Genomic DNA, 62,575 nt, shown 5'->3' with positions numbered 1-62,575 from the left:
TAACAATTCAACTCCCTCTAGGTCCTCCTCTCATCATGTTCCAGGACCTGAACCCCCGCCCCAGCCCAGAGTCCTTTACTTTGGTGCAATCCACCAGACCCCCCACTTTGGGGTGCGGCTCCTTCTCTCCCAGTCTTTTCTTCACTATGGGGGATCTGCAAAATGAAATTTGGTGTCTGGCAGGACAGAACTACCTTTGGGAGTCTCCATGGTGGTGGACTGTCCTGGCAGCCTAGTATCACTTAGCCCCCAGGCAGCCACATTTGGGGATGTGGTGACCCCCTTTTCAGCTACTTCTTCTACACCTGGTTCAGAGCTCTCACATTTTGGAAGGGTCTTCTCTGCAGGCCCCATTCCTGGACTCTTGTAGCTAGTGACCTTGGCCAGACCCTGGAGATGGGTTCCAGGAAGGCCACCCAGGCTGTCCAGGGTCCTTTCCCCAGTGTGCCCAGAGTGCTCACCCCCATCTGAGTGCACAATCAGTCCTGGCACAGGACTGATTGGGCTGAGCTTTCCAAGCTTGGGGTCTCTGCTCTTGACTGGGGGATGCTCCTCGGAGTACCTGGTCACCCCACTCCCGGTGTAGGTTGACTCAGGTGGTCAGTCCTTGTTGCAGGCCAGTCTCCTGTCCCAGATGGGACCTGGGGCAACCTAAGGGACAACCCAGGCTCAAGATCCCCTCAGACAAAAATCCTGCTGCTCTTGGTAGCTGCGCAGGCCAGAGCATGGGGCAGAAGGAAAATCGCCCATCTGTGCAGGGCAGCTTTGGTTCCAGCCAGTGGGGGCATGTGATATTGGCAGGGGGATACTGAGGCCTCAGCTGGAGCCATTTCCTTCCCTTCCCTGGCGATGGGGGTTCTCCATCAGGGGCCCCACCTGCTGGGAGCAGATGCCCCCAAATGAGTCCACACTGGCTATGAGGAGAAAGAACACAGGCAAAGAGGAAGTGGCAGTGTTTACTGTTTAATTGGTGGTGGTGAGATCCACTCAAGGGTGGGTGAGGCAGCAAGATTGGGGCTGGAGGCAAGGCTTCTCTGTGGAATGAGCTGGCCACTCAGGGCTCCCAGGAGGTAGCGGGTACCCCACCTCTGGTCTTCTTCTTGTGGCAGGCAGGCAAGTCACTCAGCGACTACTTCGTTTCTGCCACAGAGACAACTCAGCTGGCCACAGTGTCCCCTCACCCTATGTGCCCCCCCCATCACGCTGTCACTCACCATCCAGGATGTGGAACTGGTCAGTGGTGTCACAGAAACCTAGGAGCCAGGAAGGGGTCAGGGGACACTGGGGACAGGAAGGTTAATGGTAATGACAGGGGACACGGGAGGGTTGAGACACTCACCATATTTGGGAAAGAACAGGATATGGTCCTGAGTCAGGTTGGCACGCTGGACACGCTGTTCAAAGGCATCTAGGACCGAGTCATCCACAGGGAGCAAGCGGGCTGTGGGACAGGACGCTGGGGTCTGAGGGGCTGAGTGTGGGGGACCTGTGCTCTGGGGTCAAGGCCCATCTACCCTGCCCCTCTCCCATCCTGTCTCTCCCTGCTCTATCTGTGTCCCCCTCCTAAGGTCTGAGCCTCCTCTGGGAGTCCCCTGGGGTTTCTGTCTTGGATTGGGTGAGGACGGGGTCATGACACAATGCAGAGCCCTGGACCCCTGGCCAAATGCAGAGCCGCCCACTAGGACACACCATACAACTTCACCGACAGTCGCCGCGCCCGCTGGAGGTACAGGATGGCAAAGCTCCTGTAGTCTGTGTCTTCCACCACCACGTCCACCACCCCAAGGGCACCTCGGGCTGCAGGTGGGGGACAGTCACGTGCCGCTCAGCCCAGCACTCAAACCCACCCTCACCCACATGAGCTATGGTCTCACCTTGGAGCAAGAAGCGGCCTGGCGCCCCAGTGCCTTCGTGTCGCTGCCTCACCTCCCAGCAGATGCCATCCCTGGTTGAGAGGTGAGAGCACAGCACATTTGGGGACCCCAACCTCAGTGGCCATGTGGCCACTCGTTCAGGTCACAGATAGTCTTGGGTCAGGTTGTGGGGTGGGGTGGGGGCTGGAGGTTGGGGACCAAGCAGGAGTTGGGACAGGCATGGGGACAGGAACTGGGCTCAGACTCACAGCTTGCGGAAGGTGCTGACCACCATGGCTTTGCCCTGGGGAGCCACCTGCAGTGTGGTGGCCTCAGTCCTGTGTCCCTGCTCCTGCAGGAAGCGGCAGGAGGAGGCCACGGCCACCAGGAGCCATTTCCCTGCAAACTGAAGGCAGGCCACTGTGAGGGATCTAAGGAACCCTGCCTCCCCTCCCAACCCATTCCCCCCCTCCACCCTACCTGCTGGAGATCAAAGTTGGCCTTGGGCCGGATGGACTCAATGGGGGAGGGGGACCCTTGGGGTCTGCGAGAGCGCTGGCTCAGGGAGTTAGCTGTCAGGAGGACAGTAATAAAGAGTACAATCATGGGGGGTGGCATGGTGGCAGTGACAGTGCCGCTGAGACAGGAAGAGCCCGAGGTCAGGGCAGCCAGTCCCTGGGTCAGAAGTCCACTGTCCAGCGCCACCCAGGAGCAGGGTCATAAAGTCCAGGTCAGTCTTTTCTCCTCCCCAAACCAACCTGGGCCAGGGCGCCAGCATCCTCATGGGTTCAGGTGTCCTGAAACCTGATCCCATCGCTGCACTTCACAGGGTCCCTACTTCCTGTGTACAAAGTCGGGTTAACCTCTGGCCCTTGTCACCACCCCACCCCAGTTTTCCACTATGGCCACTGCTCCGCCCTTTGCACACATATTTCCCTTCCACTGCCAAAAACTCTTGATAGAGCAACAGGACTTCTCTCCACAGCGACGAACATTGATCTCCTGAGGCCACTTGCTCCGGGAAGGTCTGCGGGGATCGTGGGTAATGGGTGTCGGTCGAACCCAGCTCCCTTAAGACTCCTAAAGCACGGACCACGGTTGCCGCAGCCCCTTCCCGCCGCCAGGGGCGCTGTTTGGAGAGTCGAAAAATGCGCACGTTCTCTAAGAGGCGTGGTCCCGCCCATGGGTGAGAAGCGCAGGCGCAGCGAAAGTTGGGGCGAGTAGCCTATCGCTCGGCGCTCAGCACTATCGATGTCTCGGGGCTCTTGCTGTCGGCCTGGCGGGTTCCATCATAGAGACGCGGCGGCCGGAGCGGCGGTGGGGGCGGAAGAGGGTCTACCCGCAGAGGCCCAGCGCCAGTGCGGGGGTAGCGCATCGGGGCGGAGGCGGCCGCGGTGAGTGCGCCCGCCCCGGGGGTGTTGTCACCAGGCTGGCCTGGAACCCGGCCACACACCCCGGTCCCCGTCCTGAATCCAAACACAAACATTCGGCCGCAGAACCCAACCCCCGGATCTGATCCCCAGCCCGGAACCAGACCGTGATCCCCAGACCCCCCTGAAACTCAGAACCCCACTCTGGACCCAGCCCAGACTCCAGGACCCCCGTTCTGACCTCCAAACCCTGATCCCGAACTGGGACCCCCCCCCAGTTCCCCCCCCCAAACGCTAAAGCCTGGTGGCAGACCCCTGCTAATGAATGAGTCTCCAGCTGTGGGTCCTGGAGCACCGACCCCGGCGGCCCCTCGGGAGGGGGTGGCCTGTGGGCGCCCCGCGAGCCCCGCCCGCAAGGCCCCAACGGGTGGGCCTGTGTCCGCGCTCGCTTTGCCCTCACTGCCGGCTTCCTCCGGGCAGCCGGGCTGAGGCCTGTGACCCTAGCGACCTCTCGCCGCCTTTGGGAAGGGCCTCGGTCCCATGCACACAGCTCCAGAGCCTGGGGGCGGCAAGGTTGGAGTGATGAGTGTCAGTTTCTCAATCATTGGCCAGCCGGGGTGGCCACCAGCCCTGGTACCCAAACGTTTCAGAGGCCTACGTTGAGGGGGAGGTCAGCGGACCCGGCTTGGAAGGCCTGTTCCAAGAAGGGGACCTTTTGGGGCTGAGGGTGAATCTGGGTCTCTAAGGGCTGCCCTATGCATCCCTTTGGCTGAGCCCAGCCATGTGTCTGCCTCCTGGCACCAGGAAGTGTTGGGGCTTGCAGGGCTAGGGAGAATGACTGGAGTGTGACTGTCCAGGGTGGTGGAAGAAACTGTCCCAGCCTGACTGGGCAGTGCCAGCTGTCACATTGCACATGCTCAGTCTCTGGAATGGCCAGCGGGTACAGTTGAGGCTGTAGGAGTAGAGAGGCTGCAGCCCCACCTTCGGTTGGGGGGCCTTGTCCTTGCCACCCTCTGGCAGCTAAGGGGGTTGCACATGGGTTTCAGGGCCGCCTGGGCAGAATGTCACAATGGACGAGGGGGGCACACCCCTGCTTCCTGACAGCCTGGTTTACCAGATCTTCCTGAGCTTGGGTCCTGCTGATGTGCTTGCTGCTGGGCTAGTGTGCCGACAATGGCAGGCAGTGTCTCGGGACGAGTTCCTGTGGAGAGAACAGTTTTACCGATACTACCAGGTGGCCCGAGATGTGCCCCGACACCCAGGTCAGTGCCTGTTCCCCATACAAGTCCCAGAATTTTCCTAGGAGGCGCTGCCTAGCCATTTTCAGACCAGGGCACCCCCCCCCCCCCCACTGGGCATGGCTCATAGTGGTGATCCTGCCTCACACCTTGAGCTCAGGCCTGGTAGGGAGGTGGCAGGCTGCTAGGGCCTCATGGGGTTGGGGGTGAGAGGGCACCCTAAAGAGCTTAAGCACTAGTGTGGTTCAGGACAGAGTTGGCCCCTGTACTCAAGGGCCCTGGCCTCTAGTGTGGGAAGGCAGGCTGGGCTCTTAGCAGTGACTACTTTTACTTGCTGCCCCCCCCCCACACACACACACATACTCCAAACAGCGGCTACATCCTGGTATGAGGAGTTCCAGAGACTGTACGATGCAGTGCCCTGTGTGGAAGTGCAAACTCTCAAGGAGCACACAGACCAAGTCCTACACCTCAGCTTCTCCCACTCTGGCTACCAGTTTGCTTCTTGCTCCAAGGACTGCACCGTGAAGGTAGCAACAGCCTAACCATAGCCAGCCAACCCAATGGGCAGGGAGGATCAGATAGAGGTGACAAGACCCAGTGTAGGCCGGACCCTACAGGACAGGAGTCTGGGATGGGCACCCTAATATCCAGTGGAGAGGAGAAGGTCCTCTACTGAGCCCTTTGCCCTAGAGCACCAGGGTTAGTCCTGGGGACTTGGTGCCTGCATAGTGAATCCACTGCTCCTAGTGGCCATTTTCTTTTTTAACCAGAGCACTGATCTGGTTTATGGTGGTGTGAGGGATTGAACCTGGGACTTTGGAGCCTCAGTCATGAGAGTCTCTTTGCATAACAATTATGGTATCTACCCCCACCCTACCTTTTATTTATTAATTTATTTTTATTTTATTTTTGCTTCCCCCGTTGTTGCCCTTGTTTTTTTCATTGTAGTTATTATTGTTGTTATCTATGTCATTGTTGGATAAGACGGAGAGAAATGAAGAGAGATGGGAAAGACAGAGAGGGGGAGAGAAAGACACCTGCACACCTGCTTCACCGCCTGTGAAGCGACTTCTCTGCAGGTGGGGGGCTGGGGGCTCGAACCTGAATCCTTACACAGGTCCTTGTGCTTCGCACCATGTGTGCTTAACCTGCTGCGCTACCGCCCAACCCCCTTTTCCCTTTTTAAAAAATATTACTATTGGATAGAGAAATTGAGAGGGGGCATATAGCGAGGGAGAGAGATTGAGACAGACACCTGTAGCCCTGCTTCACCACTCGTAAAGCTTTCCCCCTGCAGATGGGGACAAGGGGCTCGAACCCAGGCCTTTGCACATTGTAATGTGTGCTCAACCAGGTGCACCACCACCTGGCCCTCTGTCAACTCTTAAACCCCCCAACCCCTGTCCCTCAGATATGGAACAACGATCTGACTATCTCGCTGCTGCATAGTGCAGACATGCGGCCCTACAACTGGAGCTACACCCAGTTCTCCCAGTTCAACCAGGACGACTCCCTGCTGCTGGCCTCGGGAGTGTTCCTGGGGCCCCACAACTCCTCATCAGGCGAGATTGCAGTCATCAGCCTAGGTGAGAACTAGGGTGTGAGCTCCCCAGCTGGCTTTACCTCTGTCCCTGCTCTGTCTGGCCCCTCTGACCATGTGCCCTCCCCACCTCCCCCCAGACACCTTTGTACTGCTGTCCCGGGTGCGCAACAAGCCATATGACGTGTTCGGCTGCTGGCTGACAGAGACCAGCCTCATCTCCGGGAACCTGCACCGCATTGGCGACATCACCTCCTGCTCTGTGCTCTGGCTCAACAACGCCTTCCAGGTGCGGGCGGGGCGCGCTCCTGCTGCCAGCGCCCCCTCCTCAGCCCGGTGCCCACCCCCCTGTGCTCCCCCTCAGGACGTGGAGTCAGAGAACGTGAACGTGGTGAAGCGGCTTTTCAAGATCCAGAACCTCAATGCCAGCACCATCCGCACCGTGATGGTGGCCGACTGTAGCCGCTTCGACAGCCCTGACCTCCTGTTGGACGCTGGTGACCCTGCTGGGCCCCCCTGCCGAGTCTTTGACCTGGGCATCGAGGATGAGGATGAAGATGAGGAAGCAGCAAGCCCTGGTCCAACCCGTGCCAAGGAGGGGCTGAGGCGCTTGCTGGATGGCATCCTGGAAGGGGGTGCACAGCCCCCACTGTCAGAGCGTGCCCTAGAGACAAAGGTGGCTGAGCTACTGGCCCAGGGTCGCACCAAGCCCCCCGAGCGTGGGACAGCTGGAGCCCTCAACAAACTCCTCATCTTCACCACTGGCTGCCTCACCTACTCACCTCACCAGATAGGTAACAGGCAGCGCCCCTCCGAGCCCTGGCCCTCGAGGGTGCAGCTTCCTGGGGTTTGGGGCAGGGTGATGTATAGGCTGCCCTGGCCTGCATGTCCCACCGGGGCCTACCCTCCATTTCTGTATGATTCATGGAGGCCAATGAGGGGGAGTGAAGGCTGGTAGATCCCCTAGGCCTGGCAGCACATAAGTTGTTATAGGGAGTTCCCAGGCCCAGGCCTCAGTGTCAGGGGCTGCCCTCACCTGGCCATCCCATAGGCATCAAGCAGATCCTGCCACACCAGATGACCACGGCGGGGCCTGTGCTGGGTGAGGGCCGGGGCTCCGACGCCTTCTTCGATTCCCTGGACCACGTCATCGATGTGCACGGACACATCATTGGCATGGGTCTGTCCCCCGACAACAGGTGGGCCCCCGTGGTGTCCTGGGGAGGTGGGCCTGGAAGGTGTCCTGGCTTTGCGAGCAGCACGCCCTTTGCCCAGGTATCTGTATGTAAACAGCCGCGCCTGGCCCAGTGGCTCAGTAGTGGCCGACCCCATGCAGCCGCCACCCATCGCTGAGGAGATTGACCTGCTGGTATTTGACCTCAAGACCATGCGAGAGGTGAAACGGGCTCTGCGGGCACACCGTGCGTACACGCCCAACGATGAGTGTTTCTTCATCTTCCTGGATGTCAGCAGGGACTTTGTGGCCAGGTAGGAGGTACCTGGGGTGTCCTGGGGCCTGAGCTGGAGCTGGGCAGCCCTGGAGCTGGGCTTCATTCTGCTGTGTTGCAGTGGGGCTGAGGACCGGCATGGCTACATTTGGGACCGTCACTACAACATCTGCCTGGCCAAGCTGCGGCACCAGGATGTAGTCAACTCAGTGGTCTTCAGCCCCCAGGAGCAGGAGCTCCTGCTGACGGCCAGCGATGATGCCACCATCAAAGCTTGGCGCTCCCCACGCACTGTGCGTGTCCACCAGGCCCCACGCCCACGCCCACGCCCCTTCTTCTCCTGGTTTGCCAGTCAGAGGCGCTGAGGGCTGGAATGCTGCTCACAGGAATGTCCAGGTTATGCTCTGCTCTGCTGCCAGGACCCCATGGGAACCCTGGGCTTTGCCGGTGGCCAAGTTGCTATCTACAGTGCAGGGGAGGGGGAAGGGCAGAGAAGCTGGCAGTAGGTGATGCCATAGGGAGGGGCCTTGGGGTTGCAGGCAGGGGCAGCCCAGCCCCACCTTGCTCTCTCTCTCTCTCTCTCTCACACACACACACACACACACACAAACACACACACACACGCCTCCCACAGCTGTGATGCTCAGCACAGGGTACACAGGACACTGAGATTCTGCTCTTCACTACCCTCTTTCTGGCCTGCCAGTCAGCATGACAGGCACTTTGGCTGGCCTGGGGGCTCCCAGGCACCCCACTCTGGAAACTTGTTTGTATACCAGCAAGGCTGGTGGTGTGGTCAGTTGGCCATAGGCCCAGGCGAACTGCATGTCACTCATCAGCTATCCAGGGCCTGAATAAACAGCTGGCAACAGCATAGCCCCTCTGGTTTTTGTGTGACGTGGGGAAGCCATGTGGGTAGGTGCTCCCAACCCCGACAGGTGGCTTTGTGACTGAGTCCCCAACCAATTTGAGGAGACAAGGCCAAGAGCATGCAAAGGCCTGAGCATCTGCAGGCCATAGCTGGGACACATGGTCTGGCCAGTGCTGAAAAGACCAGGAATGGCAGGGGGACAGGATGGATGTGGGGGCCCAGTGAGCTGTGTCCAGTCCTTCCATCATGGGACCATGATTTCAGCTGTGTTGGGGTATAGGGACACGTCTGCAGGCCTGGCACATAGGGGCACTGGACAGGTGGCAATTGACAACTGCCCCTAAGCTAGGTCTGGGCTTGTTCCATGGGCTCCCTAGGTCTGTTTGCCACAGGACATTCTGGACGATGGTGGGGTGAAAAGCAGGCCCTGGGAAGCCCAGATGCATGTGGAGCTGGGTTAGGATACCCTCATACCCCAGCAGCACCAGCAACAGTGGGAAGTCATTACACTGGTTGCAGGGAAATGGCTGGAGGGCAAAGGGCCCCAAGAAACAGAGGGCAGCCAGTCTACCTGCCAGGGCCGCACACCCAGAGCAGGAGTCCAGGCCCCAGGGTCACCATGGGGCTCACAGGGAATGAGGAAAACTTGGAGACAAGGACGAACCAGCAACAGGATCCCAAAAACATCCAGCTAAGGTGGTATCTGAAGCTGCTAATCATATCCCATAAAGAACCGAAAACACACTGAAAAACAGCCAGCAGACACAATGCAAATAGGATATGATGAACCTATAAATGTCAAGCAGTTTCCTGAAAAGGACTTGAAATCCATCTCTTTAAGGTCAAAAAAGGGGTCAACTCATTAACCACACATAGGTCTGCACTGCCACATGGGAGCACTGTACAGGGCACCAGAAGCAGCTCTGTGAATGGTGGAGCAGTCCAGTAGGCACTAAAAAAGTTATACAGGGGCCGGGTGTTGGTGTACCTGGTTGAGCACACGTTATAGTGTGCAAGGACCCTGGTTCAAGCCCCAGTCCCCACCTGCAGGGGGAAAGCTTTGCGAGTGATGCAGCTGGTCTGTAGGTGTCTCTGTCTTTCTCCCTCTCTATCACCCACTTTCTCTCCTGATTTCTAGCTGTCTCTATCCAATAAATAAAAGATAATAAAAAATTTAAAAATAGTTATGGAGACAAATTTTAAAAACAAAAGCAGGGGAGTCAGGCAGTAGGTAGCACAGTGGGTTAAGCACACATGGTGCAAAGTGCAAGGACCAGCACAAGGATCCTGGTTTGAGCCCCCAGTTCCCCACCTGCAGGGGAGTTGCTTCACAAATAGTGAAGCGGGTCTGCAGGTGTCTCTCTCCCCTTCTCTGTCACACCCCAGGATACCCCAGCAGGGGTTGGGGGAATCCAGTCCTCAAGGCAACTTGGCATGGCTGAGACACAAGCAAGGTGGATGGAGCAGGACTGGGCCTACCATAACATGACTAGGAAACCTGGGCAGCCTGCTCTGAGAGGGCACAACAGAACCTGGGGGCCCACAGAACCAGCACACTAGCCTCAGCAGGCCTACTGGAATTCTAGCTGCCTGAAGTGAACCCTCCAGGGCAGCCAGAGGACAGGGAGTGCCTGCTACTGAGAGTGTGTGTACCTGTCCCTTTCTAATCCCTGTAGCAAGGGTAGTGGCATCCCTCATGGGAGGGGACACAGGTAACTTGTTTGCTGATCCCCACTGCAACTTGATCCCCTTTGTGAAGACCCTATTCTCAGGTGTAGGCACATTCTGAGATGCTCAGGGTTAGGGCTTCAACGTTTTTTTGTGTGGGGTTGAGGGTACATGTCAACTCGTAACAATGATCAGCTTTTAACTGACAGGTGTAGAAGATTCCATTCAGCAGCAGCAGCAGCAGCAGCAGCAGCAGCAGAGCACACACACTTTCCAACTGCACACGGAGCACTGACAACAAACCCACAACTGGGTGCTTAAAGCTAACCTCAATGGGCTGAGCAACAGCTCACCCAATAGAGCGCACACTACCATGTACAAGCTCCCCGACCACCACATGGAAGCACCATGCAAAGGGGAAGTCTCACCAGCAGAGCTGTGGTGCCCCTCCTCTCCCTCCCTCCTCCCACCACACACTGTAAGAGTGGCCCAAGCATAACCAGCAGGTAGAAGGTACCCATCCAGCCCTGGTTCTCCACACAAAACCCTAACATTTAAGCCCAGTCCTAGAGCCAGGATTTGGGCCATGCTGAGTGACTCCACTTACACAGAACAGCAGAGGGAAACACCCCCTGGAGGAACGAAGGTGTCAGTATGGGGCAGGGGGCGGGGGAGGTGGTGGAACTGTCCTGAAACAGTGAGGAAGGAGCTGTGAGCTCTACTATGCAGTGGTACAGCTGTCATCAGGCAGCTGGCTCAGGACACAGGCTTCCTGCACAAGTGTGTCCCCCTGATAGCCAGCACCCTTAGTTCTGGGTGTAGCCTTCTACTCCCTGTCCCCTCACCCTAAAGCCTGACACTGCTCTCTCTGCACATGGGGCAAAAGTCCTGAGTTTCTCTGGCAAGTTCTCCAGACTCAAATTTTCATACCCCTACAGCAAGGGGACAGGGGGAAGGAGAAAGGGGGGCAGCATGCACAGTTGCCAGAACAGAGCCAATGCCCTTACAATGCTGACTCCCGACCTGAGTCCTGCCTTGCCTAGCTGCCACCCTCACCCAGTTCCAAATGGGTCTAGACCTTTTCTCTGCTGTTGTCACCTTCCCCCTTTGCAGCCAGAGGCAAATACCTTTGCTCTCATCTTACAACCTAAAGGGAAGGAGATGCTAACCTACGTGGGCTCACCTGGCTTGCCTGGGTGATAAGTAAGCACAGCACTGACAGGCACCCTGGAGATGTGGGTTTTCCTGCAGGCACAGTAAAGCAAGTTGCTCGGGTGCCTCAGTTTCCTGTTGCCCATAATAAGCATGCTTGCATTGTATGTAACCTTTGAAGTGAGTGAGAGCATTATGGCTAAAAATACAACACACACCTTTATTACTGTGACACAAACAGGAAGTGATTGTGTGCTGCTGGGAAAATGGTGCCAGACTTTACTAGCTTGATGCAGGGTTGACCCAAACATTCATTCAGCTTATAAAATCATAACAGCTACATCACACAAGAAAGTGAAGAGCAATGGATGAAGGGGTGTGTGTGTGTGTGTGGGTGTGTGTGTGTGTGTGTGTGTACACTCCAAATGCAGAAACCCAATATATTAAAGTAAACCTCCAGGGGCTGAGATAGCTCACCTAGTAGGCCACACACTTTCCTGTGGGGCTCTGGGGGAGGGTGCAAAGGTAACTTACCCAGTAGAGCACATACTTTACTATGTGTGAGGACATGGGTTCTAGTCCCTGACCACCACATGGGAGCACCATGCAAATAGGAAGCTTCAGACTGAGTGAAAAAGAAAGACTGGTTAGAGCCATGCTATCTCTGTCTCTGGGAAACTAAAATTAAAAAAAAAAAAAAAAGTAATAAAGAATCCACCAAGACAATAAAGAAAAAATAAATTAAAAAAAAAAAGAATCCACCAGGAGCAGTGTAATTCTGTAGGCATGAAGCTTCAATAGCAAAATAATAATAGTAATAACAAATAAAATCATAGGAGTAGATAGCATAATGGTTATGGAAAGACACTCTCAATGCCTGAGGCTCCAAAGTCCCAGGTTCAATCCCCTGCACCACCATTAGCCAGAGCTGAGCAGTGCTCTGGTAAAAATAATGGAGGAAAAAATAAAATGACCTTTTTTTTTAAAAAAAAAAAAAAAAAAAAGGAGGGAAGGCCACCCATGCATGTACAAAGCCCTGAGTTTGCTCCCCAGTGCCACATACAAAACCCAAACCCAAGAAACCACTAGAAGTCATGAGGGTAATTTTGTTTTCTTTCACTCTGTTTCATTGCCACCAGGGTTATCACTGGGGCTTGGTGCCTACACGATGAACCCACCATTCTTGGCAATCATAGTTTCCTTTTTTAAAAAATAGAAATAAAGACGGAAGAGGGAGCTAGAAAAGGAGCAGCACTGCTCTACCACTCATGAAGCTTCTCCCTTACAGGTGGGGGTTGGGAGCTTGGACCCAGGTCTGGAGCGTGGTAATGTGTGCACTCAACTGAGGGTGTCACTGCCTGACCCCTTGAGGGTAGTTTTCCATCCAACAGAGAGTTAAGGTTCTTTGAATATGGTCAAGAGCACCAGTAATAAAGGAAAATATGGCCTTTCTTCCATTCCTGAATTGTTAGTTTCTCCATAACAGTTCAAAGGCACAACCAGGACTGTTTGGAAACATGGGGAACTCTGACCAGCCAGCAGGACATAACCTAGAAATAGGTGGACAAAGGCTGGCAAGTTTCCCAAGAGGTCTGGGAGGGTCAGGCCTGGCAGATCTGCACATGCAGGAAAGTCCACTGAGGGCGGGACGCTCAGTGCAGGTCAAGAGACCTGACTCTACTGTGTCTCTGGGACTCCGGGAGGAGCTGGTAATGTGGTGCAGTGTGCAAGGGGATGGCACAGTCCTGAAACTCCTGTGCAGTGTGTACCAGGCACCAAGTTTTACAAGCTCAATGCTTCAGACACAGCCAAAGGTATTAAGAAAGCTGGTAAGAACAGCTCTAAGGAAAAAGGAAAGAGAGGCAGGACCTCTCCGTGTCTGGAGCACTTCCTGTGAATTAATTATAATGCACACACATAACTCAGCATGTGCACCTGTTAACAGCATCTAAATTTCACCTGGTCAGAGAACAAAAAAACCAGTCACTAGTGTCACATAATTCATTAGCCCAGATTCCAGAGCGAGTCTGCATGTTTCTGTGGCCCCCTCCCCCGGGCGGAGGCCCTAACCCAGGTTCAACAGGGACTCCAGCACCAGGACTCTGATGGCTGCCGATGAAGTAATCAGTTATGAAGCAATGTGCTTGTCATCAGGTCCCCAAATCTGAACAAGGCCACTGGTCACTGTGCCAGGAGTGAGAGTCCTTGCCAGAGAGGTAGGACAGACCCTGGGGAGAGGTCACAGCCAAGGCTGGAGCCATGCACACAGCGTCTGATGGTTTAATAAAGACATCTGTAGCCCACATGTCACATCAGCCTGAATGTGTACCCCATGTGCCATAGCTGACAGGGTCCTCTGGCCATGAGACCTTCCTGCTCAATGGCCCAGCCAGGCTGAACAACAGGGACAGTGACCAGAACAATGGTCAAGGCCTAAGTGTCCCTTCTCCCCAGAGGCCTCATGACAACATGGGGTACAGAGCCCTCCATGAGGCTCTCCTGCCCTCTGGCCATAGCAGCTCCTCTCTGCACACCAAGGGCTCAGAGCGGCCTGCAGCCCAGTGTCCTCTCCCAGTAGGGACAGATTCAGCAGATGCCAGCCCACATGGTTGAGGCTCAAGCCCAGTGTGACAGCTCTTCACTGAACCCCATGGCCTGGCGATTCCCAACCCCAGCCCAAGCCTTAAGGGAGATAGCTAGAGCCCTGTCAAGTCCACAATTGCCTTGATGAAGATGGCATCATCACGCACATAGGAATTCTTAGCCTCCAACTTGGAGACAGGGCAGAAGAGGGGGCAGCCACTGGCAATATTCATTTCAGTGACTGGCCTCTGAAAGGAGGATGAGGTCACATCTGGTCTGAAAGCGTCTATCACGTGCTCCCGGTTATTCTGGTCCAGCAGCATCAATGTCACCTGGGGGGGGGGGCAGTGATAGGCAGGGTTACTATGTGCATCCCCTGCCTGACTCCCTCCTCTCCAAGGCTCTTCAGGGAGAAGTCAGAATACTGGGTATCCCACACCTGTCCTGCCCTGTCACCTTGTCCCCCATGTCACCTTGTGCCCTACTTCTGCCTGCCACTTCCTCTGAGGACCCTGGACTGCCTGAGCATCTAAAAGGAGCACTATTTTAACTGCCCCCACCCTTCCATCTTCACTCATCTACCTGGTGAATGTTCAGGCCCACCCTTGCTTCCCATCTCCTGTCCCCCACAGACAAGTTTCTCTACCAGCTGGTCCCTGGGCCTGTGATGGCTGCACCCTGTGGCTACCCAGCCCCACAGCCCTAGGGCAGATTCATGCACCTTCTGATTGAAGGGCCACCGCAGGAGAGCATCGTGGGGGCCTTTCATCACCACGAAGAAGAGGGACAGGTGTGTGCCGCGCCCAGTGCCGTCTCCATTCAGGTAGATGCGCAGACACATCTTGTAACCATATCTGCTGGTGTAGAAGGCTGCGGGCACAGAAGTAGTGAGCATAGCTGGGCAGATGCCCCACAGACTGTCTAGACAAGCAAGCAGGTACAAGGCACAAAAGAATTTCTTTGAACTGTGCGGTTAGTTGTTAACAAGAATACAATGCACTTTGTGCAAGTTAGTTGTTAACAAGAATACACTTAAAAAAAAAAAGTAGGGTGGGCTAGTGAGGTGGTGCAGCGGATTAAGAGTTGGACTGTCAAGCATGAAGTTCTGAATGATGACTGTCAAGCATGATAACCAGAGTGACCCCCTTTCATAAATATACATACATTTTGTTAAATGTAGGGCTGGAGAAATAGTTACTAGGTAAGGAGTGTGCCTTGCTATGCAGGGGTCCAGGTTTGAGCCCCAGAACCACATGGGAGATGCCATGGCACTATTGCTGTGGTGTCTGTCTGTCTCTCTCTCTCTCTGTCTCTCTCTCTCTCTGAATGAAAAAGCAGTTCAATAGTGGTATATCTACACACACATACAAGGCACCAGTTATGAAAAAAAAGTAACTATAGGGAGTCGGGCTGTAGCGCAGCGGGTTAAGCACAGGTGGCACAAAGCACAAGGACTGGCATAAGGATCCCGGTTCGAACCCTGGCTCCCCACCTACAGGGGAGTCGCTTCACAGGCGGTGAAGCAGGTCTGCAGGTGTCTGTCTTTCTCTCCTCCTCTGTCTTCCCCTCCTCTCTCCATTTCTCTCTGTCCCATCCAACAACGACAACAACAATAATAACTACAACAATAAAACAACAAGGGCAACAAAAGGGAATAAATAAATAAAATAAATATTAAAAAAAAGTAACTATAGGTCATTGGAAAAGTCATGACACATTTTTGCATACAAAAAAATACATCATGACAACTTTTCTGACAATCAATAGAAAGGACTTACAAGAACCTATGTAACCCCCAAATAGGCTATGCATATATTAACTGTGAACCCAAGGGGTCTCTGACCAAAGGGGCCTGCCTGGAGGAGGTGACAGTTGGTGAGGACTGGGTATTTGGGGCCCCCTGTGCACATGTGAGTCATTCTCTAAGGAATAAGTGGCTTCATGGAGCATGGCCACACAGACAGCAACTGAGTGGCCTGCCTGAGCCTGCAGCCTGCCTGGTTCCACTGTGCAGCCTTTCTGGGCATGGAGTCCTGTCCACAAGGCACTAGCCCCCCAGCTTGCCGACAGTGTGGGAGCTCCACCTGGGGAAAAGATAGCAGGCGTGCGACCAGCCACAGCTTCCTGCCGCTTCCGGGCAAAGTCTGAGATCTTCCAGATGAACACTCCATCATAAGTCGATGCTTCCATGTCCTGGACCTTTTGCTCCAGGTCAGCCATGGCCAGGTCCTTCAGGCCAATGCTCCTCTCCAGCTGCTGCACCTGTGGTCAGGGAGCCATGAGGACACACCCATGAGCTTCTTGGATAGGGAGCTGGGTGACCTTGAACGACCTCATTCTTTCCTTTGTGTCCAGCAAGATGCCATCCCCACTGCTCTGGAATCCCTCTCAGCTGTGTCCCCATGAGGTGCCCAGTGTAGCCTGCCCCTCACCCAGATTCAGACAGGAGAAGTTGCCTCCCAGTGGCCCACTGTGCCCCAAGCCCATCTGTCCACATGCAGGGAATGCCTGCCCAGACAGGGAAGGAGAGGTAGGAACAATATGCTGGATTAAGCTTTGCCAGGATGCCTGAGAGTCTAGGCCCTGAAGAACATAGCTCTGAAAGCCCTACCCTCCCAGGGAAACTGCCCAAAGGCATCTGTCCCAGAGCCAAGGGGATGAGTGCCAGCCCAGCCTGAACACAGACCTTGTTACTCAGGGCTTCGATCCGGTCTTGGTCCAGTCGGTGTTGCCGGCCACAGGCCTCAGAGGTCATGGCCACCCTCTCCACCTCCCGGTTCAGGACACACACAATGTTCTCGAAGGTGGCCGTCTTCCTCTCCAGCTCCTCACATCTCCGCAACAGTTCGGTAGTCTTGGGGCTTTCTGATGCTGGGCCAGGTGTATGGGCATCACAGTCCCCCAGCTCTCGAACACCGTCCCCTGAGAGGAGCCGGGTCTCCAGGAGTCCATTCAGCAGTAGGGCCAGGTGCTCCCGTAGCCGCTGCACCTCGTGTTCTGCCCGGGCCTCCTCCTTCAACTGTGGGGACAGTGTATCGATACTCAGCCTGGTAGGGACATATGACTCTCGGTAAGAGAGCACAAGTGCCAGTGACATAGGTACTGGTGGCTTAGTGGCTTCCTTCTAGTTTACCTGCCAGTGTGGTTACTTTTCCAGAGAGACAGAAATAGAAGAAGAGAGGCTTTGTCCAGTGCAGTGGGAGCCATACTTGAACCTGGGTCACTGGAAAAGCTGTGGACTATCCAGGTGAGCTATCTTGCTGGCCCCACCACTGAACCTATCACTGTGTGAAGTCAATTATAGTTCAAACTACAACCCTCCCTACTGCTTGGCCACCCACATTCTGCATAATGGGGACAAACTGCACGTGGGGCTCCAGTGAAGCTAAGCTCTCGGTTTTTATTGGGTGATTCTAGCATCTTGCTTTGTGATCAAATAGCTTCCAAATTTCCACAGCACATCAGAAAGTGTTGGGGGAGGGAGACTGGAAAAAGAACTCAGCATAAAGAGCATGGGACTTACACACCTGAGACCCCAGAGGCCTCAAGCTAAACTGTACAGTGCTTTGGTTTGTATCACACAGATAAACAAATGTACAGAATTAAAAGACATTAGAAATCCCCTGTACCACCATAAGACAGAGTTGAGCAGTGCTCTGGTTAAAATAAATAAATTAATTAAATAAAATAAAATAAAAACTAACTAAATAGCATTACTAAATAGAAACTCCAAAGTAGGGGGCTGGGATATAGCTTACCCAGTAATTCTGGGAAACAGTCCCCACGAAGTCCTATCCTGCTGTATGTGGGCCCTGAGGTCCATAAGACACTAATCAGAGCCTGACCAGGAGGCCTTATCTGACTGCTGAGAAGACAGTGGCTGTAAGTACTTGGCTATATGCTGGCCCACAGTCCCCATGAAAGATAGTGAGTCTGGGTGCCAGGAGGAGAGGGCCCATGTCACTCAAGGCTGTTTGTACTCACTCTCATTAGAAGAAACAAAGGGCGACTCCTAAGCTGGGGCTGCAGGGCATTACCAGAGACACCTCTGCCAGTGCCCTTGACCTGTGTCACCCTCCCACCCCAACTCCTGACTAAGGCATGCAGATAGGACAGGTGAGGAGTTCCTAAAGAGCCAGGCCAGAGGCCCAGGGAAAGAGAAAAAGCATCCAGAGTCACAGGCCACAGAGGAAAGTTGGGGAACAAGGAGAGTGAGGAGTTGTGAGGAGGGGGGTGCAGGTGGGAAGGGTGATGGGTGGTCTCTGTCTCTTTGCAGGCAGAGGGGAAGGTCTCTGGAGACTGGTGATGGCATGAGAAAGCAGGTTCCAGAATGACCACTGGGCTGTGGGCTGAGACAGCTGGTAAACCATCTGCTCTTCTGAGGAGATGGGAGAATCAGGCAGGAGATGGCAGCATGTAGCAAAGCCTGAGGCAGCCTCCAGACATAATGAAGGTGCGAGGGCTAAGCCTGGGACGCCCAGCCGACAGTCTGGCAGGTTGGGGGAGGCAGTCAGGAGGTAGGGAGGCCCAGGATCTATGAGGGGCCTCCTTTGGGAGTAGGGAGCAAACTTACCATCTCCAGGCAGCCAACAGTATGGAACCTGCATGGGAGCTGGCACTTGCCACAAGTCCTCACGTGATCCTGAAACTGGTGGAGTTTTATCTGAGTACCAAAGCTTCTGTCTTGGCAGGGCCTGCACTGGCCAGTAAGAGCTCAGACAGAGGAGATGGCCATCCCATCACCTCCTCCTTCTCATGATCAACAGAACCCAAATCTGACTTCCCCAGCACAGGTGCCCATGCGCGCGCACACACGCACACGCGCACGCACACACACACACACACACACACACACAGCAGAGCCCCAGCAATAACCCTGGAGGCAAAATAAATATTTTAGAGAAGAGAAAGGGGCAGGAGTTCCCTGAAGCCTCAAAGTCCCAGGTTCAATCCCTAGCACCACCAGAAGCCAGAGCTGATCAGTGCTCTGGTAAATAAATAAATACATAAATATATATCCTAAGGAACCCCACACACCCATCCAAAAAGATCTGTGTACACATATGTTCTTGGCAGCACAATTTGTAATAGCCAAAACCTGGAAGCAACCCAGGTGTCCAACAACAGATGAGTGGCTGAGCAAGTTGTGGTATAATATACACAATGGAATACTACTCAGCTGTAAAAAACGGTGACTTCACGGTTTTCAGCCGATCTTGGATGGACCTTGAAAAATTCATGTTAAGTGAAATAAGTCAGAAACAGAAGGATGAATATGGGATGATCTCACTCTCAGGCAGAAGTTGAAAAACAAGATCAGAAAAGAAAACACAAGTAGAACCTGAACTGGAATTGGCGTATTGCACCGAAGTAAAAGACTCTGGGGTGGGTAGGTGGGGAGAATACAGGTCCAAGAAGGATTCAGAGGACCTAGTGGGGGTTGTATTATTATATGGAAAACTGGGAAATGTTATGCATGTACAAACTATTGTATTTACTGTTGAATGTAAAACATTAATTCCCCAATAAAGAAAAATTTTAAATAATAATAAATACATACATACATAAATAAATAGAAAAAAAGGGGTAGGGGTAGATAGCATAATGGTTATGCAAAGAGACTCTCATGCCTGAGGCTCCAACATCCCAGGTTCAATCCCCTGCACCATCATAAACCAGAACTGAACAGTGTTCTGGTAAAAAAAAAAAAAAAATTAATTAATTAATTAAAAAAGAGAGACTTTCATGCCTGAGGCTCCAAAGTCTTAAATTTAATCCCCTGCACCACCATAAGCAGAGCTGATCAGTGCTTTGGGGAAAAATAAATGAATAAATGAATAAATAATAATAAAGAGAAAGAAATAGTGATGGGGGAGAGAGAGAAGAAAACAAGTCTAGTTGAGATGCTTTTGGAAGCAGTTACAGAAAAATAAGGGCTTGACTGCTTCAGCAGAAATGCTAGTGGTGGTGGGGGTGGGTGTAGATAACATAATGGTTATGCAAAGAGACTCTCTTGCCTGAGACTCCAAAGTCCTTGGTTCAGTCCCCAGCACCACCATAAGCCAAAGCTGAGTAGTGCCTCTGGCAGAGGAGAGACACTTAGAGGGAACATCAGAAAGACCTGCTTCCACGAAGGGCCAGCAGCCAAAAGTGTGGGGCTGCCTGTAGAGTCCGCAGTCAGGAGTCATGGCCTCCAACAGGGAGCAATGGAAGCCTCAGTTCCTCCTACTTCCTCTGGCTGCTCCGTCCAATATGGATTAATGGCCAAAGTCAACAAAAAAAGGGAAAGTAGGGGCTTTGGACTGGGCTGGAGGGCTCCTCCATAGTTATGCCCGCCCCCTCAGCTGCCCCTTCACTCAGAGCTGCCACCACCTTTATTTATTTATTTTTTTCTGTTTTTTAAAAATATTTATTTATTCCCTTTTGTTGTCCTTGTTTTCTTATTGTTGATGTAGTTATTATTGTTGTTGTTATTGATGATGTTGTTGTTGTTGGATAGGACAGAAAGAAAGCGAGAGAGGAAGGGAAGACAGAGAGGAAGAGAGAAAGATAGATACCTGCAGACCTGATTCACCACTTGTGAAGCAATTCCCCTGCAAGTGGGGAGCCGGGGGCTCGAACCGGGATCTTTATACCAGTCCTTGTGCTTTGCGCCACCTGTGCTTAACCCATTGTGCTACCGCCCGATGCACCACCTTTAAACCTAAAGACTTCTAGGAAATGGTGATCAAAGGTAAAATGACAGCCATATGTTCACTTCTCAGAATCATTAGTGCAGTTTTGCCCAAAGGAAGCAACAGAGTATGTGGGATAGAGAGAAGGTTCCAGACTTAGCTGCTTAGCCACAGGCACGTCATTGTGCCCATTCCTATGCCCCCAACAAACACATCCACACACAAAGGCAATCCTGATACTCACAAAGAGGGACCCTCTGACCTGCCTAAAGGTAAACCACCACATGCACCCCAGAAGGCTGTCTTTCCTCTTTCAGCACAAGGCTGGCCTGAATGACAACACCTGAACTGTCCCTGTCATGCCAGAGATATCCTTACTTTCTCTCGTGGAATCTTCTTCTTGCCACAGCCATCACAGGTTAAGGGAAACTTTGGGCAGACATCATGGTGAGCCTGAAGGAGACACAGTGAGCATCAGGGTTAGGGGCCAGGCAGGCTGTGTGTGTGCTGTCCTCTCCAGAAACAGGAAGGTGGGTTCATAGGCCCTTTCCACACGTTGGGGGGCCTCTGAAGTAAGCCCAAGACACAGGTGCTGGCAGAGACCTGACAGCATCACCAGCTTGCCTCCTTACTGACGGAACACCCAAAGGTAGGCAGGCTGGAGGGATGCTCTGAAGCATCCCAGGAAAAGCCCTGAGGAGATGTCACAGGGCTTGGCACCCTAAGTACTATTATGGAAGATGAGGACAGAAGACAGCAAGGACATCTGAGGGACATGGTCAGACACAGGCAAACAGTGGCTCCTTCAATAGATAAAAAGTATAAACCAGAAAGATAAAGATGAGTATGGGATGTCCCCACTCATCAACAGAAGTTGAGAAAGAATAACAGAAAGGGAAACTAAAAGCAGGATCTGATTAAATCGAGAGCAGGGCACCAAAGTAAAAACCCTGTGGTGAAGGGAAGGGTGGCCACTGGGCTTCCCAGTGTGGGAGGGGGGGGTGGTTGGGATGGGACACAGTCTTTTGGTGGTGGGAATGGTGTTTATGTACACTCCTATTAAAGTATAGACATATAAACCACTATTTAATTAATATGAGAGGGAAAAATTGATCATATGTCTAGAACTTCTTAAAACATAGACTAAGGGAGTCGGGCTGTAGCGCAGCGGGTTAAGCGCAGGTGGCGCAAAGCACAAGGACCGGCATAAGGATCCCGGTTCGAACCCTGGCTCCCCACCTGCAGGGGAGTCGCTTCACAGGCGGTGAAGCAGGTCTGCAGGTGTCTATCTTTCTCTCCTCCTCTCTGTCTTCCCCTCCTCTCTCCATTTCTCTCTGTCCTATCCAACAACGACAACAACAATAATAACTACAACAATAAAACAACAAGGGCAACAAAAGGGAATAAATAAATAAAATAAATATTAAAAAAAAACATAGATTAAGTCTTTTTAATACACAGGCTGTCTTTGATATGTTGACTCTCTCAAAAGCCTTGACCAGGGAGAATAGAAGCAACCGGTAGCACAGCTATATACAAGATGCTGGGTATTATACCCCAAACCCTAACAAAGGGACTTTTCAAAGGGACTTTTAACAATATCACCAAATAATGTGATGATAACAATAACTATCCATTGTCTTCCTGAACTCTAAGACAGCAGGAGCCTCACATTTCCACTATAGAGCCTATATTTTCCCCAGTCCTGGAACCTTAGGGTGGGGCACACTTTCCTACATGCTTCTCTCAATTCAAATAAAATAATATTGCATCCGCGGATCACAACCCAATCAAGGCAACAAGTGCCACCCTAGCATGCTTCACTTCAGACTATGTCCAGAGACTTCAGGTGTGGAATGACAACACTTCAGCTTCATCACTCGGGTGAGACCTTTCCTTTCATCCTAATTCCATCCCAGGTGTTCCACTCCCCAATAAAGTCCCCAAACCTAGATATAGTTCAGGTCACCTGAGATAGAGCATATGTTCACACGTGCCCATAAACTAGGGAAAAATATATACCTGAAAGCAGAAGTACACAAGAGCCTGCAGGGAATACCCCCCAACACTTCATTTGCACTATTCCAGTCTTTAGGTCCATGATTGTTTAACAATTTGTTTGGCTTTGTATGTTAACTCTCTTTTCAGCCACCAGGTTCCGGATGCCAGCACGATGCCAACCAGACTTCCCTGGACAGATGACCCCACCAATGTGTCCTGGAGGTCCACTTCCCCAGAGACCCACCCTACTAGGGAAAGAGAGAGGGAGACTGGGAGTATGGACCGACCAGTCAACACCCATGTTCAGTGGGGAAGCAATTACAGAAGCCAGACCTTCCACCTTCTGCACCCCACAACGACCCTGGGTCCATGCTCCCAGAGGGATAGAGAATGGGAAAGCTATCAGGGGAGGGGATGGGATATGGAGATCAGGTGGTGGGAATTGTGTGGAACTGTACCCCACTTATCCTATGGTTTTGTTAATGTCTCCTTTCTTAAATAAATTAAAAAAAAAACTAACTCTAAAAAAAAAAAAAGTATAAACCAGACAGTGTGACCCACATGACCAGCAGGGGTGTCCCTAAATAGTAAATGACAACAATATACCACAGTTCTGTGATGACAAAGATGTCACCCCCCCAAAAAAAAAGACACATTCTAAAGAACTTCTGGGGGGATTTATATAAAATCTGGGGGTTCATAGGAGACCTGGACTGAAGTGGCAGTAACGCCCCAGTGTAACTGTCATTCTGAGCGCCTCAACTTGGCTCAGACTAAACAGCTTTCTTCCTCTTTCTCACCAGGGTTATTTTACTTACTTACTTATTTATTCTAGCTCTACCATAACTTTTTTCTCTTTTATTTACTTATTTATTAGATAGAGACAGAGAGAAATTTAGAGGGGGGGGATAGAGGAGTGAGACAGAGAGACACCTGCAGCCCTGCTTCAACACTCATGAAGCTTTCCCCCTGTAGGTAGGGACCAGGGGCTTGAACCTGAGCCCTTATACACCGTAATGTATGCGCTTAACCAGGTGTGCCACCACCTGGCCCCTCCCACCAGGGTGGGAGGATCAGTGCCAGGTGTATGAATCCACTGCTCCTGGCAGCCATTTTTCTTTTTTTCCTTTCCTTTTTATTAGATAAGACAGAGAGAAATAGGAGGGAGTGATAAGGAGAGAGAAGATTGCAGGGCCGGGCAGTGGTGCACCCAGTTAATCACACATACAAGGTATACTATCTTTCTCTGTCCCTCTCAATTTCTCTCTGTCCTATCAAATAAAATGGGGGGGGGGATAGACATTTGCAGATCTGCTTTTCACTGCTTGTTAAGCTTCCCCCTGCAGAAGAGGAGCAACGGCTCAAACCTGGGGGCCTGCACCTGGTAATGTATGCACTCAACTGGTATGCCACTGCCCGGTCCTAAAACAGCTTTTCAATTACTTGGATTTGACCTCCTGCCCACCCAGCTCTCCACCAGACTGGCATCAAGGTGCCCAGACCAGCCTCACCTTCATATCGGCCCAGCAGCAAGGTGCTTGGCAGTGGCGGCAGCTCAGGCTCCTCTCTGGACACTCATGCTCCACATGGTGCTCCCTGTCACCCAGGCGCACCAGGCCCTTACACGCTGGGCACTCAGTCAGCAGGAATGGGCAGTGTCCTTCATGGCAGCTCTAGCAATGAAAGGTACAACACGTCAGCAACTCAGCAGGACACCTATCTGCAGACTGACAGCAGCCCCTGCCTGCACCCCTTGTGGCTCCAGCTGTAGGATCCCATGTGAACCCACAGCCCTTGTCGAGGGTTGAGAACCATCCATTCCTGCACTAGCATGCACGCTCAGGGACCAGACTGAGGGTGGGAGAGCACTGCTTTGCTTAGGCCAGGATGGGAGTCAGGAAGGCAGGGCTTACAACAAGGCCATCTCTGACGGGTGTTTGACTGCTATCAAGCTAACACTATGCTAGAGTGTCTCTACCCCTCCAACAGGCCTGCCAAGGGCGTGGAGGGGAGACCACAGGAAAGGTGTGAGCACTGGGAAGGTGGTAACAGAAGAGGTGAAAGGGGGTACAGCGGAGCTGTGGTCTCCTCAATATCTCCACGGTGACAGAAAGGAAGGCCTGCCTCCTAATCCAAGCCTTGCAGGCCCTGGATGAAGGAAACAGAATCTACAGACAACTCTAAGGCAAGCTTACTCTATCACCTTGGTGGTGATAGAGAAAACAGGGAGTGGATTTGTTTGAATTTTGTTTTGAGGTAAACATCTACCTAGCGGCCCCCCTGGGGTACAGAAATAGAGCTTTGGGCTTGCAAGAATGAGGTCTCTAGTTCGATCCCCAGCACCACATATGCCAGACTGATGTTCTGGTCCTCTTATAAATAACTAAATAAATAACTTTAAAGTTAAATGATTCCTCTCCAGCTCATGAAATACATTTTAAAACTTTGCAACTATATATATATATATCATAGTTTACTGTTGACTATAAGTAGGCAGGACCAGTGCAGAGACAGGAAGTACCTACCCTCAACCCTCCAGCCTCAGAATCTGTTAATCTTCCCAACCCAGAGTCTTGTCCCGTGAGACATTTCCCCTCCCCTCCCCAGCCTATACCCACAACCCTTCTAGACTCTAGGGTTCTCCAGGGAGTTCATATCAATGGAAGCATCCAGGACTGTCATTCTATAGCTGACTCAGTTCATCGATTGCGATACTAAGTTTTTTAAAAAATATTTATTTATTCCTTTTTGTTGCCCTTGTTTTATTGTTATTGTTGATGATGTCGTTGTTGGATAGGACAGAGAGAAAGCGAAAGAGGAGGGGAAAACAGAAAGGGGGAAAGAAAGATAGACACCTGCAGACCTGCTTCACTGCTTGTGAAGCGACTCCCCTGCAGGTGGGGAGCCAGGGGCTTGAACCAGGATCCTTATGCCGGTCCTTGCGCTTTGTGCCATGTGCATTTAACCTGCTGCACTACCGCCCAACTCCCTAGTTTTATGATATATTTTTTTAAGATTTATTTATTTTTCACCAGAGCCCCTCTCAGCTCTGGCTTATGGCAATGCTGAGCATTGAACCTGGGACCTCACAGCATCAGGCATCAAAGTCTAGTGTAATACTATTGTGCTCACTCTATGGTCCTGATGCTAAGTTTTAGATGGAATGACAGAGATGCTGAGGGAAGTTTCTGAAAGGTCAGAGGAAGGGATGCTGTGGTGAGCATCTTCACAAAGACTTGGGTACAGTCCATGATGCCTTGGGACACCCTGTTGGTCCCCCAACATGCTCTGGAGCAACTAAAGGGCCACAGCACCCATGTGAAGCCCTCTTTTTTTTCCAATTTTTTTAGCCTCAGCATCACTCTATTGAGAAACATGATTAACATGTCAGGAGAGTTTAGGTGTCAGTACATTTCACTCTCCACCAGACCCTCATCATGTTCTCTGAATTGTTTTTGAAAAATACTTTTTTTTTCTTGCCTCCAGGGTTATTGCTGGAGTTGACTATACTACATCAGGCTCAACCTGACGCTATTGACTGGCTACGGAAGAATGGCAAACGCTAGAAGAAGAAGTGACTATACTACAAATCTACTGCTCCTGGGGGCCATTTTTTTTTCCATTTTGTTGCTCTTGTTGTTACTGCTGTTGTTATTGTTGTTGGATAGGACAGAGAGAAATTGAGGAAGGGAAGACAGAGAGGGGGAGAGAAAGATAGACACCTACAGACCTGCTCACTGCTTATGAAGCCACCTCCCTGCAGGTGGGGAGCTGGGGGCTTGAACCAAGGTCCTTACACCAGTCCTTGTGCTTTGTGCCATGTGCGCTTAACCTGTTGTGCTACTGCCTGGCCCCCTGAAGCCCTCTCTGGTGAGGGTACCTGTCATAGTAATGAGAGCAGATGGTATGTTTACACTGAGGCTGGCACACAGTCTTGAGGACACAAGTGGACACCATCACCAGTTTAAAGCCCAGGGATGCTACACAATGGTGCGGACTCTGCATGTGCACCTTCACCAATGACCCATGGGGATGTAAACCCAACACTGGATCCCCAACAAGTTCCCCAAGATGCAGAGCAGCCTATAAGTAGCCATGAACAGCCAGCAGGTGGGTTGAAAGGGGAGGCCTGGCACCTACTGGCACAAGGGTGCACCCTCTGATCTATTCAACCACGTGCTACCTGTCATGCCTTTATTTACTTATTTATTTATTTATTTATTTACCTCCAGGGTTATTGCTGGGGCTCAGTGCCTGCACTATGAATCCACTGCTCCTGGTGGTCATTTTGTTCTTGTTGGATAGGACAGAAAAAAAAAAAATTGAGAGAGGAAGGGAAGAGAGGGAGAGAGAAAGATAGGCACCCGCAGACCTGTTTCAACACTTGTGAAGTGGGGACCCCCCTGCAGGTGGGGAGCTGACAGCTCGAACAGGATCCTTGTGTGGGTCCTTGCACTTCATACTATGTGCACTTAAGCCGGTACGCTACCACCTGGCCTCCACTTGTCATACCTTTACAAAAGCTCCTGGGCCCTCTAACCTCCACCCAGCCAACATGACTCCCTGGACTGGGCACCCAGATACCTCATCTCCCCTGATGAACAGGGCTGGCTGGGCCCATCTAAAACATGTGAAACATGGTCTGAGAAGAGTGACTCAGGATTCAGCTCCTAAATGAGGGGCCTGTGGATGACAATAAGTGCTTTCAACCAGAGAAAGAACTCAAGGGGAGGAGAGCTTGCCTTCAGCTGACTGTTCTGGGTCCCATGCTGGTCCTCTGACCTGTCACAATGGTGGTGGCCGTGTGGCATCTGGCCTTTCTCCTGGAGCAGGAACACTGTACCAGTGTCTGCAGGACCACAGGCAGCTCTGACAAATCATTGTACATGAATGCAGAGAGCTCAGAGTTCAAACCAAATATTCCTTTTTTTTTTTTTTAAATCAAAGCACTGCTCAGCTCTAGTTTATGGTGATAGGGGATTGAACCTGGGAGTTCAAAGCCTCAGACACGAAAGACTCTGCATAACTATTATGCTATCTACCCTGCCCACAACATCTTATTGTGTTTTATTTGTTTATTTTTACCAGAGCACTGCTCAGCTTTGGTATATGGTGATGCAAGGGATTGAACCTGGAACCTCAGAGTCTCAGGCATGAAAGTATGTTTGCATAATCATTACACTATCTCCCTGGTCCTCAAACCAAACATTCCTAAGAGGTGCTGGGACAGGTTACACAGCAAAGCCTGCACTGCCTTCTCACTGATGGCCTCTCAGAGGTGTTTCCCAGACCTTTTGGAAGCCTTAGTCCACAGCCCCACCACACCCCCGTCTTGCTCCCTCCCTTCTGCTGGGACCCACCCCCTCTTAGCACTATCCCCAAACTGGATTTTACACCTTGGACTCCTAGAAAACAGAAGATAAACTGCAAAGTATCCCCAAACTGGATTTTACACCTTGGACTCCTAGAAAACAGAAGATAAACTGCAAAGTATCCCCAAACTGGATTTTACACCTTGGACTCCTAGAAAACAGAAGATAAACTGCAAAGTAAACATCACATGGGACACCCCACCTTGAATGCTTCTCAGTGATTCAGGAGCATTGTTCCAAGGACAGGCCAGCCCAGTTCACTGGCTTGTAGTAAGAGGCCTTACTGAGCAGTCAAAGGCTAAGGCTAGAGTCCCAGGGCAGCACCGACCCCCCCACGTGACCACACGCCCCTTGCAGGGACTTTCCGGAGCTCTCGGCATAGCCAGGGACTTTCCGGCCTGCGTGTCTGCATGCCTGCAGAGTGGTGGCGCCAGGCCCACAGGCTGGCTGCGATCCCTGGCCCTCGGCCCAGGGCCATGGACACGCCACCTGTGCCATGGGGCTGGAGACAACAGACACCCCAGAGGAATAGAAGCTGGGGGTTTCCACCACAGGTTGGGGGGGGCTCTCAGTCCCCCTCAAAGTACTACAAGCCCTCCGCCCCAGCCCCAAGGACTTTGAGGGCTCCCCACTCTCTAAGAAAGATGAGACCTGCTGGCACACTATCTGGGCAGCACCAGGTAATGTGCTAGCAGGCTATCTTCTGCCCTCAAAAGGACCAGGAAGGTGAGTCCACAGCTGTTCCACAAAAGGAGCTTGTCCTTGCCCAGGTTCCTCCCCAGATACACCAAGCTGCTGTGCTGGCAAAATACAACTCTGAGTGGAGGGGTGAGAAGAGGAAGCGCAGCACAGAGGCCTGGAGCAAGAGACTCCTCTGTGGCGCAGCCTGGGAGGAGCTGGACAGAGCACAGGAAAGGCTGAGTACAAACAACCAGCACTCCAGCCTCACCTGCCCCAACACACACACAGACTGCCTAGCAGCACCCAAATTCCCCAGTGAGTGTCCAGCAACCCTGAAGCCCACAGTAACTGTAGGAACTGCACAGCCTGAGTTAGAGCGCTCCAGGTCACAACTGGTCCTTCACTGCTCCTCATCTCAACATGACATCCTAGGGCTGTCCCAGGGAAGCAGGCAGTGTCCTCACTTCTATGACTGTTACTACCCCATGGATAGATGTGACAGCTCACTGTCCACTCATCAGCAGGGGGACACTTGGCTCTGTGAAATTAGACAGAATGTAGCTGAGATGCATATCTGTGTATCATCCTAAGACACATGTATATGGACAGCTGCTGTTGGAAAGGGGTTGCTTATTATAAAGAACTTTCCTTTCTTCCTTTCCTTTATTTCTCCTTCCCTTTCCTTCTTTCTTTTTTTTTTTTTTAAGTTTTTTTATAGTTATTTATTTTCACTTTTGTTGCCCTTGTTTTTTACTGTTGTTGTAGTTATTACTGTTGTTGTTATTGATGTTGCCATTGTTAGATAGGACAGAGAGAAATGGAGAGAGGAGGGGAAGACAGTTAGGGGGACAGAAAGACACCTGCAGAACTGCTTCACTGCCTGTGAAGTGACTCCCCTGCAGGTGGGGGAGCTGGGAGCTCGAACTGGAATCCTTATGCTGGTCCTTGCGCTTTGCACCACATGCACTTAACCCGCTGTACTACCGCCCGAGTCCCCCTGTCCTTCTTTCTCTCTCTCTTTCTCGCTCTCTCTCTCCCCAACAGGGCCTTCTGCATGGATAGTCCCATGGCTCCAGGCACTTCTTTTTCCTTTTAATTTTGTTCTTTTTTATTTTTTTTTCCTTTTATTTAATAAGACGGAGAGAAATTGAGAAGGGGTATATATGGGGGAGAGAGAGAGGGGCTGGATGATGGCGCACCTAGTTGAGCGCACATGTTACTGTGCACAAAGACCCAGGTTCGAGCCCCTAGTCTCCACCTGCAGGGGGGGAAGCTTCACAAGTGGTGAAGTAGTGTTTCAGGTGTCTTTCTGTCTCTCTTCCTCTCTCTCCCCTCCTTCTCTCTCAATTTCTGGCTGTGTCTATCCAATAAATAAGTAAAGATAATAAAAAATTATATATATATATATATATATAGAGAGAGAGAGAGAGAGAGAGAGAGAGAAAGATATTCCTGCAGCTCTAGTTTGTCATTTTTTTAAAATATTTATTTTATTTATTTATTCCCTTTTGTTGCCCTTGTTGTTTTATTGTTGTAGTTATTATTGTTGTTGTCGTTGTTGGATAGGACAGAGAGAAATGGAGAGAGGAGGGGAAGACAGAGAGGAGAAGAGAAAGATAGACACCTGCAGACCTGCTTCACCGCCTGTGAAGCAACTCCCCTGCAGGTGGGGAGCCGGGGTTCAAACCGGGATCCTTATGCCGATCCTTGTGCTTTGCGCCACCTGCGCTTAACCCGCTGCGCTACAGCCCGACTCCCTAGTTTATCATTTTTGAAGCTTACCTCCTGCAGGTGTGGACCAGGACTTCAACCCAGGTCCTTGAGAAAATGGTAATATGTACATTCAACCTGGTAAGCCACCGCCCAGTCCCTAGATTTATTTATTACTGAGGGAAAGAGAACCAGAGCATCACTCTGGAACTTGTGATGCTGGGGACCAAACTCAGGACCTCATGCTGGAAAGTCCAACACTTTTTCCACTGCACCACTTCCACAGCAGCTCTTTTTGATTTCAGATGAGACAGAGGGAAAGACATACAGAGAAAAAGAGCTACTGCACCACTGCTCCACTGCTTGTGAAACTTTCCCTTTGCTTGGAGCTCCCATGTGGTAGCTTGAAGCCAGGTTCTCATGCATAGGAAAGTGTGTACTCTGCTAGGTGAGCCATCTCCCAGGCCCTTGAAGGACATTTCTAAGAGAAGCTAACAATAGCCATATGAACTACTGTGGCCTCGGGGCTGTAGGTATAGCTGTAGGTATATGGCTGTAGGTATAGCTGCAGGTATATGTAGCTGTATGGCCTTGGGGCTGTAGGTATAGACCCCACAGAAATCCCCATATGTATGAATGCAGGGACTCTTGACTCACCTGCACTGGGAGAGGCCACAGTAAAAACAGCATATTGGCCGCCCTTGCCCCACCACTGGCCAGAGGTGCAGATATTTCTGCCATTTCTAACATGAGCACAATTCACACCAAGCAAACCCTTGTCTAACCATCAGCAGACAGCCAGCTTCTTCAGGCAACCCTTGCCTTGCTGCCACTCCCCACAAGTGAAGGCCTGAGTCCCCCTTAGACCGGCTAGGAAACTCAGGCACAGAGAGGGACAGTGCTCTCACCCCAGGCAGCACCACCTGGGTTCTATGGTCTGAAGTTGGTGTGGCTACGGGGCCATCTTTTCTTCTGACAAACAGGCTTGGACTGGAGGAACACAGAAGGCTACAACCAGGACTGCTCTGGTAGAGCGGCTTCAACAGTGCCAGCACAGGGAGCCCCTACCTCATACTCTTTGAGGGTCCCCTTCCAGGTACAGCCATCACTGGGACAGACAGCAGGCAGGCTCTCCACCTCCCTACGGGCTGCGTTGTCCGGGAAAGCCTGGGGGGAGAGGATCCCTCCGGTTAAGGCTCTTCTCTCTCAGAGGCCGTCCACCTGCCCCTCCGGACCAGCCTCCCAGCCACCCCGACCAAGCACCTCTCCACAAGCTGGTCCAAACTCTCAATATCACCACAGCAGCTAGGGGACACTTTTGGTTTCCTGAGTTTTGGTTCTGCCATCAGTCATTAAAGGAAATACCATTTTCTAATCATTTTCAAGGTCTTTTTTTTTTCCCTCCCCACTTACCGAGCTGCTTTCTAAAATAGAGATGCCTTCTTCGTATATACCCTCATGAACACAGGCGGCACAGTTCTGGGGTCCGGCACTGATGGGGAGAGAGGGAAAAGCCACTGTAAGACTCATGGAGTGAGTATGCCTCATCTAACCCACATACAAGCCCACAGACTCCCAGCCAGCTCAGATCATGCCAAGGGTTGCTGTTGTACAGTGATGAGGAGAGTTATTTATTTTTAATTTCATTGCATTTCCTGTGTGGAACTGGTGTCTCATACATGTGTAACTTCACCATTTCCAGTCACCTTCCCATTCAGATAGAGAGGGGGGGAGCGGCACCATAGCATGGGAGCTTCTCCTTATGCTATAACACCTCTCAAGCATGTGTCCTACCTGGTGAGCTCTCTCTCTGGTCCTACATGACTTTTTTTTTTTTTTTTTTTAACCAGAGCACTTCTCATTCTGGCTTATGGTGGTGCAGGGGATTGAACCTTGGACTTTGGAGCCTTTGGAGCATGAGTCTGTTTGCATAACCATCACGCTATCTACCCTAGCCCCCTACAAGACTTTCAATATTTACTTACTAATGAGAAAAAGAGAGGAAGAAAAAGAACCAAAACATCACTTCAAGATATGTGGTGCCAGGAATCAAATTGGGAACCTTACACATGCCTCTGGTTCTACCACTGAACCACTTCATCAACCACATGCTTGCAAGGTTTACTTTAACTCTTTTTTATAATTATTTATATTTTTAAAATATTTATTTATTTATTCCCTTTATTTCCCTTGTTGTTTTATTGTTGTAGTTATTCTTATTGTCGTTGTTGTTGGATAGGACAGAGAGAAATGGAGAGAGGAGGGGAAGACAGAGAGGGGGAGAGACAGACACCTGCAGACCTACTTCACTGCTTGTGAAGTGACTCCCCTGCAGGTAGGGAGCTGGGGGCTCGAACTGGGATCCTTACATAATTAATTTATTTCTATCTGATAGGACAGAAAGAAATTGAGGGAAGGGGGTCAGGCAGTGACACACCTGCTTGAGTGCAGGACCCAGGTTCGACCCCTGCTCTCTAGTTGCAGGGGGAATGCTTCACAACTGGTGAAGCAGGTCTGTAGCTGTCTCTTTTTCCCTATCCCTCCGTCTTCCCCTCCCATCTCAATTTCTCTCTGTCCTATCAAAAAGAAAAAAGAAAAAAAAAACCTCTCAAGAGCAGAGGACTCATCATGCAGGCACCCCAGTAATTACCCTAATGGCAATTAAAAAAAAAACATAAAAAGAGGGGGTCGGCCAGTAGTGTATCGGGTTAAGTGCACCTGGCGCAAAGCGCAAGGACCAGCATAAGGATCCCGGTTCAGGACCCCGGCTCCCCATCTGCAGGAGATAAGCTTCATGGGCAGTGAAGCAGATCTGCAAGTGTCTCTCTTTCTCTCCCCCTCTCTGTCTCCCCTCCTCTCTTGATTTCTCTCTGTCCTATCCAACAACAACAGCAACAATGACAACAATAATAATGACAACAATAAGGGTAACAAGGGCAACAAAATGGGAAAACTGGCCTCCAGGAGCAGTGGATTCATAGTGCAGGCACCGGGCCCTAGCAATAACCCTGAAGGCAAAATAAAGAAAGAAAGAAATACATAAAAAGAGAAAGAGAGAGGAAAGGGGAATAGAGAGAGGGAGACATAAAGAGACAAAGAGAAATCTGTTGCACTGTTTCACCATTTGTGAAACATCCCTCCTGCAGGTGAGACAGCAAGGGAGTTTGAATTCAGGTCCTTGTCCATAGTAACATATGCTTAACCAGGTGTGCTACCACCTGGTCCTTTATTTAAAGTTTCTTTCCCTGTATATTTTATTTATTTACTTATTTATAAGTTTTTAAGCTTTTATTTACTATTATTATTACTGAGATAGATAGATAGGAGGAGAGAGAAAGAATCAGATATCACTCTGGTACATATGCTGCTGGGGGCTGAACTCAGGACCTTATGCTTGAGAGTCCAATGTTTTATCCACTGTGCCACCTCTCAGACCACTACATATATATATGGCCTACAGAGTTATTGAGGGGGCTCAGTGCCTGCACTATGAATCCACTGCTCCTGGAGGCTATTTTCCCCCTTTTGTTGCCCTTGTTGTTTATCATTGTTGTTGTTGTCGTTGTTGTTGGAGAGGACAGAGAGAAATCGAGAGAGGGTGGGAAGACAAGAGATGGGGAGAGAAAGAGACACCTGCAGATCTGCTTCACCGCTTGTGAAGTGACCCCCCTGCAGTTGGGAAGCTGGAGGCTCGAACCTGGAGGCTTGAACCTGGATCCTTATGCCCATTCTTGTGTTTTGCGCCATGTGTGCTTAATCCACTGTGCTACCACCTGGCCCCCCACTACAATATTTTTAATGAGAGATAGAGAGAAAGTAAGAGAGAGACCAGAGTACTGCTCAGCTCTGGCTTATGGTGGTGCTGGAGACTAAACCTGGGACATCAGAGCCTCGGGCATAAAAATCTTTTACATAACCATTATACTGTTTCTCTGGTCACTATTTTAACTTTTTAAATAAGTTTTTTTGAAAAAAGGTTATTAATTTGGGAGCTGGCCAGTGATGCACCTGGCAAAGTACTCATGTTACAATGTGTGAGGTCCAGGGTTCAAGCCCTCAGTCCCCACCTAAAGAGAGGGAAGCTTCACAAGTGATGAAGCAGTGTTGTAGATGTCTTTCTTGTTTTCTCCCTCTCCTCTATTGCCCTCTTCCCTTTCAATTGCTCCCTATCTCTATCTAAATAAATAAAATATTAATTAATTAATTTTTTAAAAGATTTATTCATTTATTAATGGGGTAGAGAGCACCAGAGCATCACTCTGGCACATGCAATGCTAGAAATCAAATTCAGGACACCTCTTGCTTAAAAGACTAATGCTTTATCCACTGCACCACCTCCAGGGCTGCCATGTTTACAATATTCATTTATTTTCCTAGACTCAGGGCAGCCATATCACTCTTAGGGCCAAAGGGCTGAGCTTCCACACTAAAGTTAGGAGGGGGAGTCCGACGGTAGCACAGCAGGTTAAGCGCAAGTGGCACAAAGCGCAAGGACTGGAGTAAGGATCCGGGTTCCAGCCCCGGGCTCCCCACCTGCAGTGAAGTTGCTTCACAAGCAGTGAAGCAGGTCTGCAGGTGTCTATCTCTCCGCCTCTCTGTCTTCCCCTTCTCTCTCCATTTCTCTATGTCCTATCCAACAACGACATCAATATCAACCACAACAATAACCACAACAATAAAAACAAGGGCAACAAAAGGGAATAAATAAATAAATGTTTTTAAAAAAATAAAATAAATAAAGTTTGGAGGAAAATATCCATCAACAGATGACTGGTGGGCAGGGGCAGATAGCATAATGATTATGTAATAAAACTCTCATGCCCAAGGCTCCAAAGTCTCAGGTTCAATCTCCTGTACCACCATAAACTAGAACTGAGCAGTGCTCTAGTTAAAAAAGAAAAAAAGAAGTTATGGGATATGGGAGTCGGGCGGTAGCGCAGCGGGTTAAGCGCTGGTGGCACAAAGCACAAGGACCAGCGTAAGGATCCCAGTTCGAGCCCCTGGCTCCCCACCTGCAGGGCCGTCACTTCGCAAGCGGTGAAGCAGGCCTGCAGGTGTCTTATTTTTCTTTTCCCCTGTCTCCCCTCCTCTCTCCATTTTTCTCTGTCCTATCCAATAATGATGACATCGAGAACAACAACAATAACTACAACAATAAAACAACAAGGGCAACAAAAGGGAATAAACATTTTTTTAAAAAGATGTTATGGGATATATATTTCATGGAATACTACTCTGCAATCAAAAAAGATGATACTGGGTCCTTTGGGACAAAATGGATGGAACTGAAGGAAATTATGCTTAGTGAAATCAGTAAAAAGATGAAAGACAACTACCAAATGGTTTTACTCATGTGGAATCTAAAGAACTCATACATGTGAACCTGGAGGGGTGGAAACAGAAGCAAGAAAACTGTTTCTAAAACTTGCGAGAACTATGGTGGTTATCTTTGGGAGATGGAGGAGTGGGGACACAGAACTTTGGTAGTGGGTGTGGTGTAGAAGCATGCCCTGTAATTTTACAATCTTGTAACCTGCTACTGGTCACAAATTTAGGGAAAAAAGCAAGCAGGTGAAGTAAACCTCAACAGTGCTTTACTAAGGTTGGGAAAAAGTTCACCCAGGAGAGCATATTTTACTGTGTGCAAAGGCCCTTCAAGTTCAAGTCATTGGCACCACGTTGAACGCACCACACATGGCAACAGGGAAAGCTCCATGAACAGTAGAGCAGTACTGTGGTGTCCCTCCTCTCTCTCTTTACCAATGCGTATGCAAGATCCTAGTGCAGAAAAGGCAACAACTATGTCTTTTTTATTTTAAAAAATTTGTTATTGGATAGAGATGGAGAGCAATTGAGAACGGAGGGGGAGACTGAGAAAGGAAAGTGACAGAGAGATACCTAAAGCCCTCCTTCACCACTTTCCCCCTGCAGACAGGGACCAGGGGCTTGAACCGGGGTCCTTGTACCTATAATGTGTGTGTTTAACCAGGTACGCCACTGCCTGGCCTCACAACAGTCTTAATGCTCAAAATAGTGCCATCATGCACCAGTTTTTTTTTTTTTTGGAAGCTGACTTGAGGGTTATTAGTGGGTCCCCAGGGAGGATCTCCCCCTCTGGGATAGCCCCAAGGTCCTACCTGAGGATGCTGGTCAGGCAGTGAGAGCAGTAGCGATGCCCACACTGTGCCTGGAAGGGCCTGCGCAGCACATTCTTACAGGCAGAACACAAGTACTTGTCCTCCAGCCGTGTCCCCAGCAGCGCCTTGGAGAAGCCGGGCTGCAGCAAATCCAGGGAGCCTGGAGGGGAGACGCTGGCTGCAGCCATGAGGCTGCAGCCCCCACAGTCAGCCCAGCCCTGTGAAAGAACACAGAGTCACCAAGAATCTCAAGAGACACTCAGCTCAGGGGAGAGGCACGCTTGGTGATCAAGGTCCAAGTCCCCAGCATGACTGACTCTAGAGGTGTGAATGAGACAAGCAGGATGTGAGCATCCTAGGATTCTTGGAAACTAGCCCAGTGCCCCACTACAGATGCCTGCCACCTCCACAAAGCCGCACTGCCTGGCATGGGCATCTCTCTCCTGACTTGAGGGCTGCCTACAAGGTTACCAGCCAAGGCTTCTGGTCCAAGTTGCCATGACTCTGAATATAGTGAGGGTGTCACTGTCTCACTGTCCTAGGAGCATGTGACTTCCTGTATTCCTTGTGCTTTTAGATGGGTTAAGCAGCTTCCTAAGTTTGCCTGGCAAGACACTCCATGTCAGTCTTGGTGGGGGACACCCCGGAGCCACCACTCCATCACTCTGGCCTCCCTGGGTGAGGCCTATTAGGTCCAGTCCAGTGTTTACTTGCTCCAGGGCTGCTGAGCACCCACTATGCTCAGAGGTCCTTCTCTGCCTCTGCCCAGCCCCAGCCTCCCCTCTGCAAAGCTGACTACAGACCACTCTGCCCACAAGCAGTACCAGGATGGAGCCCTTTAAGGAAGGAAGATGATGGAAGGGCTGGGCAAGCTGGGGCTAGACTAATAGCTCAAAGAAGGAGTGAGGCTGTAAGGCTGGGAAGCAAACAGAGAGGATACAGGTACCATGTCCTGGGTGCCCTGACCCTAAAGCCACTGCTCCAACCAACTGTTATGTCCCCATGAGCTTTCTCAAGGATGCCAGGCTCCTCTGACAGTGGAAGAGGGATGTGGGATCAGGGACCCAACTGCAGCCAGGTTCTGTGAGTGGCTTCTAGCCTTGTCCTGCCTAGTTTTTCAGGAGAGGAAAGGGAGGAGGCTTCCCACCATGAGGAACCCAGGGACATGAAGGTCTCGAAACTTCTGGCTCTGGGAGTGAGCACAGGGGGCATGCTGGTACAGATGGTATTTTATTTAGCAAGTGTCTGTGGACTCCTAGGGGCTGGGGGCTGGTCCTGCGGACCCACACTCCCTTCCCACTAACAGATGTCCAGAAACCAGGTCAGGCAATAGTGAGGTGGGTGCTCCTCCCAGGGACAAAATCCACAGCAATTATATGGGGTGGGTCCCCCTATTCAGAGTCTAAACTCAACCTGCCAGAGGAAACTATAGTTGTTAACCCCTGGGAAAGGGCATTCTGTGGCCCCACTAACTACCTAGTCTCCCCAGCAAATACCCCAAAGAACATCTCCTCAAGGGCCAGGAGACAGATCACCCAGTAGAGGGCACACCTTACCATGCATGAAAACCTGAGTTCAAGCCTCTGGCCACCACCTGGGAGCACCAATAAATGGGAAGTTTCAAAAATAGTGAGGATTTCTGTGATGCTTCTCCTTCTCTTTCTTTTAAAATGTATTTATTTACTTATAAAAGAGAACTAGAGCATCACTCTGGTAAATACAATGCCAAGGATCAGCTTGAGATCTCATGCTTAGAAGACCAATTTTCGATCCACTATGCCACTTCCCTGGCTGTTCTACCGTCTCTTACCTGGTATCTGAAAGAAAGAGAGACACTACCAGGAGAGGTAAAATCTCACAGGCCAGGTATGAAGGCCCAGAGAAGCACTGGTGGCAAAAAAAATGAATGAGAGGAAGGAAGGGAGAGAACATTCTCTTGAGTATGTACAGGAAGCACTACCTCCCAAGTCATCATCTAGAGTAACGGTTGACACCACAGGACAGTATGATTTCATCCTGTTTTGACAAAGCCACCTTCACTGGGTAGGGTTTGTGCCTTGCCATATGCAGGGATAAACTCTGAAGCCCGGCACCACTTGCAGGTGCTAAGTTCCAGTGTTGTGGTGCTTCTTCTTCCCTGAATGAAAAAGTGGTCCAAACAGGGTCAATCTCCAGCACCATCATAACCCAGAGATTAACTCTGGTAGAGGAAAAGAAATAAAGAAATGGGGAGTCGGCGGTAGCGCAGTGGGTTAAGTGCACCTGGTGCAAAGTGCAAGGACCATATTAAAGATACCGGTTCAAGCCCCCAGCTCCCCACCTGCAGGGGAGTCGCTTCACAGGCAGTGAAGCAGGTCTGCAGGTGTCTATCTCTCCCCTTCTCTTTCTTCCCCTCCTCCCTCCATTTCTCTCTGTCCTAACCAACAACAATGACATCAATAACAACAACAACAATAATAAACACAACAACGATAAAACAACAAGGGCAATGAAAAGGGAATAAATAAACAAATATTTAAAAAAATAAAGAGGGAGTCTGGTGGTAGCACAGCGGGTTAAGCACACATGGCATGAAGCGCAAGGACCGGCGTAAGGGTCCCAGTTCGAGCTCCTGGCTCCCCACCTTCAGGGGAGTCCCTTCACAGGTGGTGAAGCAGGTCTGAAAGTGTCTGTCTTTCCCCCTCTCTGTCTTCCCCTCCTCTCTCCCTTTCTCTGTCCTATCTAACAACAACGACATCAATAAAAACAATAATAACTACAACAATAAAACAAGGGCAACAATAGGGAATAAGTAAATTAATAAATATTTTTAAAATTATAAATAAAATAAAGAAATGAAGGAGCAGGTTAAGCGCACATGGCATGAAGTCAAGGACCAGTGTAAGGATCCTGGTTTGAGCCCCTGGCTTCCTACCTGCAGGGGGGTCGCTTTGCAAGTGGTAAAGCAAGTCTGTAAGGGTCTTTCTCCCTCTCTGTTTTCTCCTCCTCTCTCAATTTCTCTGTGTCCTATTCAACAACAGTAGCAGCAACAACGGAGAAAAGATAGTTGCCAGGAGCAGTGGATTCGTAGTGCAGACAAAAAAAAAAAAAAAAAAGGAAGGAAAGAGAGAAGGGAGGAAGGGAGGAAGGGAGGAAGGGAGGAAGGGAGGAAGGGAGGGAGGGAGGGAGGGAGGAAGGAAAGAAAAGTGGTCCAGGGCCGGGCACTAGCTGTAAAGATCCCGGTTTGAGTCCTCGGTTCCCTACCTGCAAGGGGGTCGCTTTACAAGTGGTGAAGTAAGTTGGCAGGTATCTTTCTCTCCCCTTCTCTGTCTTCCCCTCCTTTCTCAATTTCTCTCTGTCCTATCCAACAATGAAAGCAATAACAAAAATAACATCAACAACAATGACAAGGGCACCCAAAGGGAAAAGGTGGCCTCCAGGAGCAGTGGATTCGTAATGTGGGCACCAAGCCCCAGCAATAACTCTGGAGGCAAAAAAAAAAAAAAAAAAAGGGAAGGAAGAAAGAAAAGTGGTCCTATATTTATCACTTTCACATGGTGCCCAAGGCCACTGGGCAGGAGGGCATACCTTTTTCTGACCCTTCCTCTGACCCGAGAAAGGCAAGACAGTCAAGAAAGCAGACCATCAAGGCAGGGCTCAAGGATGAAGGTAAGGTTTTTCTTTTTCAAATCCTGAGAGTTTCCCTGAGCATCTGTCAGATGAGGCTTTATTCTTTTATACTTTCTGAACTCTTCCCCCAAACATAGTAGGGTCTTGGCAAGCACACAGGTCACACTTGCTGTAGACTGGACCTGCTCTATTCCTCTACTGCTTGCTACTCCTATCAGGCAGAGAGAACCACTTGTGGCCTCTTTTGTTGAGTCATAAGGAGGGGAAAGACCCTGTAAACACAGGTCTCCAGCTGAAACTACAGGTTCTTAATTCTTGGGACTCCAGACACACTGCCTCCACAATGGGCACATCAACCCCACATCACAGTGTTTAAAACATAGAGAAATGGGCCAGCAAGATGGCTTACCTGGATAGTGTACCTGCTCGGTCATGCACACAACCCAAGTGTAAGCCTGGCCCCCACCGTACAGGAGGAAGCTTCAGTTCTGTGATATCTTTTCCTATCTGTCTATCTATCTATCTATCTGAAAATGTTGGTCTGGAGCAGTAAATCCCTAGAAGGGAGGGAGGGAGGGAGGGAGGGAGGGAGGGAGGAAGGAAGGAAGGAAGGAAGGAAGGGGAGGGAGGGAGAAAGAAAGAAAATCCCCACCTGCAAAGGTAAGGCTTTGCAAGTGGTGAAGCAGTGTTGCAGTTCTGTTTTTGTCTCTTTCCCTCTCTCCCTCTTCCCTCTTGATTTCTGGCTGTCTCTACCCAATAAAGTCTAACTGGTGGTACAAAGAGCACAGGACTTGTCAGCTTGAATTCAATGCCACACACCGCATGCATTTTTCTGGCTCCTTCTCTTTCATTAATAAGTAAGTAATAGTCCTCACGGTGGCACACCTGGGTACAGCATATATGCTGTAATGCTCAAGGACCCAAGCTCAAGCCCCTGGCCTTCACCTTCAAGGGGGAAGCTTCATGAGCAGTGCTGCAGGTGTGTCTCTATATCTCTTTCTCAATCAGAAAAAGAAAAGAAAAAAAAATGGCCACCAGGATCAGTAAAGTTGCACAGGTACCAAGCCCCAATAACTCCGGTAGGAAAAAAAAAGTATATAAATGTGGAGAAATGACTACAGAAGTCACTGCCTTCCCAGGCTTCTTAGTATATAGATTTATTTTCCTGTGTACTGGGCAGAAGTTCTGCCACTAGGCTATCACCCTAGTCCTTAATTTCCTTCTTCGTTTATTTGTTTGTTTGTTTTACAGAGCTAGGCCCTTGCACATGCACAATTGTATTGCTCTGGACCAGACAGGGCTGAGGCCTCCCCAACCAACCCACATTGTCACTGCCTGGATACAGGCTCTCATCCTCAGGACACCAGAGAGGAGTCAGACGGTGTGAGCTCCACCCTGGAAACAAGATGCCTAACTGGTCCCTTCAAACTGCCAGCTTTACTTTCCAAGCCCTGGGTCTCCCTGGCAAGCAGGTTACAAATGAGGAGCAAGTTGTTTTTGTTACTGCAGGTGTCCCTGATTTCACAATAATTCATTCCCAATAAATGGCACCTTCAAACTTTTTAGAAAAAGCATTTCTACCAGACACATAATAGCATTTCCATGAATTTCAAAGGCAAAACTTAGGTGTAATGCTGAGATGGAGCTTTTTTTCGACCAAGGGCCATTTGGGTTTACAACATCATTCAAGGGCCATACAAAATTATCAACTTAAGCGGCCTAGGAGGTGGATAAAGCATTGGACTTTAAAGCATGAGGTCCTGAGTTCAATCTCTGGCACCACATGTGCCAGAGTGATGCTCTGGTTCTCTTTCCTCCATTAGTCAATAAAGTCCTCTTAAAAATATGTCAACTTGGGCGGAGGGTAGATAGTATAATGGTTATGCAAATTGACTCTCATGCCTAAGGCTACAAAGTCCCAGGTACAATCCCTTGCCCCACTATAAGCCATAGCTGAACAGTGCTCTGGTAAAAAAAAAAAAAAAAAAAATTATATAGACAACAAATAACCCCATCCAAAAATGGGGGAGGACATGGACAGAATATTCACCAGAAGAGATCCAAAAGGCTGAGAAACACATGAAAAAATGCGCCAAGTCTCTGATTGTCAGAGAAATGCAAATAAAGACAAGGAGATACCACTTCACTCCTGTGAGAATGTCATACATCAGAAAAGGTAACAGCAGCAAATGCTGGAGAGGGTGTGGGGTCAAAGGAACCCTCCTGTACTGCTGATGGGAATGTAAATTGGTCCAACCTCTGTGAAGAACAGCCTGGAGAACTCTCAGAAGGCTAGAAATGGACCTACCCTATGATCCTGCAATTCCTCTCCTGGGGATATATCCTAAGGAACCCAACACACCCATCCAAAAAGATCTGTGTACACATGTTCTTGGCAGCACAATTTGTAATAGCCAAAACCTGGAAGCAACTCAGGTGTCCAACAACAAATGAGTGGCTGAGCAAGTTGTGGTCTATATACACAATGGAATACTACTCAGCTGTAAAAAATGGTGACTTCACCGTTTTTAGCAGATCTTGGACGGACCTTGAAAAATTCATGTTAAGTGAAATAAGTCAGAAACAGAAGGATGAATATGGGATGATCTCACTCTCAGGCAGAAGTTGAAAAACAAGATCAGAAAAGAAAACATAAGTAGAACCTGAACTGGAATTGGCGTATTGCACCAAAGTAAAAGACTGGGAGAATACAGATCCAAGAAGGATGACAGAGGACCTAGTGGGTCCTACTGTTATATGGAAAACTGGGAAATGTTATGCATATACAAACTATTGTATTTACTGTTGAATGCAAAACATTAATTCCCCAATAAAGAAATTATATATATATATTCCTAGATTTAATGAATTATATATATATATATATATATATATATATATATATTCCTAGATTTAATGAATTTTGAGTTTAATAAATATGGTTGAGTTGGCAGGGCCAGACCAAATGGTTTCGCTGGCTGCATACAGCCTGTGGGCTCGACACTCCTGCCCATGGTGGAATGGTAGAGGATGTGCTAGCAGCTAACTCTTGAGGATGATGTTGTGAATTAGGAGTAGATAGTTGGTCTTCATCCAGGTTCTTGGCACAGAGCCCCTAAAGCCTCAGGAATTTCTTGAGTAAGAAGGGATATAATGGCATTTTCAGTTATTCAAAAGCCCCTATCACCACCACCCCCACTCCCATTTCCAGGGAGGGGAACAAGGTGAAAGTGAGTTATTGTTCCTTCATAATGTGTTCCCACAAAACCTCTAAACAGCAGAATTGGGAGAGATTCTGGGTTTGTACCCACAACAAGATACTGGGCAGTGTTGCACTGGAAGTGGGTGCAAATACCCCAGTCCCTTCTGCACACCTTGCCCTAACCATCTTTTCTTGTGCCATTAAGCCCATGGAAGCATCCCCAGTTCTCTAAGCCATATTCCAGCATAACTGAACTGGAGGAGGAGGGAGTTGGGGGAATCCTGGGTATATGGTCAGAAGTACTGGGGGGTCCAAGGCTCATGACTGGCATCTGAAAGGGGTATTTTGTGGGGTTTGTGCTTATGTGGAGGTTGGTGTCATAATTGAGCATCCACAATGGTGGGCACATAGAAACTCCTGTTGCCAGAAAGGGGCTCAATCTGAATCTCAAAGTGCAAAGGCCTTCTCCTTCCTGAGAAAACACTTTCTCCAGCAACAAGTGACTATGTCAGTCATGTGCACCAGTCCCCAAAATATAATGCTGCTGAAACAGCTTATCCCTTCAGGTTCCCGGAGGGATGACACCTAGGTCTCTTCTCAGCCCACTGGAATTCTCTGTAAGAGACTCCACTGACTCAAGAGGCACTCAACTGCCTTCACTATTCATCACAGATATGTGCAAGGACCTCCCCAGCTCCCAAATGGTATCCCCACTGACACATGACAAGGCCAGGGCCACAGAGCACAATGCAACTTTGGTGACAGAAGCAAGAGATGTGGAGGGGTATCAGAAGAGTTTTTGAGAATTTTTTTTTTTTTGTCAAAATCTTGCTTCTAGATTTTTTTTTTTTTTTTAACTAGAGCACTGCTCAGCTCTAGTTTATTGTGGTGTGGGGGACTGAAACCTGGGACTTTGGAGTCTCAGGCTGGAGGGTCTCTCTCTCTCTCTCTTTTTAATATTTTATTTATGAGAAGGATAGGAGGAGTGAGAGAAAGAACCAGACATCACTCTGGTTGGTACATGTGCTGCCGGGGATTGAACTCGGAACCTCATGCTTAAGAGTCGAAGGCCATTGAGCCACCTCCCAGACCACTGGAGAGGATGTAGTGATAAAGCTTTGCACTCTTAAGCATGAGGTCTTGAATTCGATCCCCAGCAGCACATGTGCCAGAGTGATGTCTGGTTCTTTCTCTCTCCTAAATTCTTCATTAATAAATAAATAAAATCTTAAAGAAAGAAAGAAAGAAGGAGAGAAAGAGAGAAAGAAAGAGAGAACCAGACATCACTCTAGTACATGTGCTGCTGAGGACTGAACTAAGGACCTCATGGTTGAGAATCCAATGCTTTATCCACTGTGCCACCTCCCAGACCACAGATCTCTTTCTCTCTATGTGCCTAGTCTCTAAGAAAAAGAAAGGGGGGAGGGGGCAGGAGAGACAGCTTAATGGTTATACAAGACTTCATGCCTGAGGCTCCAAGGTCCCAGATTCAATCACTGGCACCACCAGAAGGCAGAATTGAACAGTTGAGCGGTGCTCTAGTCTCTTTCTCTGTATCTCTCATTAGAATATTTTATAAATCTAAAGAAAAAAAAAAGAGGAAGAGCGTCCAAGCAAAGGGACTCTAGCTGGCAAAAGCCCCCTATCAGAGTGCACTTGTGAGACAGCAAAAGGATTTGAGCTTTACTTATTCTTTGTGGCATATTCACAGTTCCACTGCTTCTGGCCTTTTTAAAAATATATATATATTTATTTATTACCTTTTGTTGCCCTTGTTTTTTTTCTATTGTTGTAGTTGTTGTTGTTGATGATGACATTGTTGGATAGGACAGAGAGAAATGGAGAGAGGAGGGGAAAACAGAGAGGGGGAGAGAAAGATAGACACCTGCAGACTGGCTTCACTGCTTGTGAAGGGACTCCCCTGCAGGTGGGGCAGCGGGGGCTCCAACCGGGATCCTCATGCCGGCTTTGCGCCAACGTGCGCTTAACCCGCTGCACTACCGCCTGACTCCTTTGTTTTTCTTTTTATTGGGGGGGGGGGGGCTGGAAGGAGGGAAAAGGGAAAATAGATATGACAGCACTGTCCCAACACTCATGGAGCTTCCCTAAGTGCCATGCTACTCCCTATATAATGTCAGGGCTCATACCCAGGGTCTTAAACATGGTAAGGTATGTGCTCTACCAACCAAAGTAACCCCTAACCCTTAACAAAAAATAAATGAATAATAAAAAAGTAAACCAAAACTGAGCAGTGTTCTTGCAAAAAAGAAATCATGGTAGATGGGAGTATGGCTTATCTGGTGACTTGTATACTTGAGGTTCCCTGTTCAATCCTTGGCGCATGTACCATAGTGATGTCCCCCTAATGTGAAACTCATATGCAATAAATAAATCTTTTTTTAAGCAAACAATTATTGTTTTTGTTTGAAATTCAAGCAACAGGGATTTTTTTTTTTTGCCCCTGGTGGCCATCTTTTTTTTCAGTAGTTGTTGTTGCTACTGTTATTATTGTTGGATAGTACAGAGAGAAATTGAGAGAGGAGTGAAAGACAAAGAGGGGAGAGAAAGACACCTGCAGAACTGCTTCACTGCATCTTCCATGCAGGTGGGGAGCCGGTGGCTCGAACCCAAATCCTTGAGCTGTTCCTTGCATTTCGCACTATGTGGGCTTAACCCAGTGTGCTACTGGGTTGTGGTGTGGGGAATTGAGCCTGGGACTTTGGAGCCTCAGGAATGAGTCTCTTTACATAACCACTATCTATCACTACAATAACAGGTAATCAGTGTGTAAGTTACACTCCAATAAAGCTTTTTTTTTTTTTTTTTTGGGGGGGGGTGGAAGGAACCCAAACAACAACTTCAGGTGCGTTAGGACCTCTACCAAAAATTATAATTGAGAGAAACAGTAGCCAAGGAGGTGGAGCCGTAGATAAACCACTGGAGTACGAGGTCTTGAATCCTATGCCTGGCATCACATATGCCAGCCAGAACGATGCTCTGGTTCTCTACCTTCCTCTCTCTCATTAGTATGGGGGTGTGGTGGGGAGAAGGGGGGGAGATACACCATACTCTCCATGACAGGAGATAAGTCGTACAGGGCCAGGTGTGACAGGCTGGTATCCCCCCCCCCGCCCCCAGCCGGAGGAGTATCTGTGTCACCCACCAGCTGTCTGTGGTGCTCCCTTGTCGGTGACCAGAGAGCCTCACTCAGAGAAGCAGGCACAGAAGTTTCCTGAGGCGCCCCTCCCAGCCCTGCCGGCCCCGTCCTCATTCCCATCTCCGGGTGCTCTCTGGGGTGGGGGGGGGGGGTCAGCAGGCCGGGGAACAGGCCCCACTGATGGTTCGATACCGAGTGGGGGCCCGATGCTGGGGAGGTGTCACCATGAGGCGGAAGGGAAGAGGGGACCAGCAAGCGAGTCAGGGCAGGAGGGGCCGCCCAGGGGTGCCCGCCCACCCACACCATGCCCGCGGGGAGACAGACCGGGCCGCCGGGTGAAAGGTCGCTGAGAGTCCCGGGGAGACCCCGCGCCTGGAACCCCGCGGCGCTCGCGCTCGCGCACTTTCCGCGCCGGCCACGCTCCACTTTCAGTTTCCGGCTCCCGCCCCAAGAAATCCCCTCTGGCCTCGGCCGACCGCCCTGTCCCCTCCCGGCCTCCCCCGCAGCACCGCGCCCCGGCCGCGCCCCCTGGCCCCTGACCACTGACCACAATCCCACCGAACTCTACGTCCCGGATCACGCACCGTCTCAGTACTGCAAGAACCCTGCCCAGCCGCCACCGCCGCCGCCGCTGCCACCGACGCCGCTGCCACCGCCGCCTCCGCCGCGGCCGCGGACCCGCCCCCAAACCCGTCAGACGGACGGACACGAGGGCCTATCAGACTCCCCCTGGGAGCCGCAGCAGGCGTCTATTTGCCATCTCCTTCCCCGCCTCTCTTCCTCCACCCGCCCTCCTGACAGACAGGCGCTGAAGCCTATCAGGAGGGCACAAGGAGCCGGAACGGGCATCGATTGGCTAGAACCCACTTCGCCCTAGCTACTTAGGTGGCCCTCCTTGGCCTTTGGAACGAAGAATCTAGGGCATTAAAGCCAAAAGCTCTTTCAACCCAGCCAAAAGCGCTTTCAAGGGGTTGTCAGCATGCACCTACCCGAAAGGGTGGGTTTCCCAAAGCAAGATCCTAATTTCGCCGCTCCTCTTCGTCCCTGGCACCAGCCTCAGAGCAGGAGCCCAGTGAGAAAGTTCCTCTTGTGAGAAAGAATAGAGAAATAACCCAACAACTTAAAGGGTATTTATTTCAGCATTTGAAGTCTCCTTTCGGGACACTGAAAACGGTCTAGCATTAGAGTTGTGATGGCTGCCTCAAGTCACACTATGAATGTACAAATGACACTGGATTATAATAGTGAGTTTAAAAAATTATTTTATTTAGTGGTCCGGGAGGTGGCGCAGAGGTTAAGGCATTGGACTCTCAAATGTGAGGCCCTGAGTTCAGTCCCCGGCTGCATATGTACCAGAGTGACGTCTGGTTCTTTCTCTCTCACATGTCATTTCTCATGAATAAATAAATAAAATCTCTAAAAACTATTTTATTTATTTAATGAGAGAGATATGGAGAGAAAGACCAGAGCACTGCCCAGTTTTGGGATTATGTTGGTGCTGGGAATTGAACCTGGGACCTCAGATTCTCGGGCATGAGCATTATGGTACTTCCCCAATTCTATAATGGTGAGTTTTATTTCCTTCCTTCCTTTTTTTTTTTTTGTCTAAAAATATTTTATTTTTTATTTTCTGGATAGAGACTGAGAAATCAAGAATGAAGGGGAAGATAAGAGAGGGAGGAGAGATATACCTGCAGCACTGCTTCACTGCTCATGAAACTTGTGTTCCATGTGTACTTTACTGTGTGTGCCACTGCCTAGCCACAGTGGTAAGTTTTATATCAACTGAATTTTACCACCATGCAAAAACAAAAATGACCAGGGAGAAATAATTTAATAGGCAGAACTTGAGACTTTCATGTCTGAGGCTCCTGGTTCAATCCTGGGCACCACGTGTCCTAGAGTGACACTCTCACTGTCTCCCTCTCTCTCCTCTCTGCCTAATCATAAACTCTCTTATATGTAATTAATAAATCTTTGGGGCCGGGTGGTGGCGCACCTGGTTGAGCGTACATGTTACAATGCTCAAGGACCCATTGGAGCCCCCAGTCCCCACCTGCAAGGGGAAAGCTTTGCAAGTGGTGAAGCAGGGCTGCAGATGTCCCTCTGTCTCTCTCCCTTCCTATCGTCCCCTTCCCTCTCAATTTCTGGCTGTCTCTATCCAATACATAAATAAAGATTTAAAAATTAAACCTGGGGAGTCGGGCAGTAGCGCAGCAGGTTAAGCTCAGGTGGCACAAAGTGCAAGGACCGGCCTAAGGATCCCGGTTTGAGCCCCCGGCCCTCCACCTACAGGGGAGTCACTTCACAAGCGGTGAAGCAGGTCTGCAGGTGTCTATCTTTCTCTCTTCCTCTCTCCATTTCTCTCTGTCCTATCCAACAACAACATCAATAACAACAACAATAATAACTACAACAATAAAACAACAATGGCAACAAAAGGGAATAAATAAATAAATATTAAAAAATTAAATCTGGGAAGTCCGGTGGTAGTGCAGTGGGTTAAACTCATGTGGCGCAAAGCCCAAGGACCATCATAAGGATTCCCACCTGCAGGGGAGTCACTTCACAGGAAGTAAAGCAGGTCTGCTGGTGTCTATCTTTCTCCCCCCAACTCTGTCTTCCCCTCCTCTCTCCATTTCTCTCTGTCTTATCCAACAATGACATCAATAACAACAACAATAATTACAACAATAAAAACAACAACGGCAACAAAAGGGAATAAATAAATAAATATTTTTTAAAAAGAAATCTGAAAGAAATTAATCCTGTAATTAATAAATCTTTTAAAAATGGGCCCTACCGGAAGTCAGGCAGTAGAACAGCAGGTTAAGCGCAGGTGGCACAAAGCACAAGGACTGGCGTAAGGATCCCAGTTCCAGCCCCCACCTCCCCACCTGTAGGGGAGTCGCTTCATAAGTGGTGAAGCAGGTCTGCAGGTATCTATCTTTCTCTTCCCCTCTCTGTCTTCTCCTCCTCTCTCCATTTCTCTCTGTCCTATCCAACAATGATGACATCAATAACAACAATAGTAATTACAACAATAAAACAAGGACAACAAAAGGGAATAAATAAATAAATATTTTTTTAATGGACCCTATCTCTGTTGTACAAATACATACATATGTAGAACAGATAAATGGAAACATCTAGAAATAGGATAGTAGGTCTGCTGGGCAGCATAAATAAATCTCTAAAAAGAAAAAAAGAAAGTGGGGCTAGGTCGTGGCACATCCACTTGAATGCACTTGTTACAATGCTCAAGGACCTGGGTTCAAACCCCGGTTCCCCCCAGCTGTTGGGGGAAAGCTTTGCAAGCGGTAATGCAGTGTGCTGTAGGTCTCTCTCTCTCTCTCTCTCTCTCTCTCTCTCTCTCTTTCTCTCTCTCTCTCTCTCCATCTCTCTCTCTATCCTTCTCTCTCTTTCTCTCTATCCTTCTCTTTCTCTCTCTCTCTCTCTCACCTTCTCTATCCCTCTTCTCATCTGAAGCAGTAACAGCTGTTCAAGGAATAATCCAGAAAGTGGACAAGATTGATTGATTAATGATAGAACCAGAACATCATCACTCAGGCATATGTGATGCTGGGGATTGAACTCAGGAACTCATCTCTATTACCTAAAACAGGCAAATTTTGATGTTAAGTGATTGAAAATGTTGCCCAGTGTGTCCAGAATGGAAACATCTAGATAATACCCTGCATAAGTCATCACTTTGTTTGAAGTTGGAATTCCCCTGCCCAAAGCACCACATTCCTGGAATGCTAAAGCAGCCAGGATGCCCTGCCTCTGACGGAGCTGGGGTGGCAACTAGTTTATGTCGACATGGAGGCTGGGCTTACTTCCAGGACTCCACCCATTGAGTAGCAAGAGTTCCCATAACTGAGCAAGCTCAGGTGCCAGGATATACCTGCCTGTGAATCCACCAGCAGCTCAGCAGAAAACGGATCTGCTTGTAAAAAGGGTGTAGTGGCAGGAAGTCATTTGCCTGCCTTCTGCTGTGACAGCTCCCTGGGGAGCGTGACTCTTTCACAATATACAGAAGCCCACCTCAGTTTTACCCCATGACCAGAAGGGGTTGTCTGAACAAAGGTCTCATCTCCTGGGTGGCAGCTGCCTTCAGTCCTCACTCCCACAGGCCACAGGACCCCGTGCTGAGCCAAAACTTCTGACATTTCAGACCTTGCTGCCCTCACAGGGTTTTCTGCTTGGTTCTAACCACAGGCTTGACAGGTGCCAGGAGTGGAGTCAGCTTCAGAGGGAGCCCTGAAGTGACTGGCCATCCCCTCCAGGAACAGATGACACCTTACTTAGCACTGGCTGGGAAGGGGTGACTCACTCTGGTGTCCCACAGTTCAGGGGATTCCCAATCAGGTTCCTTCCTGCTAAAAAAGAAAGTAAAACTCAGCCACATCAGGGAGGACCGGGGAGGTCTGGGACAACCCCAGAAGCCTGGGGGAGAGGGGGAGGGCTGAAGGGCACTGTCACTGAGCACTGGGAGGTATGAATCTACACACGGACAGCCAGGGCTCAGGGTTAGCAGAGGCACTGGAATTCAGGTCTGGAACCACTGTCCTGTCTTTAGTGACCCCCCCACACACACACACACACAATTATGTGGCCTGGGTCTCACATGGGGTGAATTTTTTAAAAGAATTTATTTACTTATTTATTTATTTATTTATTTATCTATCTATGAGAAAGATAGGAGGAGAGAGAAAGAACCAGACTTCACTCTGGTATATGTGCTGCCGGGGATTGAACTCGGGACCTCATGCTTGAGAATCCAGTGCTTTACCACTGCGTCACCTCACGGACCACACATGGGGTGAATTAAAAAATTTTTTTTATTTCTTGGGAGTCAGGTGGTAACACAGTGGATTAAGCGCATGTGGCGCAAAGTGCAAGGACCAGTGTATAGATCCTGGTTCGAGCCATCGGCTCCCCCACCTGCAGGGGTGTCGCTTCACAAGCGGTGAAGCAGGTCTGCAGGTATCTTTCTCTCTCCATCTCTGTCTTCCCCTCCTCTCTCCATTTCTCTCTGTCCAACAGTGACGACGTCAATAATAACTACAACAATAAAACAACAAGGGTAACAGAAGGGAATAAATAAATATTTTAAAAAATTATTTATTTATTATTGGATAGAGACACAGAGAAATTGAGAGGGGAGGGGGAGATAGAGAGGGAGAGAGACAGACACCTGTAGCCCTGCTAAGTGGGGACTAGGGGCTTGAACCTGGGTCTTTAGGCACTGCAATATGTGTACTTAATCAGGTGCACCACTACCTGTCCTCCCACCTCCCCCCTTTTATAAAGTTTAAGACAGAAGAGGAGAAGTGGGGGCAGGTGGTGTCTCACCCAGTTAAGTGCACATAGTATGAAGTGCAAGGACTTGTGTAAGATTCATCATTTGGAATGCCCCAGGACTGTAAGAGGAAGAAGGGGAGTCCACCCTGACATGCACTGGGAGCCCCACTGTGACGCTTCATGTGTTCTCAATAAACAAATGCAGAGGGGAGTGGTTTTCATATCTGTTGGTGTAAGGGAAGTCCCGGGGGCGGGGGGGCAGGATGCCAGAGCCTTCTAGCACCCCAGTGGTCAGCAAATATCGGGGTGGGGGGGGACCTCTGGGCATACTTAAGATGGAAGATGGGGGTGGAGGGTAAATAGCATAATGGTTATGCAGAGACTCTTGTGCCTTGCTGGTACTCGCGTGGGGGGTCTCGCAGCAGAGGTAAGCCTTGTTACTGGCCCCTCATGTAACTCTAATGGCTAACAGCAGAAAAGGACCAGGAGACCATTTTAATCACAAATGATCTACTTTTTGTACAGAAGGCAGGGTTTAAGTAGCAGAAGGAAACAAAAGACATTTTTCACATGGGGCAATAGTGGTGGGCTTTGAAGGTCAGAACCTCCATGGCAAAAGTTCTAAGGAATGAAGAGAACTGATAGTGGTAAAGGGGAGTTCCGAAGTGATTAGTGGCAAGAGAGAAGCAGACAGAAAAGATCCTTGAAGGCAGAGAGATAAGATAGAGGAGTTAGACCAAAGTGGAGGAGGAGGTGAATAGAAAGAAAGGCCTTTTGGTCAAGGCAGAATGGAGTATATGTGATCAAAAGCAGGCGAACTATAGTGAACTTTAAGCAGGCAAACCATTTGGTTTATAACAAGGAAATGAGTTAAGTATTGGGGGGGGGGTGTAGGTTCTTGTGATGCTTGGGAGACTGACAAGGGGAAACTGAGTCAGGAAACCTTCTCCTCCATGCTCAGTCCCTGAAAGAGAGAGACTGACAGGTGGGGTGTCTTTTCAGACCTTCATCTTTATGATGGGAGTTTCCCTATGCTCTTACCATGCTTTTACAATTAATCCTACAGTGCCTGAGGCTCCCCAGTTCCAGATTCAATTAAGCTGAGCAGTTTCTCTAGTGAAAAAAAATAAAAGGAATATGGTGACCTAGTGGTCTGGAAGGTGGTATAATGATGACTAGACTGTTGAACTTGGAAGCATGAGCCTTCAAAATTCAATCCCAAATATTGCATGTGCCAGAGTGGCACTCTAGTTCTCTCTCACATTAATGAATAAATTATCTTTTTTAAATACTCATATATTTTTTTAAAAAATAGATGGTAACTCTAAAGTTGGGGAAAATAGCACAGCAGTTTACCCAACAGATTTCCATGCTGGAGGGTTCAGAGGTCCCCAGCACTACCATAAGTCAGAACTCAGCAGTGCTCTGGATATTTTATCTATTATTTTTAGTTAGAGGCAGAGGAAGAGAGAGTGAGAGTGAAAGAGATCACCACAGCAAAGCTTCCTTCAATCCAGTGGGTGGTGCCAGGCTCCAATCTGGGTCACGCACATGGCAGAGCAGCACACTATCCAACTGAGCTATTTCACCTGTCATCATCATTATTATTATATTGCCAGCAGAGTTGTGCTGAATGCCTGTGCCAGCACCTAGGTCGTTCCTCATGGTGTTGTGTGCACTCAGCTGGGTTGACCATTGCCTGAAACCTCCCCACACCCTGCTATTTATTTATTTATTTATTTATTTATTTATTTATTTTTAAATGATTTATTTATGTTCCCTTTTGTTGCCCTTGTTATTTTTTATTATTGTAGTTATTACCGTTGTTGTTATTGATGTCATCGTTGTTAGATAGGACAGAGAGAAATGGAGGGAGGCGGGGAAGATAGAGAGGGGGAGAGAAAGACACCTGCAAACCTGCTTCACCGCTTGTGAAGCGACTCCCCTGCAGGTGGGGAGCCGGGGACTCAAACTGGAATCCTTACACGGGTTCTTGCGCTTTGTGCCACGTACACTCAACCCCCCAACTACCTCTTTATTTTTTAACCAGAGCACTGGGATAGTTGAGTGCATGACGCAGATTGGAGCCTGGCACTCACTGAATTAAAGGAAGCTTTTTTGTTGTGACATATTTATTCATTAATGTGAAGGAAAAAAACAGTGGATAAAGCACTGAATTCTCAATCATGAGATCCAGAGTTCAATTCCCAGCAGCACATGTACCAGAGTGATGTCTGGTTCTTTCTCTCTCTCTCCTCCTATCTTTCTCATGAATAAATAAATAAATTCTTGGAGCCGGGTGGTGGCGCATCTGGTTGAGTGCATGTATTACATTGTGCAAGGACCCAGGTTCAAGCCCCAGGTCCCCACCTGCAGGAGGAAAGCTTTGCGAGTGGTGAAGTAGTGCTGCAGGTGTCTCTCTTTCTCTCTCCCTCTCTATCACCCTCTTGATTTCTGGCTGTCTGTATCCAATAAATAAAGATAATAATAAATAAATAAATAAATAAATAAATAAATTCTTGAGAGCTTGTTTGGAGGGGAACACAGCTACTCCTATACCCTCAACCGAAGACCGGCCTGTCTCTATTCAGGGATTCGGGAGGAAGGGACGCACATGGAGCGGTGAGGGAGGAAGGGGACACCGGCCTAGCCAGCCAGATCAGCTGAATCAACCCTGGCGATCAATGGTGTGACTGATGTCGTAGCCAGAACGCCCTCACATCCAAATAAATTCTTAAAAGAGAGAGAGAGAGAGAATCAGGCGGTAGTGCAGCAGGTTAAGTGAAGATGGTGCAAAGTGCAAGGACCAGCATAAGGATCCCCAGTTGGAGCCCCTGGTTCCCCACCTGCAGGGGAATCGCTTCACAACCTGTGAAGCAGGTCTGCAGGTGCCTATCTTTCTCTCTCCCTTCTGTCTTCCCCTCCTCTCTCCATTTCTCTCTATCCTACCCAACAACGAAGATATCAATAACAATAATAACCGCAACAATAAAACAGCAAGGGCAACTAAAGAGAATAAATAAATATTAAATGAGAGAGAGGGCGAGAGGGAGAGAGAGAGACCATAGTACCTCTTGGGCACCATGCACAAAAGGTATTATGTCTAAAAGGTATAAGTCTTTGGCCCTCGTTCACCCTTTATCCAAAAAATATGAGTAAGGAGGAAAGGAAGGAAGTCCACCAGAAATGGTGCAGTTGTGCAAACACCAAGCCCTAGCATAACCCTGGTGGCAATAAATAAATAATGAAATAAAATGGAGCCCTCTGATGAACAAGTCTGGTGTCATCTGTAGAGGACAGCCTCAGGGTATAGTTAAGATGATGACAGTTTAACAAATGCAAGGACTATTTCTAGAAAGAGTTTAATAATTGTACAAGGACAGTTTTAGGGTGGAGACAGGTGGGAACCAATGCAGTTTCAGCTCTAATGTTTCCCACAGCTTCCTTATTCTATTGCATGTCCTAATAAACCTAATTTCATTGACCAAGCCAAGTCTTACCTGCCTCCCAGCTTGGACCCAGAGAGCTCTAAAATCCCACTGCGGGAACACCATCATGGAAGTCTGCCACTATTGTCTTGGCCTTGTAGCTTCTCCCACAGGAGCATCTTCGCTCTTGGCTAGGGGGAATAAATCTACTTTCTTTCTTTTTATTATTATTTATTTATTGGATGGAGACATTCAGAAATCAAGTGGAAGGGAGAGATAGAGAGAGAAAGAAACAGAAAGACACCTGCAACCATGCTTTACCACTCACAAAGCTTTCCCCCTGCAGGTGGGGACCAGGGGCTCGAACCTGGGTCCTTGCAGATTGCAACTTGTGTGCTCAACCAGGTGCGCCACCACCCGGCCCCATATAAATCTACTACTTTCATGCACCCTATGTTGTGATTCTTTTTCTGCTGATAGGTAAGAGACCCTCTTTATTGGCTGGTCTAACACATTTACATTGTATTCTGTATAAATGAGGAAAGAGAAGAAAGTAACATAAGAGACTGCTAGGAAAGGGGCAGGGCCTATCCTGCTCTGTCACTGACTCTTCTGAAACACCTGATGGCATTACCTATTTGAAAAATGCTAAGTTTGGGAACTTGGGAACTGGCTCAGTAGCTTAAACACATGCCTCACTATGCTCCTAGCCCTGGGGTCAATTCCCAGTACTGCGCTGGAGCATTGTGAACAACATCAACAGACCTCCATGGAGGAGAAGCAGTGTTTTGGTGTCTATCTCTTGTGTACGAGTGGGGCACCTGCCTTGCCATGCATGTCATCCTGGGTTCTGAGCTCAAATTCTCATCATCATGTGCCCAACTGATCCTCTCATTCTCTATATTTTCCTACATCTTTCTCATGAACAAATAACCCCTTAGGAAGTTTAACCAACAGAAAATCACTTTGGAGCTTCTGGAAAGCACAGAAAACTACCAGGAGAAAGCAAAGATCACCTCCAAATTCCCCTTACCCATAAACAAATTCTTTTTTTATTACTTATTTTATATAATAAAAATTAAAATTACAGAAACCAGGATTAGCTAAAATTAATGCAAAAGCATATTTTTTCTCTTTTTTTTATTGGGGAACTAATGTTTTACATTCAACAGTAAGTACAATAGTTTGTACATGCATAACATTCCCCAGTTTCCCATATAACAATACAACCCCCACTAGGTCCTCTGAATCCTTCTTGGACCTGTATTCTCCCCACCCACCTACCCCAGAGTCTTTTATTTTGGTGCGATACGCCAATTCCATTTCAGGTTCTACTTGTGTTTTCTCTTCTGATCTTGTTTTTCAACTCAGGCCTGAGAGTGAGATCATCCCATATTCATCCTTCTGTTTTTGACTTATTTCGCCCAACATGATTTTTTCAAGGTCCACCCAAGATCAGCTGAAAACGGTGAAGTCACCATTTTTAATAGCTGAGTAGTATTCCATTGTATATATATATATATATATACCACAACTTGCTCAGCCACTCATTTGTTGTTGGACACCTGAGTTGCTTCCAGGTTTTGGCTATTACAAATTGTGCTGCCAAGAACATGTGTACACAGATCTTTTTGGATGGGTGTGTTGGGTTCCTTAGGATATATCCCCAGGAGAGGAATTGCAGGATCATAGGGTAGGTCCATTTCTAGCCTTCTGAGAGTTCTCCAGGCTGTTCGCCACAGAGGTTGGACCAATTTACATTCCATCATCAGTATAGGAGGGTTCCTTTGACCCCACAATCTCTCCAGCATTTGCTGCTGTTACCTTTTCTGATGTATGACATTCTCACAGGAGTGAAGTGGTTTCTCCTAGTTTTCTTTATTTGCATTTCTCTGACAATCAGAGACTTGGAGCATTTTTTCATGTGTTTCTCAGCCTTTTGGATCTCTTCTGTGGTGAATATTCTGTCCATGTCCTCCCCCCATTTTTGGATGGGGTTATTTGTTGTCTTGTTGTTGAGTTTGGCAAGCTCTTTATATATGTTGGTTATTAAACTCTTGTCTGATGTATGGCATGTAAAGATCTTTTCCCATTCTGTGAGTGGTCTCTTGATTTGGGTAGTGGTTTCTTTTGCTGTACAGAAGCTTTTTAATTTGATGTAGTCCCACAGGTTTATGCTTGCCTTAGTCTTCTTTGTAATTGGATTCGTTTCATTGAAGATGTCTTTAAAATTTATGCAGAAAAGAGTTCTGTCAATATTAACTTCTAAGTATCTGATAGTTTGTGGTCTAACATCCAAGTCCTTGATCCACTTGGAATTTACTTTTGTATTTGGTGAAATACAGTGGTTCAGTTTCATTATTCTGCACGTTTCAACCCATTGTTTCCAACACCATTTGTTGAAGAGACTCTGCTTTCCCCATTTAATAGTGTGAGCCTCTTTGTCAAAGATTAGATGTCCATAGGTGTGGGGGCTCACTTCTGGGCTCTCAATTCTATTCCACTGGTCAGTGTGTCTATTCATGTTCCAGTACCAAGCAGTTTTGATGACAATGGCCCTATAATACAATTTGAGATCTGGGAGTGTGATGCTTCCGGTTCTGTTCTTTTTTCTCAAGATTGTTTTGGCAATTCTAGGTCTTTTCTGGTTCCAGATAAACATTTGTAGCATTTTTTCTATTCTCTTAAAAATGTGCTTGGGATCTTGATGGGGATAACATTAAATTTGTAGATGGCTCTGGGTAGTATATTCATTTTGATGATGTTAATTCTACCAACCCATGAACATGGAATATCTTTCCACTTCTTTGTGTCTTTTTCAATTTCCTTGAGTAGTGACTCATAATTTTCAGTATACAAGTCTTTCACTTCTTTGGTTAGGTTTACTCCTAGATATTTTATTGTTTTTTGTTGCTATAGTAAAAGGAATTGACTTCTGGATTTCAATTTCTTCTAGCTTAGTGTTTGTATAGAGGAATGCCACTGACTTTTGAATGTTAATTTTGTAGCCTGACACCTTACTGTATTGCCCCATAAACAAATTCAACCAAGAGTCTTTGCTAATTTAACTCATGTGCATGAACACACACACACACACAGACACACACACACACACACACACACTTCAACCAACCTGGAGCATAAATGTCATCTTATACCCAGCAACCAGAGGCATGCCAGGTGTAAGTGTCCTGTTTATCTCTGGCCTTAATTACAAGTGGCCTAACCCAGTAAGTAGCACACTCAGTTGAGTGCACATGTTACCAAGCACAAGGACCTGGGTTCAAGTCCCCAGTCCCCACTTGCAGGGGGAATTAGTGGTGAAGCAGTATTGCAGGTCTCTCTCTCTCTCTCTCTCTCTCTCTCTCTCTCCCTCCCTTCCCCCTCTCAGTTTCTCTCTGTCCTATTAAATATTAAAAGACAGACACCCAGAATTGTGTCAGGGTAAAATTGTGTCTCGGTTGTGGAAGTGACAGTTTCTCCAGTTGCTCGGTGATGGCGGTGTCCGGGAGTAGCATGGCTCAGAAAACTTGGGAATTGGCCAACAATATGCAAGAAGCCCAGAATAACGATGAAATCTACAAATGTGACAAGAAACAGCAGCAAGAAATCCTGGCAGCGAAGCCCTGGACTAAGGATCACCACTACTTTAAGTACTGTAAAATCTTAGCATTGGCCTTACTGAAAATGGTGATGCATGCCAGATCTGGAGGCAACTTGGAAATGATGGGTCTGATGCTGGGAAAGGTGGATGGTGAAACCATGACAGTTTTGCTTTGCCTGTAGAGGGCACTGAAACCCCGAGTAAACACTCAGGCCGCCGCGTATGAGTACATGGCTGCGTATATAGAAAATGCCAGGACGGAGGGTAGACAACAAAATGGTTATGCAAAGAGACTCTCACGACTGAGGCTACAAAGTCCCAGGTTCAGTCTCCCACACCACCAAAAGCCAGAGCTGAGCAGTGCTCTGGTAAAAACAAAACAAAACCAACCAACAAACAAAAAACTCCAAACAGGTTGGCTGCCTTGAAAATGCAATTGGCTGGTATCATAGCCACCCTGGTTATGGCTGCTGGCTTTCTGGGATTGATGTTAGTACTCAGATGCTCAATCAGCAGTTCCAGGAACCATTCTTGGCAGTAGTTATTGATCCAACAAGAATAATATCTGCAAGGAAAGTCAAAATTGGGGCCTTTAGGACATACCCAAAGGGTTACAAACCTCCTGATGAAGGACCTTCTGAGTACCAAACCATCCCACTTAATAAAATAGAAGACTTTGGTGTACACTGCAAACAATATTATGCCTTAGAAGTGTCATACTTCAAATCTTCTTTGGATCGAAAATTGTTAGAGCTTTTGTGGAATAAATACTGGGTGAACACACTGAGTTCTTCTAGATTGCTTACTAATGCAGACTACACCACCAGTCAGGTCTTTGATTTGTCTGATAAGTTAGAGCAAACAGAAGCTCAACTGGGATGAGGAAGTTTTATGTTGGGGTTAGAAACACATGACTGTAAGTCAGAAGACAAACTTGCCAAAGCTACACAAGACAGCTGTAAGACTATCATAGAAGCTATCCATGGATTGATGTCTCAGGTTATTAAGGATAAACTGTTTAATCAAATTAACATCGCTTAAACAGGCTTTTACCTGAATGCCAGTATGAGAATACTACTCAAGTAACACTTTAAAACCAGTTTTCAAAAGTCTGATTAGAAGAATAAGGTGCTCTGAAGTGTTTTGAATAGTAAAATCCTATAATAAAACTCTTTAAAATGAAAAAAAAATTAAAAAACAAAGAAACAAACAAAACAAGTGGCCTGACCCCCTCCCAAGGCCTTTATACTAGTCTCTTTCAAGCACTGAGCAAGGCCTGGGCACTTTTTAGGCCTTAATAGTCTAAGGATAGCTCCGGGAGGTGGCACAGTGGGTAAAGCACTGGATTCTCAACCATGAGGTCCTGAGTTCAATCCCCAGCAGCACATGTACCAGAGTGATGTCTGGTTTTCTCTCTCTCTCTCTCTCTCGCTGTGTCTATCTTTCTCATGAATAAATAAATAAATTCTAAAAAAAAAAGATCTAGAACTGAACTGACTTCTTTATTTACATATATATAAATATATATATATATATTATAAAAAATTAGTCTAGGGATAAAGATGGCTTTTCTCCTGGTGGTTCAGTGTTACCTGCATTCCCTGTCTCCCTCCTTCCACATAACTATAACTGTCGGGAAATTGGTAAGCCAGCTCCCCCTGCTCCACCCTGCATCCCTGATACTATGGCCTATCTACATAATCATTGTTTTGCCTGAGAGATCCCCACCCATTCCATTCCTTTGATCTATCTTCTTTCTGCCCTCAGGACCCTCCCTGCCTCCAGGGTATTAATTAATCCCACCAGTTAAAACCCTCGCAACAGTTGCTAAGGAAGTTCCTACCTTTCCAACTTTTCTCCACCCCTTTCCTAGCCATTTCCGTTTCCGACTTGCCACTTCCGGCTTCGACCTATAAAAGCCTTCGCTCACTGATCAATAAAGACATTGCATTATCGCTCCACCATGAGTTCAAGACTCTCCTGCATCGCTGAGTGAGTAGCAGTCCAGGCTGGCTACGGTCGAGTTCTCTCCAACCCAGAGAGCACGCGCCCGGGAAGAAGCACCCCCACTACCCACACTAGCCTGGCATCGGGCCCACTAATGTGGGGCCTACCTCTCCCCCACTGGCTTCACACACAGCAGACATATGAAGAGGCCCAGGTAAGTACACAGTCTCTTGGCTCTCTGCGGGCTTGTGTTTATGAAGGCACTGCGGTTCTTTTTCTCCCTCTTCTTATTTTCCTGAGACCCCTCTTTCATGGGCAACCTTCCTCCTTATCAAGAGGATTCCCAAATCCTCTACTCTTTTTTTCATTAGACAGCTTCTCTGTCTCTGAAACATTTTACTCTGGGCCACACCTTGGTTTCTCTTGACCATAATCTCAGCTTTCTGGAGATATGTAGGGCCCCCTCCTAAAAGGACCAAGGAAGTTCCTGCTAAGACCTCCCTGGCAGAGAGTGGCAACTCTAACTTGGGAAACGGCCCCAGTCTAAGGGACCTTGAGGCTGCGATCCAAGATTTAAAGGAGATGGTCACTCTGCTTGCCCAGCACCATACATGCTTTCTAGAGAAAGCAAAACCTGACCCACCCTAAGCCCTCTGCATTTCACCCAGCGGCTCCCTTTTCAGCAGACAAATCTCCAGCTGCCACTGCCACTTCTGTGGCTCCTCCCCCTGCCGCTAGGCTGCTATCAGACACAGAATATCTTTGCCAGCTTTGTGACAGAGCTTTTCTGTCGGGGTCTGTGGTGGGGTGATCTCCAGGGGAAAGGTAATGGACTGGTTCTTTCTCGCTCACGACAGGGGTGACACGAAGTAAAAGACACCAGGAGCTCTCCAGCGTGTTCAGAATTCAGAACTCAGAACTCGTTTATTAGCAAGGTGGACATGAGTTAAATAGAAAAACAAACGAAGGGAATTATTACTGAAATATGTCAGAAATTACAGGTTTCTTAACGGTCAGCATGCCCCTAAGGTAGGGGGCTGGTATGACAGGAATTGATGAGATACAAGACAGTTATTCTCCACGACGCAAGCAACTTAATTATCCAAAGGTATCTGAGAGAAGCATAGGGGTTAAACCCGTAGGGTGAGACAGAGAGAAGATGGATATCAAAAAACCATATAGTTTGGAATTTCTCTTGTCTGGGGTCTGAGGTGTGTGATGAAGTGTGTGATAAGGTGTGTTCTTCTGTGATCAGAAGGTGACTTTGAATAAGTGAATCTGCGGCCATGTGGCCTGCAGTTAATGGAGGGAAGTATTGGGGTTTCTGTGGGCCTGAGAGTCAAGAAGGAAAGAACTAAGTCTGAGTTTCCCCCCTTTTGCTCACCTCGGTTGAGAGAGACTTACCAAAAGGTTATCTTCTCAGACCTCCATCCAAGGATGGGGGTGGTTCTCCCTAAGCTCTATCAGGCTTACACATAGTCCCAACACTTTTCCTTTGGAGCAAGTCCACACATTCCCAGTAAACATTACCTCCAATAGAGAGAGACCTCAGGTGTGGTACCCATATTCCTCCACAGATCTTAAGGAACTTCGTCAGACCGTTCAAGAGGATGGAGTTCACAGTCTGTGGACCAGATCTATATTACAAGGCCTTCTCAAGAACCTTAACATTCCCCAAGACTGAAGGGATGTAGCTCACGCTACGCTCCCAGGGCCACTCTTCCTTCAATGGGAAGCATTTTTTAGAGATGAATGTTTACAGCAATCCCAGAGAAATAGCCAGAATCAGCCCAAGTGGGATTTTGAGACTCTTTTTGGAACGGGTCATTTGGGAACTGGAATTCAAAAGGCAGAGGCCAGGTTTCCATCCTGTTACTTTGACCAGGTGCACCTCTGTGCCTTGCAGGCTTGGGACAGGCTAACACCTCCTATGGGGGAAAGTCCCTCCCCTATTCTCTATCTGCCATGAGCCGGATGAGTCACTAGCTAAGTCACTCTAGTTCATAACTAGAGTGCAATC

At 48.8% G+C, this 62,575-nt stretch overlaps 3 protein-coding genes and 1 pseudogene across 14 annotated transcripts; 2 read left to right on the top strand and 2 right to left on the bottom strand.

The window, feature by feature from the left end:
* Positions 1-950: 950 nt before the first annotated feature.
* Positions 951-3,691, bottom strand: C8G (complement C8 gamma chain). 4 transcript variants are annotated; one of them, XM_060199414.1, is made up of 8 exons: positions 3,537-3,691; positions 2,334-2,425; positions 2,123-2,259; positions 1,875-1,945; positions 1,690-1,797; positions 1,340-1,441; positions 1,215-1,253; positions 951-1,140 (listed from the first exon to the last, which is right to left on the bottom strand). In XM_060199414.1, exons 3-8 carry the CDS (start codon positions 2,146-2,148, stop codon positions 1,130-1,132), a joined length of 357 nt encoding a protein of 118 aa, XP_060055397.1. In that variant the 5' UTR covers positions 2,149-2,259; positions 2,334-2,425; positions 3,537-3,691; the 3' UTR covers positions 951-1,129. The 4 variants fall into 4 exon arrangements, with proteins under 4 accessions (XP_060055397.1, XP_060055395.1, XP_060055396.1 ...); XM_060199412.1 differs by lacking the exon at positions 3,537-3,691 and adding an exon at positions 3,465-3,483; XM_060199413.1 differs by lacking the exon at positions 3,537-3,691 and adding an exon at positions 2,847-2,865.
* FBXW5 (F-box and WD repeat domain containing 5) lies at positions 3,068-8,326 on the top strand. 5 transcript variants are annotated; one of them, XM_060199409.1, is made up of 9 exons: positions 3,068-3,247; positions 4,328-4,485; positions 4,834-4,991; positions 5,876-6,050; positions 6,145-6,293; positions 6,369-6,798; positions 7,056-7,203; positions 7,280-7,492; positions 7,574-8,326. In XM_060199409.1, the coding sequence occupies exons 1-9, from the start codon at positions 3,105-3,107 to the stop codon at positions 7,815-7,817; spliced, it is 1,818 nt and encodes a 605-aa protein (XP_060055392.1). In that variant the 5' UTR covers positions 3,068-3,104; the 3' UTR covers positions 7,818-8,326. The 5 variants fall into 5 exon arrangements, with proteins under 5 accessions (XP_060055392.1, XP_060055391.1, XP_060055394.1 ...); XM_060199408.1 differs by having other exon boundaries at positions 6,145-6,798; XM_060199410.1 differs by having other exon boundaries at positions 3,123-3,247; positions 4,270-4,485; positions 6,145-6,798.
* Positions 8,327-13,130: 4,804 nt separating this feature from the next.
* On the bottom strand, positions 13,131-46,943 carry TRAF2 (TNF receptor associated factor 2). 5 transcript variants are annotated; one of them, XM_016187446.2, is made up of 11 exons: positions 46,817-46,943; positions 36,302-36,493; positions 31,578-31,656; positions 31,233-31,331; positions 23,913-24,074; positions 20,779-20,853; positions 18,300-18,374; positions 16,413-16,745; positions 15,811-15,988; positions 14,448-14,596; positions 13,131-14,058 (listed from the first exon to the last, which is right to left on the bottom strand). In XM_016187446.2, the coding sequence occupies exons 2-11, from the start codon at positions 36,487-36,489 to the stop codon at positions 13,840-13,842; spliced, it is 1,557 nt and encodes a 518-aa protein (XP_016042932.1). In that variant the 5' UTR covers positions 36,490-36,493; positions 46,817-46,943; the 3' UTR covers positions 13,131-13,839. The 5 variants fall into 5 exon arrangements, with proteins under 5 accessions (XP_016042932.1, XP_060055388.1, XP_016042933.1 ...); XM_060199405.1 differs by having other exon boundaries at positions 36,302-36,519; positions 46,817-46,937; XM_016187447.2 differs by having other exon boundaries at positions 36,302-36,519; positions 46,854-46,937.
* Positions 46,944-58,499: 11,556 nt separating this feature from the next.
* LOC103112095 (COP9 signalosome complex subunit 5-like) lies at positions 58,500-59,840 on the top strand (annotated as a pseudogene).
* The last annotated feature ends 2,735 nt before the right edge of the window (positions 59,841-62,575 follow it).

The sequence above is a fragment of the Erinaceus europaeus genome, chromosome 10, assembly GCF_950295315.1.
Source record: "Erinaceus europaeus chromosome 10, mEriEur2.1, whole genome shotgun sequence".
NCBI lineage: Eukaryota > Metazoa > Chordata > Mammalia > Eulipotyphla > Erinaceidae > Erinaceus > Erinaceus europaeus.
This window is presented reverse-complemented; position numbering and strand designations above follow the sequence as displayed.

Excerpts from the sequence above, each read along its gene's own strand:
- C8G (XM_016187449.2), bottom strand. The coding sequence starts at position 2,471 with ATGCCACCCCCCATGATTGTACTCTTTATTACTGTCCTCCTGACAGCT. Across the intron at positions 1,442-1,689 it reads ACTGTCGGTGAAGTTGTATG|CCCGCTTGCTCCCTGTGGAT; the intron begins GTGTGTCCTAGT and ends CCTGTCCCACAG. Across the intron at positions 1,254-1,339 it reads CCTGTTCTTTCCCAAATATG|GTTTCTGTGACACCACTGAC; the intron begins GTGAGTGTCTCA and ends CCTGGCTCCTAG.
- FBXW5 (XM_060199408.1), top strand. The coding sequence starts at position 3,105 with ATGTCTCGGGGCTCTTGCTGTCGGCCTGGCGGGTTCCATCATAGAGAC. Across the intron at positions 4,486-4,833 it reads AGATGTGCCCCGACACCCAG|CGGCTACATCCTGGTATGAG; the intron begins GTCAGTGCCTGT and ends TACTCCAAACAG. Across the intron at positions 6,799-7,055 it reads CTACTCACCTCACCAGATAG|GCATCAAGCAGATCCTGCCA; the intron begins GTAACAGGCAGC and ends GCCATCCCATAG.
- TRAF2 (XM_016187446.2), bottom strand. The coding sequence starts at position 36,489 with ATGGCTGCAGCCAGCGTCTCCCCTCCAGGCTCCCTGGATTTGCTGCAG. Across the intron at positions 31,657-36,301 it reads TGCCTGACCAGCATCCTCAG|TGCCGGACCCCAGAACTGTG; the intron begins GTAGGACCTTGG and ends TCTCCCCATCAG. Across the intron at positions 31,332-31,577 it reads CTATTTTAGAAAGCAGCTCG|GCTTTCCCGGACAACGCAGC; the intron begins GTAAGTGGGGAG and ends CTCTCCCCCCAG.